This window comes from Thunnus maccoyii, chromosome 17, assembly GCF_910596095.1.
Source record: "Thunnus maccoyii chromosome 17, fThuMac1.1, whole genome shotgun sequence".
Taxonomy (NCBI): Eukaryota; Metazoa; Chordata; class Actinopteri; order Scombriformes; family Scombridae; genus Thunnus; species Thunnus maccoyii.
In genome coordinates, this window is record NC_056549.1 from 14,459,698 (window position 1) to 14,522,162 (window position 62,465).

The 62,465-nt window shown below is 39.2% G+C and overlaps 2 protein-coding genes across 3 annotated transcripts; both read right to left on the reverse strand.

The window, feature by feature from the left end:
* Positions 1–38,924: 38,924 nt before the first annotated feature.
* Positions 38,925–40,494, reverse strand: LOC121882538 (mitoregulin-like). The gene is made up of 2 exons (XM_042390867.1): positions 40,239–40,494; positions 38,925–39,248 (listed from the first exon to the last, which is right to left on the reverse strand). Exon 1 carries the CDS (start codon positions 40,410–40,412, stop codon positions 40,242–40,244), a length of 171 nt encoding a protein of 56 aa, XP_042246801.1. The 5' UTR covers positions 40,413–40,494; the 3' UTR covers positions 38,925–39,248; positions 40,239–40,241.
* Positions 40,495–41,671: 1,177 nt separating this feature from the next.
* Positions 41,672–60,286, reverse strand: scml4 (Scm polycomb group protein like 4). 2 transcript variants are annotated; one of them, XM_042389500.1, is made up of 8 exons: positions 60,241–60,286; positions 59,899–60,147; positions 54,220–54,490; positions 49,265–49,467; positions 47,651–47,780; positions 45,636–45,851; positions 44,373–44,518; positions 41,672–43,926 (listed from the first exon to the last, which is right to left on the reverse strand). In XM_042389500.1, exons 3-8 carry the CDS (start codon positions 54,449–54,451, stop codon positions 43,801–43,803), a joined length of 1,053 nt encoding a protein of 350 aa, XP_042245434.1. In that variant the 5' UTR covers positions 54,452–54,490; positions 59,899–60,147; positions 60,241–60,286; the 3' UTR covers positions 41,672–43,800. The 2 variants fall into 2 exon arrangements, with proteins under 2 accessions (XP_042245434.1, XP_042245435.1); XM_042389501.1 differs by lacking the exons at positions 54,220–54,490; positions 59,899–60,147; positions 60,241–60,286 and adding an exon at positions 50,055–50,237.
* Positions 60,287–62,465: the final 2,179 nt, after the last annotated feature.

Consider the following 62,465-nt stretch of genomic DNA (forward strand, 5'->3'; position numbering starts at 1 on the left):
AGTAGATAGAGACAGATTAAATAGGTCGGCAAGTGGGAAAATAAGCACTTGAGAAGCTAATGTTATGAACTTAGCCTCTAAGCCATCAGGTCCAGGAGTACAGCCAACATTGAGGGCAGAAGTAACTTGCATAATTTCAGTAGGTAAAATACGTCTAAAAGAAAATGGGCCACTAGTAATTGAATTGCTAACATTATGTTTTAAGTAAGGTGAAACAAACCAGAACTACAAACAGAGGAAAAATGATGACTGAAACCTTTCGAGATAATGGCAGGGTCATGGACCATTTCACCATTAACACAGATCTGTGCAACAGAGCTTTTACTGGGACTAAGGATAATTTTCATGCTGTTCCAAAACTGTTTAGGGTTACAAAAATCTTGAGAAAGACTATTTTTGTAATAGTTGGGCTAAGCATTCCTAGTTTACAGAAATTTCTTAAATGTTTGGATGCTTCTCAGTCAGCTGGATCCCTAGTTTGATATTTTGCCCAGGCATTATCTCTAAGTATAAAAAGACATATCAGATCTGAACTAATCCATGGTAAATGTCTACCTTTAACTTTCATTGTTTTCCAAAGGGCACGTTTATCAACAACTATAATAAATTCACTCAAAAGAAAACTCCATGCATCTTAAACATAAAGTTTCAGCTGAAACCTACCCCAAGTCTATTGCAGTAACATCTTGAATAAAGTGATCAATATATATGTTTTTACATTGCCTCATACTTATGTATCTTGGAGGAAGATGGGAGATTTTAATCTTCCAAACACAGAAAATAACAGAATGGTCACTGAAACAATCAGAAAGCACCCTTTACTTCATAATCCTATCTGGGTGAGAAACAAATATCAGATCTAGCAGAGATGATGATGTTTCAGTAACTCTGGTAGGTTCAGCAATAAGTTGAGTTAAATCTATGCTATCACATAAGTTTTTATCATCCAAAGAGGAACGATCAAACCAAATTACATTAAAGCCCTCTAAACTAATCAATTCAGATGGACAATTAAGATAGCTAATTGCAGACAATATACATTTAATGGATTCAGAAGGTGCAGATGGAGATCTATAGAGATTTCCAATAAGCAAATGTTTATGATGATGAAAACTTATCTTAACAAAAAGATACTCCAAATACTCAGGGTTTTCTTGAGGAATAACAAATTGTAATCTCAATCTGGAAGTGACATATGTTGCCACACCTCCCCCTTTACTGCCCCTATCAGTTCTAAACAAAACATACTGTAATCCTCAATTTGGATTTCCACATCAGATATAGTACTGTTTAACCAAGTTTCAGAAAGATTGAAAACATTTGGCCTGTAGTGAGAAACCCAGGCTCTCAGATGGTCAGTTTTTGGGAGAAGGCTCCTAATCCATCCTAAGGCAGATGGATAACTTTTAAACCTTTTACAGTATTAATGCTGTAAAAAAACAGAAAAACAAAATTGTATTGACAGTTACATACATACATAGCGGGTCAGATGAGAGAGGGATGAGAAAAGGAGCGAGCCACACCAGAGCACACACAAACATAACAGAGATAAGACAAAAAACAAACTAAAAAGATTTACACGTAAAAAAAAGTATATTGCCATGAAGCAGAAACTCAGTTTACATACTAAAATAATAAAATACAACAATAAGCATTTATCAGTCACAGAAAACCCTCACTCCATGATAAAAAATAACAGGGGCTGTAACAGGAGAGAGAACGTAAAATGCACAGAAATAAACTAAAAATAGTTCACAAGAAGAGCAGTCTTAAGCACAGTTCCTGACAGTCAGTAAACCAATCCAGCAGGATAACTCCATTTACTTTACTGTTTACAGTTTGCAAACTCCTGATCTAAAAAGGTATGGGGGAGCGACAACTCAGAAACAGTTGTAGAGAATCAAATAAAGCAAAGATACATTAACCAGTCGCAGAAACCTCACACTATATAATACCAAGGTCTCAAACAGGGAGCGGGAAAAAATGCACAGGAGTAAACTAAGAATAGCTCAGAGCAGACTTGTTCACAGACTTCATATTATTTACGACAGTTCCCAACAGTCAGTAGACCAATCCAGCAGGATAACTCAATTTATGTCACTGTTTACAGCTCGCAGATTCTAAAACTAAATGCCTGTAGAGCACAAAAATAAACTAAAGATACAGTTATCAGTCACAGAAACTCCACACTATGTGATACTCTCGGTGTTAAAAGGACAGAGAGGGGTACTGCATAGAAATAAACTAAGATAGTTTTAAATATCTGACAAGATAACATTACGTCTACTCATGTCATTTACAGTTCCTGACAATAGTCCATTCCAATAGAAAGAGTCAAATAATGCTACTGGTTACAGCCCCAAAAGAAGAACCAAGGAAAGAAAAAAAAAGAGGTACAGGCTTGAGAATGATGATCATATAAAGGGAAGACTCTCTGTATCTCTCGCTGTCTGTCTGTCTCTCTGTCTGTAATTTGCGTATCTCCACAACCGTTCATCCAATCGACTTCACGCTTGGCGGGTGTATTGCTTAGGACCCAAGGAAGTGCAGTGTCAAATTTGGTGCAATTTGGACACATGAAACGTTTAATATTAATAAACATGAATAAACAAGCAATCAGCAGGCCGCTCAGCTCTGCAGCAGCGGGGCAGGGCTTCAGAGCTCTGCGACTGCTTGTCATGAGCACAGCCGGAGATCAGAACTGTACAGCGAGTTAGAGAAAAGTATTTTCACATGGTGTGCTCAGACATGCGACACGTTTAATATTAATAAACTGTCAGTAAACAAGCAAACCGCAAGCCGCTCAGCTCTGTGTCTGAGCAAGTATGCTGTCCAGGAGTAAGGAAAGAGCGGAGTGTTGAAGTGGTGATGGTCTTCCAATGCTGGAGTGGAGTATTTCTCTATATCTGGAAATGAATTTGGATTAATGTGAGTGGATATTCTTACTATAAAATTTGATGATTTGCAAATTGCTTAGGGCCTAAACGTAAATGGCTAAATATCATGTGTAAAAGTCAAATAACGAAAAAACTACTGAGAATGTTGAGCCTAAGTGTTCATTAAATCCTCAAGCCCCTGCATGAGTTGTTTTCACCAAAAAATATTCATGTTTCTGATTTTTCGTACTCCATAGTAATAAAACCATAAGCATGAGTATAGTCAGGGATCAGAGCTGTACAGCAAGTCACAGAAATGTTTTTTCACATGGCGTGCTCTAAAAAGAGAAAGGTAGAAATACAGTAGAAAACACAGCTTTTAATCAAGAGCAAGGACAGACTCTTAGGCTACTTCCCATGGGCAGGTCAAAACCACTATGTCTCATATAAGCACAAATCTTTTAGCAAATATACCCACTCAAATGATCCGAACTGAAACCACAGAAAATAAACAAGCTCAATATGATGGATCCACTTTATTTTAGGATGCACATTCTTTCAAAAGCTCTCTTTTATATATTTTATTTTTAAATGCAGCCCTCATTATACTTGAAATGAGCACTTAACATCTGTGTATAATAGAGTGTTAGTTTCTTTCATGTTGTTGGTGTATATACTCATTCACACCTCACATCAATAGTATTCATTTTTCTATGCGTTGAAGCAGCAGCTGGAGGCCAAGCAATTGGCCTGTTCTGAACAGGCACGTTTTGAACAGGCACTGCACAAGTCAGTGAGAATTTGATGAGAAGTCATGGAGAAAAGACTCTGCTTCTTCTGGATAACGGAACAGCCTTGGGTTACCATCGATTATCTCTCAGTGTAAATGGATACAGCAGTGAGTATTTCATGTTGAGGTCCCAGAGTTTTTTCTTGACAGGGTCGAATTCCCTGTATTTCTTGAGTAGCCCGGCATTGAAGTATGGATAGATGCGAACTTGAGCTCCATTATTCAAAAGCCGCTGCTTACTCATTGCAAGCAAAAGTATCCTGAAGAAGTTTTACCAGGATTGGCCATGGACCCAGTCCAGTGTCCTGCCGAGGCAAGGTGGGAGAGCAGTGAACCCATTCAATGAATGGGGGAGTTGGAAAATTCTCCTTACCAAGAAGAAGCAGGATAAGTTGTTCCATGAAGCCAACAACATCACTGCCCTGAGCCTTTTCCGGAACATGAATGAATTGCAGATTCAAAGATCATCTTCTGTTTTCATCATTATCCATCATAACTTTAAGGTGGGAATTTTCTTTTTCATGTGTGTTTACACATTTAACCAAGTCATGAATGTTGTCTTCATTTGAGCTAACTCTGTTCCAGTTGGTCCCCCAAGTGTAGTCATTAATCCTTGAACATTATTCAGGCTGACTTGAATTATATCAGTTTTTTTGTCAAAGTGGGCAAGGATTTCAGATTTGATCTGCTATGAGGCATCTGGTCCATTGTGAGAAGTCCTTTCCAAGAAACCGCCAGACTAATCTCTAGATTACCAAATTAAGACAAACCAACCCGAAAACTTTGGTCTGCACAATGTTTATATAGAAATTGTAGGCCCTAAATGAAGTTAACTAATGATGCAGATGAAGCATGCAACACACATTCACACAACAGCGGCCATCTAGCAGTTACCACCCAACTCTTACCCAAACACAACATGACAGTCGTGAACAAAGGTCTTTGTTATTCAGCACAGCACTGCTTTAACCTGCATGATTCAGTGATAACTTTGTTTTAACAGTTGTGCTTTGTGTTGACCACTCCCTTTGCAATTATATTCAATGCTTCTGCTAAATATTGCAGTTTGAATTATAAATTACATTTGTCTTAAGGACTTTTGACACCAGGAACATGCTACATAAATATTGCATAACAATGATGCTACTATAAATATTGATTATTTATTCATGAATGTCTCCTGAAACATGTCTTGAACCTTTTAAGAAAGTGCTATGCAAACTCATTTCAAAGAAAGTGATTCAATCTTTCATTTCAAAAGGGACCGGTAATCCCAACCCTGAAAACTGAAGTGAAGCTCACACACAGACAAAAAAAAAAAATTCTCAAACCATCTGATCCCTGTATCTCTGAGAGCCACAAAGATCAGACACAGGCGCACAGACTGCCTCAGAGATGAAAACGGTGAGGAAGAAATAAAAGCAATTTTTATTTATCTCTTCTGTGGAGCTATAAGATAAATGAACACTATTTGACTTTTCTGTGGAGAGAAGCTCCTTGTGTCACTCACAGAACTTTCTGAATTAATGAAATATGTTAGAGAAGTTCTTTATTAACATCCGTTTATTGCAGCTGGGGGACAATCCGCAATGCAGTGAATTAAAGATAAATTTTCTGTTTTGTGCTTCGAGTAAAGTGGTAAAGGTCAACATGCAGATAAAATCGACAAACTAGTTTGTCACGGATCAAGAGATGTAATTGTTGCTGAAGATGTTTCAACCAAGCTTCGCCCACATTGTGTATTCATTCTCAGCTTGCACATTTGAATAATGACTAAGCATCGGGAAAAAAGGCTTTGAATGAAATCACTTGGTATCATTTCTCTGCACCATTCTCCCGCAGACTCCTCTCGAAAACGTCCTCACCGTGTCATATTCAGCCTGGTAAAAGTCCCTTCCAACAGAATTATGGAGCCAACTCGCTGCAGATTGTTTCTTTACATCTGAGAAAAAGACATCAAAGTGTGTGTGTATGTGTGTGTGTGTGAGAGAGAGAGAGAGAGAGACAGAGATAGAGAGAGTGTGTGCGTGCGTGCTTGTATGTGTCACTGCTGTAGAGCGTCACTGAGGCCGGAGAGAATGAAGTTGCTGACTGGTGCTGGAACAGGCCTTGTAAATCTGCTTTTATTCCCCGCCTCCACCTCCTCTTCCTCTTTGTCTCATTTCAGATGCGCGAGCCATTCCAAGAGGGGATCTGATTAGTGGTGTGTGTATCAGTACTCTGTATACATGTGTTTATATGCGTGAGACAGACAGAGCAAAAGAGGCTGGCAGATAGGTGTGTTTTTGCCTACGAGTCATGTGTGCGTATGTGCGGTGTTCAGCTCAAGCAAATAAAGCCCCCGTACATGCTGTTGTCTGCGTGTGTTTGCGTGGGTATTTGTGGTGTTTTGTAAGAGCAAGAGGATCACAAATTCCTCTCAAAAGCTTCCCTTCCTCTCTTCCTTTGCAGTGTCATTTTGATGCCGAGTGCCAACGCTGCCAACAGATCCTCTTTGTACTGTATGTCTTTGTGTAGAAACCCACACCCAGTGTTTGCCCATTATACTGCAACTTCAATGCACTGCATGTAACACATTTGACCAAATTCAATAAATCAGGAAATCCTGTCTTTTGCCGGGGCTTGCAAATGACCGAAAAATAAAAAGAAAAACTGACATGTGTGACTATGACAAGTGTCATAGTAGTAAGATGTTGCAATAACAGCATTAAAGGGGATAAATCATGTCTTTTGTGAATTTTTACACTGTATTAATGTCAGATATCTATGTTAAACATGGTCGAATTTCCAAAACTTGTGGTGAACATGTAAAAATGCTCCCTGAAAGTCAAAAGCCCAGGCTACAGACTGCTCTTAAAACTTCAATTGCAATGTTACCTCTACTTCCTCATTGTGATGACATCAGATCATTCACACATGCCCATAAACGGTCGTCTCTTTGTTGCCACAGTTGTTGCTAAGGTTGTTCAGTGGGTTGTTCGTGTTGTCCGCTCGCATGTTATGGATGGAATTCAGGTTCCAAAATGTATCGATGTATTTGAGAACTTTCCATTTCAAGTAAAGAATGAGAAGAACAAGTGAAATCCGACTACTACTGTTTGTTTATGTAGCCTCTGCAACTGCTGGAAGTTGGTGGAGATGCAGCTCAGAGTGGGCTCATCGGGAAGGGGGTCTTAAAGAGACGTTCCTGTTTCAGACAGAGGCTGAACTGAGGGGCAGGATAAAGGACTAGTATAACTGCAGTTTTGAACTGCAAAAATATGCCAGTAGAGTCCCAGAATATATAATATATATAATATAAACCTGGAAATGTTCATGATACATCCCCTTTAATGCTCCTTGGCATGAATTCTATGAGTCTCTGAACTCTACTGGGGGGATGAAACACCACTCTTCCAAAAGATGAATGATAAATACATCTGGCGAAAATCTCCCATAGCTGTTCAACTGGGGGAAGATCTAGCGATTGCAAAGGCCACAGCTTCACGTCATTTTCATATTCGTTAGGCCATTCAGTGACCCAATGTGCCCTCTGGAAGCATCTGTATTTGTTACACTCAAGGTTTTTCCTTTCCTTCCTAATTTGTCACCTATCTGTATGGAGGATGACTGATTGGTAGTCGATGAGACTGTTCCATAGAAGAGAGGCAGCAGGAAGCTTAGTCTCTTGTTGTCTGCAGCAGGCACATAAAGGTGTGGCAGTAACAGGCATAGCTGTGAGGATAAACTGCAGTGTGTGGCTCAGGTCTGCAACTGAGCAACAGACAGGAACCCTTACTGGCATGCATACTGCAAGTTCAAATATAAGGTTTGATTATAGGGGTTTCAATTCAGGCTATATTAAAGATGTTCACACCAAACGCTGAGACCGGAGAGATGAGCAGACAACCAATGGGAGTTTATTTCATTACGCACAAACATACAAAACTCAAAAAATCATCAATGCAGCTCTCCCTCAACTTCACACACAAACCTATTTATACCAAAAATGGACGTGACTTCCTGCCTATGTTTTTTGGCACTTTCTTGAGCCAAATGATCACTTGGATTTTGACCAATGGGTGTAGATGTCTCTGCACCATTTGGATATTTCTTAATTTCTGCTGTGTGTGTGTGGTGTACTTTGCTCCCCCCTTTCCTAATATTTCCGGGTGTCTCCTGTTTGTCTGGTGGCCTTTTGGATGGGTCAATGACTGGCGTAGGTCAAGCCGATCTGGTAAAGGTTTTGTTTTCCCAGAACTTGTAACAAGAACTTTCGAAAAAAAAACCTCCTTTAAAGGAGTTGTTTTCGCCTATCCATTGGTGTTGTGCAACCCTTAGTGTTTTGTGAATTCCACACACTCATCATATTTTCGCTCCTACATAATCCCATAATATATATAATAATATATATATTAATGCTAAACATTATATATTAGTAGATTAATTTTTGAAAAATGACCCTTAACTTAATTCCATTCAGCTCTATTGTCCTGGAGTGGCAGCAGTTATCTCAGAGGCTGACATCTCACAACTCATAATCTCAAAATAATACAGCAATTTCAATCCATTCTGATATTTTTCTGCTTGCCTGGCTTCATACTGAATGTATCACCATGCAGCAGAAGTCTTCCACCCCTATTCCTTGACTTGCTGACTGTGTTAGATGGTTGTTCATGGAGAATATTAAGAGTGATATTTGTAAAAGGGTGTATTCGTAAAAGTTGTCAGGATTTATTCTGGAGCAGGAGGTGAAGATTTGGTGAACGTTTCAAAGTGGCAAAGTGATCAGTCAGTTTTGATTTATTAAGAAGTTGCTCATTTTCTTACTATTATGATTGTTTAAGGGTGTGCTTTATCAGTGCGGAGAGATTTAAAGATCATGTCTGTGTGTATGTGCTAGTATGTTGGCTAACTAATGCTTGGTGAACTTTATGACCACTGTCTTTATATTCACAGTTTGACTAGATTCTTCATCATGATGAATAGGCTGATACAGCAGCCAAGTAGACAATGTCTTTATTTCACTGTTACACTGAATGCATTTTTATATTGAGACAAGTCAACTCCTCAGCCTTTGAGTAATATGTGTGTGTGCATGAATGAGAGGGAAAGAAGGAGAGAGGGATAGAGAGAAAGGTAGAGATTGAATTTTGATGCCAAAATGTTCGCTGTGGGCTTCGGTTCAGGTTCTCGGCTGAGCTGCTTAAAGTGGGCCAGGTTGGCCAAGAGCCGAAATTTCAGGCCTGAGCGGGACTCTCATGGGGGCACATGAAGACTAATGAGGTGTCAGAGGTATCCTGGTTGTGTGCTAGCCGTTAAAGATTGTGCAAGTGGGAATGTGGTGTTTGTGTTGTGTTGTTTGCAGCTAGGTTGAAAGGTACATCTGTGTACATACATCCACACATACTGTATGTTAGGTGTAGCCTATAAGTACCACATAAACAATCCTACTCCCTCCTATTTGTTTGATGTAGCTTATCGGATCAGCCTTGCTGCTGCAATGTTGAGAGGCTGACTTTGTTCAGAGGGAATGACAGCATGCATTTATCACAAGTCTCTGCAAATTAGCATGCTAGCGCATGCGGAGCAGCTAGCACTTGCTCCTGGGGCACCTGAGTTGTTATTGTGCATTGAGTGAAGGCATTATCACTGCCCTGACTTGGCGCTCTGACACAGGTTAGGGCTAATCATCCCCTGCGGGAGAATCAATAGCCAGCACAATTCACTAGGAGGAATGGAAGAAAGCAAGGAGAGTAGAGAGGGATAAATAGGATTTAACACCAAAGCAACATACTGGTGGTTTTGATGTTTTCACTCATTAATTGTTTATTTTTTATATTACTATCAACCATGTTTTTACAGTGATTCCAAGAATTCCGGGCAGCCATTGTTTTGCATTTTACTACAGTAAAAAGATCCACTTGCAGAGAAAGTTTTCAAAATTTTCATTGTTATTGACATGCGGTAATGCAACTCAAAACAGGGACTGTTTTATAGGTCATCCCTTTTTGGTGCATTTAAGCTAAAAGGCTGATTAAAAACCCTAAAATCTTGCAATTTTTAGTATCAGTTAATTTTTGAGCTTAATGTACATACAGATACTGCTCTAGGGTCTTTTTCACAGCAGACATTTTGGCATGTCACAGTAGGAAAAACACGGGTGTAAATAATACAATTGAATATGTCTAAATTACATTTAGCTGCTTCCGTTTCAAGATCCTTGTATTATGCAAGCTGGCTCAGTGGCTACGTTTACATGCACACTAATAATTTGAATATAATGCGATTAAGGCAATAATGCGAGTAAGGCAGAACCCATGTGAACACCATACTCCAATTATGTTAATGCGATTATGTTCATAGTCGAAGTAAGAATAATTGCAGTAAGATATGTGGATTACTCTGATCTTATTTGCATTATCTGGGGCCAGTCAGAGCATGTATACACCTGAGTCGAATTACTGACACTCTGATAAAGGTGCGAATGTGCAACCGGTGACGTAGCGTTCCAAGTGGTGTAATGCTGACAAACGTGATGATGGAAAGCAAAACAGAGAAGAAACATTTCTGTAAAGAGGATGAGTTTACCTTGCGCGTCTGGTGAAATGGTGATATTTTTAGGCATAGTTGTTTTGGTCAAATGATATTATGGCAGAACAGATGTGATGTACTCATAGTTATACATGATGATGTGTTTGACATGCATGGAAGAAAAATCAAGCCAGTCGGACTAACTTAACAACAGGAAGTAAACAGAGCTACTCAACGTCACAACTCTCTAGATAATCAAACTAACTATACAACAAACATAAACAGGATTATTAAAGGGAGTTGTCACCTTCACAATCATGTAAACGGAATAATCACACTACTGTGCACATGTAAACGTAGCCAGTGTCACACTGTCATGGCTTACTAGGACTTGAATAGATCAAACCCACCGTTAATGTTTTCAGTAACACCTGTGTTGACAAGTCCAAATGTCAACTGTGAAGAAAAGGCCTATCAAAGTGAGTCTTAAAACAGGTTACCTGTTTCTTCACAGACTGAGGGAACAGAGAGGCAAAGCTGATTGGAGTGTCATGATAAATGTATGGCTGTAAAGACTGCTTCAAATAAACCAGGCAATAAATGCATTTAAAAATTAATATGTACCAATAAAAAGTTCTTCTGGCATTTAAAGACAGCCAATTAAGAGCCTCATACTTACAAAAATGATGTGTTTCAAATGGACATTTAGAAATCAATCTACACATGTATGACATTAAAAGGTAAATGAAAACTGTGTTTCTCACAGCAGACATTTGGACTTGTACTATTAGGAAAAGCACAGGTGTTACTGATAACATTAACGATGGCTCTGTTCTATTTAAGTGTCCCAATAGTGTGACAGTGAGCCAGCATGCACAAGAACAGCACCCTGAAACCAAGGCAGCAAAATGCAATTTAAACACAATTCATTTTATTATTTACACCTGTGCTTTTCCTACAGTGACGTGTCAAAATGTCCTCTGTGAGAAAGGCCTGTGTTTAATAAAGTTTGTTTGAACAAAGATTTAATGTGAGGATGCTGCTGTCTTCCCCTCCTGCCCAGGTGTGTTGCATCAGTAAGTAAGTAAGTAAGTAAGTAAATTTTATTTATAAAGTGCCTTTCAAAACCAGAGTAACAAGGTGCTTCACAATGCAAATAAAAATGAGAGAAAAATAAAATAGAATAAAAATAAATAAATGAAAAGTGTAAGAACACATAATATCAATATAAAAACAATAAGAGCATAATAACTACACAGAAGTCAAATACAACAATACAAACAGTGAAAGCGATATAGAGAGTAATCAGATATTATGCAACAAAGTGCTTACAAAACAGATGATGAGTTTTTAAGAGCTTCTTAAAACTATTGACTGACTCTGAATTTTTTATTACTAGGGGAAGACGGGTCCAGAGGGTGGGGGCCACAACCACGAAAGCACGGTCACCCTTGGTCTTAAGCCTAGATTTTGGCACAGCCAGAAGGTACTGATCAGTAGACCTCAGTGATCTCACCGTGTTCAGGGGACACAGTAACTCAGAGATATAGAGTGGGGCCAGTCCATGTAGTGCCTTATAGGTAATTAAAAGAATTTTAAAATCAATTCTACATTATATTGGTAGCCAATGTAGGTTGGCCAACACTGGTGAGATGTGTGCCCTTTGCTGTGTATTAGTTAGCAGTCTGGCAGCCGCATTTTGGACCAACTGGAGGTGAGACACAGAAGAATGACTCAAGGTTGTAAACAGTGAATTGCAATAGTCAAGACGGGAGGACACAAAAGCATGAATTATTTTTTCCAGATCTTGATAGGATAATATAGCTTTGATTTTTGCAATGTTCCTTAGGTGGAAGAAACAGGATTGGACAACGTCCTTTATGTGACACTCAAAGTTCATGTGACGGTCAAAGAGGACTCCCAAGTTTTGTGAGGCTTGCTTGACATTTACTGCTAATGGACTGATACACTGCTGTACTTTTTCAGAAATACTCTCAGGGCCGATAATAAGGACTTCTGTTTTTTTAAAGTTAAGTTGGAGGAAGTTGTCTGACATCCAGTTCTTGATAGCTGTTAGGCAGTCTTGTAAGGTGGAGAGTTTGCTCAGGTCATTTGAATTGACAGAAAAGTATAGCTGTGTGTCATCCGCATAGCAGTGGTAAGAGATACACTTGAATTGACTAATTAGGAAACCAAGGGGGAGCATGTACAAGGAGAAAAGAATCAGACCAAGGATTGAACCTTGGGGTACACCACATGACAATCGAGCAGAGGAGGACACGAAATGATCAGTTGCCACAGAAGAACTCCTGTCTGACAAATAGGAGGCAAACCAGTCAAGGGCAGTCCCAGTTATACCCGCCCAATGCAGGAGCCTATTAAGGAGAATAGAGTGGTCAACTGTGTCGAAAGCTGCACTTAGGTGAAGGAGCAACAAAACTGAACATTCCCCAGCATCGGCACGCATTAAAACATCATTTGAAACCCTAAGCAGAGCAGTTTCAGTACTGTGTCCCACACGAAAACCAGACTGAAACTTATGAAAGATCTCATTACTGTCCAAGACCTGTATAAGTTGCCTATACACTACTTTCTCCAAGACCTTGGAAATGAAAGGAAGTTTGGATATCGGTCTGTAGTTACTGGGCGGCAATGGGTCGAGGTTTGGTTTTTTTAAGAGTGGCTGAACAATTGCATGTTTAAAATAATCAGGTACACAGCCAGAGCTAAGAGAGCTATTTACAATTGAAAGTAAAAATGGTCCTAAAAAACCAAAAACATCTTTAAAAAGAGAGGTTGGAACAATATCAAGAGAGCAAGAGGAGGGGCTCATTTGGGAGACAATGTCGGAGAGATCTTCCAATGATAATGGGCTAAACTGGCTCAATAATGAGGCATGAGCTTGACACTCTATTCCAGTGGTATGAGAAGGCAATATTTTCGACCTTATATCAGAGACCTTATCTACAAGAAAAGATAAGAGCATTTCACAGTCAGTATTTGAAGAGACAGGTACAGGTAGAGGGGCAGGGTTCACTAATCTATTGATAGTGTTAAATAAAACTCTGGGATTATTTTTGTTGCACTCAATGAGATTAGAAACATAAGCAGTTCTTTCCTCCTTCACTCTCTTATTAAAAGATGAAAGTAGTTCTTTCATGTGTATAAAGTGAACTTCAAGTTTAGTGTTTTTCCACCTCCGCTCAACCTTTCTGCACTCTCTTTTGAGACAGCATATATTGTCATTCATTCAAGGGGATGAGTTAACTCTACGAATTGTTTTGTTTTTAAGTGGAGCAACAACATCTAGGGTTGACAAACAGAGGTTATTAAAGAAACAGACTAAATCATTGGTCTGAGCAGGCAAAGCCATATCCTTACTGAGATCTGCAAAGACAGAGGCAAATTTGTCTGCAGAATGGCTGTTGAGAGTGCGAGAGTGGGTTGTGCGTTTGCTGGATTGGGTGTTGGCATTGAAGGCAATATCAAGGATAATGCGTTTGTGGTCAGACACAAAAAAGTCATCAATGCACATGGAATTCAGATTCAGACCCAAGGTAAAAACCAAATCAAGAGTGTGACCATGATTGTGAGTTGGGCCTGATACATGTATTAAATTTAACGACTGAGTTATGCTTAAGAATTCAGCAGCAAATTTATCTGATGCTTCATCAACATGAATATTGAAGTCACCAACTATCAAAACTTTGGCAAGTTTAACAACCACAGAAGATAAAAACTCAGCAAATTCAGTTAGAAAGCCATTATTTGGGCCAGGTGGGTGGTAAAACAACACACAGTAAAAAGGATTAGTCAGACCAATCCTGAACATGTACGAATCAAAAGTGTACACAGTCATGCACATGGAGCAGACTGGATTGTGTGCCCTGCCTGGTGGGATGAATACTGTCTCTTTTGTGGCTAATTAACGTTTATAACATGCCATCTTGCTTGTGTTACGTTATTTGGAGCCAGAGTCTGCGCAGTAGAGTAGGGCGGTGGGATGACAGCCTGTGAGACATGCCCCCTTACCCATCCCGCCACCTGATGGAGGTTTGAGAGTGGCTGTCACAGCTGTCAATCATGACATCACCCACCTTTTTATATTGTAAAAAGCAACTAATTAAAAACAAACTTATCAGAAAAATGAGCACTTGAACAAACATCAGCGTGATAAGAACTACCTATGACAGAAACCATCTTTGAGAAAAATGTATTTGACATGTACTTTGATTTTTTCTTTGTAGTTTAGCTCATGTCCCATCCACTAACATGGAAGGGGGCAGGATTTATGACCTATACTGCAGCCAGCCACCAGGGAGCGATCAAGATATTTTAGCTTCACTTTTGGGGAGCTGTCATATTGTCATATTTATATACAGTCTATGCTCTCCTCCTGCAGACACTCTAATCCAGCAGAGGATTTGGCATACTAGTTAATATTACTGTTACTTACATCTTCCTTAACAGTCATCCATTGCAGATTATGGTTTATGGAGATAATAATTCTATTTGTACTGCAACATGTTGATTAATGTCGAGGTTTACTGATAACACTCAGTGTCGGCACAGCTTGGTGTTGGTTCAAGACTGAGTGCTCGAGATTGTTCTCGTCTCTGAGAGTGCTGCTGTTTAATGATTTGTTCAGGTACTGGAAACCAGTACACTTGATGCTCGACTGGAGATACTGTGCCTGCAGGGTTTGGCTGACTAGAATTTTGTGGCTTCATTATTAGGTTGCATTATTTGCATATTGGTGTAGTCTTCATTTATTTCTGCTTCTCTCACTTTCTGCCACTGATTTTTCTTCTTTTTTAGGATGAAAAACATTCGATAATACAGTACATAATTTTCCCATTGAGTCTCTGTAAAATAAAGAGTACAGTCTAGACCTGCTCTATGAGAAAAGTGTCCTGAGATGTTGTGTATGTCACAATAATTAATACATTTCAAAGTTTTAATTTACCAGTATGACATGCACTCTGTTAACCTAACTCTTAATAAAGAGGAAGACGCAAAACTCCAAAAGTTTGAAACATTTAGAAGTATTGATTCAGTGCAGACAAAGTTCCTGTCGCTATTGTGACAACCACATTGATTGTATTAAACATGTTCATATCCAAAAGGGCCACATTTAATGATGGTAAATGAATGGCAAAAAACATTGTTCTGCCACTGAAAACAAATTCTTAATTTTACCACCTGATTCAGTGAAAGTCATGAGGTGACTCACAAAACAACAAGCCATGTTTACAGTTGTTTATCTGTGTAATTCAGCTTTAATTTAGTGTATCCTGGCTTTTGTTTTTCCTCTTTCTTTAAAAAGATATCAGATTCTGAACTTCTTTCAATCAAACAGAAATAATCAGCACCTTCTCACAAAGAATCAAACAGTCTAAACCCAGAGGGAGCACTCACTGAAGCGTAGCCTGTTTCTTTTAATAAAACAAATTAAAGCCTGTACCAAAGTCTGAAAAATGATTTATCAATGAATCCACGTATTTTCATTGTCAGTGAATTGTTGGACCAGAAAGAAAACCAAGCTGAGTGTTTGGGCATGTCACACACAGACACACATGTCCAAACACCAGCCAATATACCAGCCTCTCTCTCTCTCTCTCTCTCTCTCTCTCTCTCTCTCTCTCTCTGTCTATCTAACCGCATTTGGGCAAAGTGCCTGAACCAAAGCAAATTAATTAGGCAAACAAAGTGCATACTGGGGGAAAATTAGACCTCCATTACTGCGGTGCATTCATCATTTTCGCTTTTGTCTGTCTTTTTTGGGTGCTGTGCCAGAGATTGATGTAGCAGGCAGCAACCCCCCCCCCCCCCCCCCCCCCACCTCCAGGGAGAAGAATAGTCCGCTGTGTGTTGGTGAATATTTTGTTCTGCCTCATCAGTACAGTTAGTTTATGGAAAGTTAAAATGGATATTTTACGAATAAAATAGTCCAAATATCCAAACAGTAAAACTATGGTATGTGTCTGTTTGAAGTGATAGTGGGGCCTGAAATGAAAACCATTTAAATTGAACCATTTTACCATTTAAAACTATTTTCCTTTTTACAATATATTTGCATAATTTGTCCATCTGAAACTGCAAAAATAACTGGGACTGTCAAAGAATATTCAGGTTCACACATCAAGAAAAAAGTTCCTGTTTTTTAATGTTTGGCGTGCATAATCTCGGTGTTGAGCGTGTATGTTTTCGTCATGTCAGTTTCCTCAAGCCTCAACTTGCAAATGGCTGAAACGTGAATTCTCCGTGTTAATAATATACTGTGGTGGCATTGCTGGATCAACTGTTGGGACCCTATTGATCTCCCATCTCCCACTCTCTGTTTTAGTTTGTGGATATTTGATTGAATGCAACTTTATTTAAGAAGAAGCACCATGTTAGCACAATATAAACTGAAATAATAAAGGTCTTACGACTATATTTTAACACAGGTAACACCGATGTTACACTGTGTTAAAAAAAACAAAACGTTTTTTGTGTGTTGTTATGGGCATGCTGCTACAGGTAATTAAATATGATCCAAGGAGTTGAGTTTGAGTTACAAGTCCTGAGATCAGACAACATTAGACTGTACAGTGGTTTATAATTCTATGAGACATGATTTTAGGACTCAGGAAACTTAGCACTGTCTTAATTATCTCAGTGTAAACAATGGAATTACACTGTAATGTCACAAAGTAATTACCGGGAATGTGTGCGCTCGCATGTACTTGATTGGCCGATGCAGGACGCTGCCAGATGACTTTGCCTTGTGTTGCAGCAAAAGTTGAATCAGGTTCAACTATTTGTGGGATGACCCTGCATTTTTTTTTTGTCTTGTTTTGCTTTGGTACATGCTGGGATAGCAGGCACTTAACACTCATTACAAAAATCTGAGTAAGGAAAATGAATAAATGTGTCCTTCTAACCCATGTTATCAGTGTTCATGTTTTCTTTTGCTTGCACACACACACACACACACATACACACGTGTCGGTGGCAGTGGTGTGACAGAGCAAACAGTCCGAATGTGACAGCTAATAGGAAGCTCACATATTAGATTAAAGACATCCTGCTAACCCTGGCTTGGCAGACACAGAGCAAACCAATCTGACTGGCAGGGCCAGCCTATATGCTCATGTCAATATTGAAATAGAAATGTAAAAGTGAACATATGATAAGGGGCATACTGAGCCAGGTAATTACCATGCATAACTCACAGCACTCTCCTCAGCAAAATCCTAGTGGACAGTGGTATTTGATGTGCTCATATATCAGCTCTGTGTATGTGTGTGCCTGTGTGTGTATGTGTGAGATATCCACGACAGTAAATCTTCATTCCTGCTCAGTGAGTGATGCTATAATCTTTTCAGTCAGTCATCCATCACGTCAGAAAGAGAATCAGTATTAACAAACATCACAAGAAAAGACAAAAACAAGCCAAGCATGGGTTACCTGGATTAAGTTGCAAATGCCACAATTATGCAAATTTGTATGAGTCAAAAGAAAATGAAAGGTGGGTAAAATGAACAAATTATTGTGTCTTGGAAAATACAATAATGGCACAGTTTAACCCTGAGTCATCAATAGGAAAAAATTGACTCTTGTAATAAGTCAACATTTTGGGAAGTGTGTCTGTAGCCTACACTAAATATGAAACTACAACCAGTAAGTGGTTATCTTAGCTTAGCATAAAGACTAGAAACATGGAAACAGCTAGCCTGGCTCTGACAAAAGGTAAAAAAAAACCCTGCCAAGCAGCACCTCCTAAGGCTCACATGTTGTGTTTTGTTTATTTAATCCATACAAAGTGAATGAGAGAACAAGGGAGAACTTTAGAACACATCCTGGGAAGTCAACATGTTAATGTCAGGTTCTGTCTAAAGGTAATTCAACTTTTTGAATTTTTGTTAAAGCTGGAGTGCAGGACTTTTGTCTCCCCTTTCTGGCAGTGAGAATAAAGGGGGGTGCTTGTGATTGCCAGGCACAAAGAGAGGGCCAATAAAAATGGATATATATGTTTTGATGGTCCACCAGCCCAAAAGCATATTTTTTGACGGTCCACCAGCCCACCAGGATTTGTCCCAGTATGCCTGATGGCCAGTACACCACTTGCTGTAACCTACTGTTGCGGCTGTAAAACAGTGGATAAATTATTTTGAGTGTCACACAACCCCCGTGAAATGACTCGTTTCACTATCATTATTTGATTCATTCGGTTCTATAACTTTTGGAAAGTCTAGAGGAGCCGCACAATTAATGGCCAAACGGCCAGTGCACGAATGTCCTGCCGTTGACATGAGATTTAAATACTCAGTATACTGTGAGATTTATCTGGCAGCGATACACTTAATCAGCATTCTGTGAAATCGTTTGGCAAGGGCTTGAATGTAATGGATGTTCATTAAGTTCCACGCCGCAGGTTTAATCATCTCATCATGTAGGGCTCCAATTGGTCAGTGTGACCTATGACCCTCCATAATGTCACCAGGTCAATAAAAGGGTCAGCTGACTTTTTTTGTTCTTTCTCTGTGGTGGCAAGATGCTGTACATGGTTGACGAGGCAACACTGGACTTGTGACTGGACGGGAGATAGCAGAGGGAAGTGACAGATCAGGAAGCGAGGTAGGAGAGATAGAAGTAGGTGGCGGGAGTTATGAAGAATGCGATATAGTTAGGAAAAATAAATGCAAAAAGAAGGAAAAGAATAAATCAGGTGATAGTGATTGTGATGGGGAGCAGCTCCAGTAAAAAGGAGGAGAGAGTATTACAAGGTAATTGTTAAACTGGCATACCAGGAGTCTCCTTTCAGCAACTGGAATCCAATACAGCTAACTAAATCCATAGGTAAAGAAATTGGGGGAGGTAAGGAGTGCTAAAATATTGAGAAATGGATCACTTCTGATTATATGTAAGGATGGAGGACAACGAGGGAGAGAAATCAGAATGAATAAAATACATGGAAGGAAAGTGCAATATTCTCTGACTAGTGACAGAAAATTAGTCAGGGGAGTTGTCACAGGGATTCCGGTAAATGTATTAGCAGATGATGTGACAGGAAATGTAACAAATGCAAATGTAAGTGAGGTCAAATGTCTGAAGGCAAACGGAAATGGGATTAAATGTGATAGTCTCTTGGTTCAGTTCCCCTTTGATGAAGAAAGATTCCCAGAAAAGATCTACATTGAATATATGTGTTATGATGTGAAGCTCTATGTTCCCCCACCACTCAGATGTTTCAAGTGTCAGAGATTTAGACATGTGGCGGCAGTGTGCAAGGAAAAGCAAAGGTGTGTTAGATGTGGTGGAGATCATGAGTATGGCAAGTGTGCAGAGGGGGCAAAGCTGATATCTTGTAATTGTAGACGAGGTGAACATAGCTCAGCTTACCATGGGTGCAAGGTTAGTAAGAGAGCGGCAGAGGTACCCAGGGAGTCAGCTATGCAGAGGCAGTAAAGAAGGTTTCAGGGGACACGCAGGTGTCAAGACAAAATGACACTAGGAACAAAAATACAGGAAGATATGAAGGATAAGTTGAAGGAGGAAGCTCTGATACTGAGTGAAAATGATTTTGTACTCTTTATGGCAGAGATAGTCAACTCTTCAGCACAGACCAAAAGCTGAAATGAAAGGATCAAAATAATTGTCAGATCAGCTGAGAAGTATCTGCACATGAAAGGGCTACACTGGAAAACAGTTAAAGACATTCTTAATGAAGATACACAATCCTCTCAGACATGGGCTGAATCCTCTTAATGGTGTATTTTCTACTTCAGTGGAATGCAATAAGCTTAATTGCAAATGGCCAAGACTTTAAGAAGTATATTGATAATTTGGGGGAGAAACCTTAGGTTATTTGTATACAGGAGACATGGTTGAAACCACAGTTGGATTTTATTGTAAAGGGATATGCTGCAGTTAAAAGACGGAATCTGACAAAGGAGGAGGAGTTGCAACATTCATACAGAATGGAAAATTATAAGGTTATACATGTAAGCACAGATCATGAATCAATTGTGATTAAGGTATGGACTGACAGAGGTAATATAGATATACCTAACTATTATAATCCACTATGCTAACATATATATATATATGCTGCATGCTTTCCGTTGAGTGTGACTGGGGGACCATTGCAAGATAGTGTAATATTGTGTGGGGATTTTAATTCACATATTTCATTATAGGGGAGCAGTGGCACAGGCACAAATGGTTTAGTTGTTGACAAATTTATAGATGATCAGATGATCACTGTTTGGTATATTAATAATGGGGAAGGAACACGATATAATAGCACGCAAAACACAGAAGCAGCACTTGACCTAACATTTGTATCTAGTGCAATAGCAGGTGTAAGCACATGGAGTGTGATAAATCATACAGTACAGTAGGTAGCGATCAGTACCCTGTAGTGACTAAAGTTGGAACAAAGATTTATTATGAGAAGGGAAAGAAAATTCCCAGATGGAAGTTGGGAGATGCTAATTGTGCTGCTTTCCAAGAAATAAGTGCAAACAGGTGTATGAAACTTCAAGAGGAGAACTAGATGGATGAAAACATATTCAACGGTGAACTAGTTAAAGTTGGAGTGTGGGACTTTTGTCTTCCCTTTCTGGCAGTGAGAGGAATTACAAAAACACTGTCGACACATCCTGTTGTGGCTGTAAAATGGTGGATAAATTGTTTTGAAGGTCACAGAACCCCCGCAAAATGACTTGTGTAACTATGAGAATTTGATCCATTCAGTCCGATAACATTTGGAAGGTCTAAAAGAGTTGCACAATTAAATTATTTTATCCCCATTCAAATAAGCAGATAGCTAACTGGAAGTTAGCCGGCTCAGTTGGCGGAAGTCTCTGGTGTGCATGTCCTGCCCAAAGAGCATGTGCAGTATGCATTAATCCGGCCAGTGCAGGAATGTCAAATGCAACAGCAGATTAAAAACTCCAGTATACTGTGAAATACAGATACAGAACAGACATTCATTTATATGTAAAAGTTCTGCACTGTAGGTTTAATGAAATAATTCAGTCCACTGAGGAAACAATCCCTAAGAGTACAGGAGCTAGACGTACCAAGAATGTACCCTGGTGGAGTAGCAACTGCAACAAAGCCATAAAAGCCAGAAATAAAGCATTTAAGCAACTCAAAAATTTTCATTCTTAGGATGCTTTGATCCAGTATAAAAGGGCCCAGGCAATAGTAAGGAGAACAATAAGAACACAAAAATACACATTTTGGAGGCAATGTTGTAGCAGTATTGGAAGAGAAGTATAGCTGTCAGATAGATGGGGCATGTTCAGAAGAATGGGGGGGGATCAGAAGAAATTATTAGTTACCTGTGATGAACAGTGGGGACAAAATAGCTGTCGACAGGTTAGAAAAGGCTGAACTTCTGGCACAAACATTTAGAAAAGTTCACAGTTCAGATAATCTTACAGAGGAGACCAGGCAGTGTAGAAACAGAATCTTATAAAATGTTGGTACACATGACAGATAATACACTGGGCATCATGTTAAGACTGTTTAGTTTGGGATATTGGCCAACTTCCTTTAGTGTGGAAACAAGCAATAGTAGTGCCTGTTCTAAAACCAGGAAAAAAAACCTCAGATCCTTCTAGCTACAGACATATTGCATTAACTTCCCATTTATGTAAAATCATGGAACGAATGGTCACAGAGAGATTAACATATTTCCTAGAAAGTAAAGCTCTTTTGTCTCTCCATCAAAGCGGGTTCTGTAGGGAATACAATGGATTCTGTATTGTGCTTAGAATCAGACATCAGGAAAGCGCAGACCAACAAGGAAGTAGTGATTGCTGTCCTCTTTGATGTGGAAAAAACATATGACTTTGGAATGGAAGGCTACTTATTAAGTTGAAGTCACAGGGAATTAGCGGTAGAGCATATAATTGGGTTATGGACTTTTTATTTGACAGGAAAATACAAGTAAAAGTTGGTGCAGAATTCTCCAGTGTATATACACTGGAGAATGAAACTCAGCAAGGTAGTGTATGTAGTCTGTTGTTATTCAACATTATGCTCAATGACATCTTCTCTCAGGTGAACAAAGCGTAGGGAAATCTTTGTATGTGGATGAGAGGCCGCAATGTATCTTATGTTGATAAGAAAATGCAAGCTGCAATAGTTGAAGTGGAAAAACGGGCAAGTGAATGAGGATTCAAACTATCTGTAGCAAAAACTAAAGTAATTTGTTTTAAGACGGCATAAAATCACATCCATCTCCTTAAAATTGTATGAACAACCTCTTGAGCAAGTAAAAGCTATTAGAGTTCTTGGGGTTTTGTTTGACGAAAAGCTCACATGGAATGTTCATTTGGATAAAGTTAACAACAAATGTAAAAAGGTCATCAATATACTTTGTTGTTTTTCAGGACAGGAGTAGGGAGCAAGTAGAGCGTGTCTACAAAATATATACGGGGCACTGAGATCTGAGATCTGTCTTTGGGTGTATAGCTTGTATGTCAGCAGCAGAATCAAACCTAAGGAAGTTGGATGGTTTACAAGCTCAGGCCCTGAGACTCTGTAGCGGATCATTCAAAACATCTCCAGTATCAGCGATGCAGGTGGAAATGAGAGAAATGCCTTTAAGGATCAGAAGAGTAAAGTTAAGGCTGGTATACTGGGTTAATCTCCAGGGACAATGTGATAGACACCCTGCCAAGAGTGATTAAACAGACGGCTGGGAACATAACAAGACAAATTTTGTAAGTTTTGGGTGGATTGGTGATGCAAAGACAGAAAACATAGGATTACATCAATTACAGTACAGCCCCACAATTTTAATTTCTTCTATTCCTCCCTGGTTATCCCCCTTGCCAAGTATAGACTGCAACAAACAGCAGGAATTGAAGGACAAGTCAGAACAACTTCCAGTATGGTGCATAGTCCTGAACTATTTTGATCAGCATTTTTCAGACTCAGTGTTTATATTCACAGATGCCTCCAAAGATCCTGATACAGGGTGTGCAGGTGCAGCAGTATATATCCCAGTGAGTGAGTCATATATTAAGAAAAGGGTATCAGACTATTTGTCAGTATATACCACAGAGCTATTGGCAAAATTATCGGACCTGCAGTGGATAAAAGAGAAGGAAATAAATAACACCGTTATTGCATCTGACAGCTTTTCAGCACTAATAAGCATAACATCTGGCAGATCGTCAATTAGTACAGATATTATCAATGAAATATTCCTTATAATGTACAGGATGGAAATTAAGGGTATATCTACAGGCTTCTTTTAGAGTCCTTTAGGCTCATATTGGTGTGGAGGGAAATGAGCAGGTGGATATTCTGGCCAAACAAAAACTCAGAATTAAGCATATAGACCTACAAGTTCCATTAAGCAAAGCTGAAGTTAAGACATTCATTAGGACATATGCAAAATCAGTATGGCAGGAGTATTGGGATGATAATGAAACTGGAAGACATCTATTTAATAGACAAAGACATGTTGCTGCTGGGATGATGGTGGGCTGGAAATGAAGGGAAGAAAATGTCATCACTCGTCTGAGAATAGGTCACATAGGTCTCAATCAAAATAGACAAGCACCCAACCGGAAAATGCACACGCTGTAGCCAACCAGAAACAGTCGAACATTTACTACTTCATTATAGAAAATACAATATCAAGAGAAATCACCTTTTTCAGGCACTAAGGAAAGCAAAACACCATGACTTTTCATTGTCAGGTCTCTTGGGGAAAAAAGCAGGCAAGATATACTGTGACATTATTAAGCTTTTAAGATAAAACTGATTTAGCTAAAAGAATCTAGAATTTGTGTTTTTTTTTATTCCCTGCATAATCGCTTGTTCCACACTTCAGTCCAGTTGGTGGCAGTAATGCGCCTCTAAGCTGGTTTGCCAACCGCCAATGAACACTAAAGAAGAAGACAAAGTTTCTTTCTCTTTCTCATATGGATGCATTGTAAAAGTTGGATACCGAACCGAAAATGGTGCCCATTCAGTCCAATAAGAACTGCCTGGTTGGTGCATGCGCCAAAAAAGTTTCTACCTTCCGTGAGTGCCAGTGTCTGCTCTGCAAGAACTCCAAAATCCTTCAACCTTTAATAGCTATTGATATGGTAATTTCGGTTGTAGTTAAAGAGATGTAGAGCTGTTTTCAGTCTGACTTCCCACTAACCGAGGCTAGATAACCACTTGGGAAAAGCAGGGACCCCCAAAAGTCAAACACAGGAGCCCTGCGTAAAAATCTAGTCGAAACCATTTTTTTATTTTGGCATATATTGTGCTCACAGGTTGCCTATTCCTAAATTTTGTGTTTTTACCTTTAGACAAAGTCAGTCTAGCTCTTTCCTGTCTGTATGCTAAGCTAAGCTAAATGTCCCCTGGCTGTAGCTTCATATTTAGTGCAATGACATGAGAGTTAGATATCTACTTTCTCATGTAACTCTTGGCAAGAAAGCAAGTGAGCAAATTTCCCAAAATGTTGAACTTTTACTTCAATTTACTATGATTTCCTCTTCTGGTTTGAAATCAGTAGCTCTTCCAAAATTGCCTAATTCACCATCACTATGGAAGTGCCCAAGCTGCATAATAAAGGCTTAATTCAAACCCAAACATATTTTGGGCTTTGAAACTATCTTGTCAGGACAGAAGTGTTGCCGTGGCTGGGAACTTAACTCATTACATTTTCAATAAAACTTTTATAGGAGCCCTTAAAACTCAAAAATCAGTCAACTAGCTCTCATATTGATTACATCACATAAATTAATGTGCATGACTACGGTATATGTAGTTGGAAATATACGATGGAGATCAGGAGTGTGTGAATTAGAGGCTCTCGAGTTTGTCCCATTAAAGTTATAGCACACTCACCAAAATTAAAGGCATAAAAGAGACTTTCAATCATGGAAATATCCAAAGACTCCATACCAGTCTTTACTTCTTTTATCATCATTTTGAAACAGGATCATTGGAAGAAATGTTTTCCTTCCCAGAATAATTTTGCAACAGGATCATTGGAAGAAATGTTTTCCTCCCCAGAAACATGTGTAACGCTTTGGTTGAATCTGCACATTTCCCTTTCCCCAGACATTAAAAACATAAAGTTAACTAAAAAAAACACACCTTACATGAATGCAGTCTCTGCGCATGTGTATACTAACCATGTGAATATAAATTATGAAAGACCTAGCAGAATCTAATGGGCTCATGCTGCCATTCATCATAATGAAAGTCGTATCAGTTTCTAATTTCATATAAATTATATAGCCACCAAATTAATTTAGATAGTGTTGACGAGGAGAGAACAGCAATAGATTACTGATGTGCTCAACATGAAGAGACATGATGCGATATTCCTCGAATTAAAAAAAAAAAACCCAGCTCCACTTATCTCACACTAACACCTTTAAGTCTCTTGAGTGACGAGACAAACAAAATGTCTGTTGCTCAAGTGACAGTATTGATAAGCATGCCTAAGCTCACTTACTCTCCTGTGAAAATCAGGACAAACTGTAAGCCTGCAATAATAAGCATAGCGATACAGCCTTAACTTTAGGGTGTTTTCATGAGAAATGCTGTTTGCAGGAGTTTGGCGCATCATCTGTCTTCATTTGATTATCCAGACAGCCAGAAAGACACTCATATTGTTGGGACATGAAGGACTGAGGCTTGCAGACTTTCAGACACTGTAGCAGGAGGATGTGTCGTTCACCAAAGTAATGCTGTGCCATATCAAAGCTGAAACATCAGGAAGCTAATGCAATCCAAGTAACAAACGGCCTTTGATGCCACATTTGATGGCAAGCAGATGTTCTGCAGATGATATAGACAGTGTGTGCACAGTACTTGTGTATGCCCTTGTCTGTGCATGTGTCTACAATTTTTCACTAAAAGCCTAACACTTTCTTCCTTCCATCTTTGTCTACAGGTGTAAGTGCTGCAGCAGAACAGGATGGCAAAGTCAGAAATGTAAGATCAAAGGTAGACGGAAAGAGGGACAGAACATGAAAGAGGGCAATAAGGCTGGCTATAGCTGAAATGAGGGGTTTCAGCCTGCTTTCTGCCACTGCAGGGAGGCATTATCAGCTTTTGACTTCAGTGTCCATCATCCAGCAGCAGAGCTGTGATGGCAACTATTAGACATTTTGCAAAACACCATCAAGAGTTCTGCTTGTTACACCTAAAAGCCAGTGCTTTTTGCATGAGTGTGATTGCACTTTTGATTAAACTGAAACGCTACCAAAGTTGAGGATAAATGTGTTGGGCTGATTATGATCAACCTTTTATCTCAAAAATGGGTTGCCCTCAAGGCTCTGGTTGAGATTGTAATAGCTTTACTTGCCTGAATTAAGGAAGCATATTTGAGTGGCGCTGCCTGTGAAAGCCAGAATGTTGGGCCAGGTAACCACACGAGAGATACAAAACGGTTTTGGAAGGATTTCATTAAGTTTGGCTTATTCCCCACTCTCTCCAATGTAAGCAGAACGAAGAGTGCTTCATTTTATTACGATCAGGACCAGGCTAACCAAGTGCTCACCAAGATTTGGGTAGGAAAAAAACCTTCTAAAAGGCTGATTAAATCATTAAATGAAGAACTGATTAAACTGTCAGTACTGTGCTGAAACAGAGAGCAAGAAAGACAGAGAGAGCTGAATGCCAAAATCTATTTATTTACCCAGAGGGTCATTAATTCTATTTTCCCCTTCTACATGCACCACTGACCCAACTAAACAGTGTCAAAAACAAGAGGCAAGACAAAACAAGACAAAGGGGTGCGTCTAAGCCTACCAGCTAGGGGGCATGCCACATAACCACAACATCTACGGGTCAATTCCGGCAGCGGACCCTTAGTGCATGTCATCACCCCATCTCTCTTTCCCCTTCATTTCCTGTCAACTCTCTCTACTGTCGCTATAATAAAAGTATTAAATGCCCCCAAAAATGTATTAAAAAAACAAGACAATGGGATATGGAGGATAAATATAAGAACTGAATTTAAAGGAGCAGAAATATTGCCAATTCTAAGTTTTTATTACCACTTGTTTATTAATTTATTGTTTATGTGCTACCACAATAGCCAATACCTAATAATAATACTCAGTACTTGAGAATAGCATTAGCATCACCACTGTGGCTGTAATTTTAATGAGATGACATATGATACATTTTTGATACAGTATCTTAAATATGATGACTAATAGCTAACTATTTGCTGAAGTTTAGTTTTAATTAAATAAGAGAAATGCCCCACTGACTTCTCTCTCAACTTGATGAAATAACTTTTTGATCCATCATTGCTTACAAAACACAGATCCTGGACAATTACCAAGAATGGCTGTGTAATCTAACAGAATTTGGAAAAAGCATGATGGAGGTGCAGCGGACTTGCTGGACAGCAATCCCAAAGGTGTACAATGAACAGACCAGAACACAATACATCTCATCTAAACATTTGCTATGTGGGAGGTGACCCTCGGTGGATGAACATGGGAGACATCTGTTTGTTCGGATCATAACTGATGATTGCTAGTCCACGGTGATACAGTTAACGTAGCAATTTAATTATTGGGTGCAATTGCCAATTTCAGAACACACAATGTATTGCACCTAGGCCTGTATAGAGTATAAGAGCAGTCAGTCACATACAAGGAGGGTATCTCACCTGTCAATGGTAAACCATTCAAAGTGTTTGCAATGGGGTATAAAAAAATGTCCTAAACTGATCATGATTGAAATTTGGTCACAATGGTGGGCTTTGGTAAAACACAATGTGAGGCGCATGTAACAAAATTGTCTAAACTCAAAGGTACATTTGTTTTCTTCAGATAATGAGATGAGGTTGAAAGTATTGCAAAGCTAGTAAGAGGACCTTTGAGCTTAGACTGCTTTGTTATATCTACTGTTCATAAAGACCAAGAATGATCTTCAGTGCCGATCAGATGCATCAGAGTGTATCTGATCTTTTTGGTTTATCCAGTGGTTCGAACAAAGACAAATTCTTTCCATCTGTAGTGGAATATGTAATTCTTCAGGTGAATTTAATGTATGCTGCATTGGTATGTAACTCTTAGATGTTATATGTGGCTTGAGAATGGTGTCACAGTGAATAAATACTTAAAGCACAAGAATCACATATTGACAGGAACATTTTCTTCAAGGTTTTCTTCCCTCTTCCCAAATGAACATAAGAAAGACATCAGAAGGCTCCCTTAAGAAATAATCATCATAACACAATACTTTATTGATCCATGCTGGGAAATTCTCTTTAACTAACCCCTTGCCACAGGCTATCCCACAGCCTAAAGTGAAAGAGAGTGGAAGAGTTAAAGGAGGGAACATCTTATTCTTCCTTATAAGACCTTAGATGACACTAAGATGCTCAGTATTTATTATATATGTATATATATATATATATATATATATATATATATTCTGAGAAAGGAGAGAAAGGAAAATACTGCTCTTTGATTAGCTGTTAGGGTGCTTGTGCAAAGCAAAGCGAGAGTGACAGATTATTTTCTGCAGCAAATGGAGCAAAATTAAGGCACTCTGTGAAGTGCCATTATGAGAAATGCTGTATAGAAATGCTGTTTGTTCTCACTCTAATTACTGGGGTGTTTAATGTGATTGCAGCCATTTGCTTTTAGGTTGCATACCAACAGGGTGGCTCTGTGTGTGTGCACATGTACAGTACCAGTCAAAAGTTTGGACACACCTTCCCATTCACTTGAATGAGAACGTGTGTCCAAACTTTTGACTGGTACTGTACATAAATTCATGTGTATGTGTGTGTTACTGTTTTATTTTGTCACATAATTAAGATGCATTTTAGATTCACAAATTGCTGCAAGGTGAGAGTGGTAGGTCGCTTCAGCAAGTTAGACATGTAAACCCATCCCATCTCTCAATTCATTTCACTTTCACGAAGAGAATGGTGCAGAACTCAATAATGACAATATGCAAAAGCCCCAGAATCTAATTTCTACTCTATCCATCTGAATTACAATGCCATCATTATTATTCCAATGTTGGAATTATACACTCCATCAGCTGGAATAAGCAGTTTTTACCGACGAGCCAACTTTGTGTTTGTGTGTTGCCCTTGTTTAAGCTGTGTGTGTGTGTGTGTGTGTGTGTGTGTGTGTGTGTGTGTGTAGCATGTTCACGGGGGAAAAGACAAACACAGGCTTTTTGCACATACATATGCACTTTCTTGCTTTAAAAGGTTAATTTTTCAGACCTACAGTAATTATATCGAGGTTATTGCCCGTGTCAAAATGCAACTTTCTCAAAAAGGAGTAATTGCTAAATGTGCAAAAATGTGTAACATGACATACAATGAATACTGAGTATATTAAATGTGATGGTTTTCATTGGGAATGAATGTGTGCTCATCACTGTAGAGCCCACCCCATTCATTTGAATTAAACCAGAGTTGGATACAACAGTAAGACTGTTTCTGGTTTGATTTGATCTGATTGTTCCAGCTGTGCTCAAATAAGGACAGCAACTGCTATTGTCAGCCTGTCCTATCAGATTTGCATATACAGTTACAAAAAATATATCGTTTTGAAGACTATTCCAGAAATAAGTGAAAGAGGGGTGGCCTGACATCACTTAAACAGAGAGCATGTTATCTGTGTCTTGCATCAGTCATGCCAAAATCTTATTTTAACCAAAGTTTGTGTAGTTGGTGTTTCCTAAAACTAATCATATCCCTAACTTACAGCTAATACATTTTTCAGTGCAGTGATAGGACATGTGGCTGGCATTGTGTAAGCAGTCAAGGGTAAAGCCTTCATAGGGTATTTTGTGTAAGAACATGTTCATTTTCAGCCATATGAGCCAAATAGCTTGTACAGATGGTGATGGTCACAGGTCAGTACTTTATTCATTCTGTTAACACTCCTCTAGTTACACCAACAGGCCAAGTGGTAAACCTAAGGGTTCAGCATGCTTGAAATGAACTAGTTGGTACAACATGTTGTCTGACCATGTCTAAAGGCAAAAGTGTTTATACCTGTCATGAATGGCCACACTCAAATGCAGGGCAAAGAGGCTGCTGTAATAGCCTTCTCTTGTGCGTGTCCTTGTAGTCACAAATTGCACAAATGGGGAAAAGGGGAAGAAGAAGCACACTGACCAATTTAGTATTTCTAACTGTGTTAGAAGTCATGTTATTTGTTTTTCTTTCAAATCTTTTTGGACACTATTGTAGACAATAAACAGTGACATATCCAAGATGTCTGAATGAACTGGTTTCTGATATGACAGACAAGACCTATAAACAATATGCAAGATATAAACAATAACAAGAACATGAACCAACCCTCAGTTCTATCGACTCCTACCCAGCCTTCAGATACCCATTAACCCTTCCAGCCAAATTCCTCCCACAGGCTATGGAAAAGTAAATATTAAGTGAGAGAAAAATAAGTACATTCATTAGACAGAAGTCATGTTATTCTGAAAGGTTCGCCCGAGGCTACCCTGACTTTTCCTCACCAGCTACATAGATTTGGTTATATAATTGTCTTGCAGCATATTGCAAATTGTTGAATAATCCTTATCATGATACCAATGTAATACATTGTGAGAATATTGTGTTGCAACCTACTGTACAATGATTCCAGTCCCTGTACAACACGCCCCATAAACTGTCCTCAGGCCAATAAATAAGAAACTGTCTTTTATTCAAAATGCTTTGATGCTCACCAGGATTGTCCTTTCTTCTTGCGGCACCCTCAGGGCAAACTAGTGTTAAAGATTTAAGAAGAACAAACTTGTTTGCGGTCTGGTGTGAAAACAGCATTACAGCCTCATGGGGCAGCCAGCTTGGATATACACCTTTAGTATTTCTTTAAATCTTATTCTTCTAGTGATTTCTAAAGTAGAACCCAAGTGAACATGACTTAGTCTTGTTGTTGGTTTATATTTACATACCCCTCTGAAGTGAACATAGCTCTGTGTCCTTCAAGTGGATCTTCAATCTCAGAAAATAATTTTCTGCTTTCAACTGTGTGCATTTTACAAATGCAGTGCGTAATGACTTTCATAGATGAAAAATGTTGAGCTCAAAGTGAAATATATATTTAATATAAAAAACAAAGCTCAGGCTTGTATTGAAATTCAGCAGGCTAATCTGAGGTTTGTAGGTTAAAAGTCTTGGACAACAAATGGGAACTTTGGTTCATTTTCGAGTATGGGTTGTAAATGCCTAGAACAACTTTCAAGAACATTTACATAAGAGGTTTAAGAACAGTATTTATGATACAACATATGAAACATACTGTGTAAAACATTTTTTTCATTGGTGGCAGTTTTGCTGTCAAGTCTTTTAAAGAACCGTAAAAGCATGTGGCTCTTACCTCATAACTGAAGAGCGTAAACAACAAACAACAACAAATGATGTTATAACCATGATCTGGATGACGTAGAATCTTCACAGACATCTTACTAAGCATTTTTGGGATAAACACCCTCAGAATGGTACAGGGGTATGAAAGGACTACAGAAACCACCTACCACAGAGCTGGAATGATCTAGAGAAGGTGCAGAGCCAACTACTGAATGAGAGTGTGAGTCCATTTCACCATTGAAGCGTTGAGTAAAGAGACTGATGGCTTACTTCAGAAACTGAAATCACATCTACCCAGGAGAAGGTCACTGATGTCATTGAGAAGGCACAACTATCTCAACATGCCAAAAGCAAGGAAAGACAGGCAGAGAAATTCAAAAACTTACAGTCAAGAGCTAGTAACACTAGGAAGGCAGAAGAACTTACCTGGAGGCAAAAGAAAGATATTCCACACTGGATGTAACATACGACAGATGGGTGAAGAACCTATCAGACAGGGAGTATACCCAATCAGAGCAAGATGTCCAAACCAAGATTAAATTTGCCATCACACCACAGCATTTACCAATAGTTGACCTCATCAGAACAACAGAATCAGCCATAAGGAAAAAGAACTTAAGAGAAAGAGAGGCAGAACAGCTCAAGAACAGCAGAACAGCAATACTTTCCACTCATATCTTGGGATGTTTGATTTGAAAGAGAACATATCTTAATTCTAACTATTCTAATTATCTGTTAATTCTCTGTGCTCTTTCATCTGCTTCTATCTGCAGATGTCTCTTGTTTTTCTGCATTGAGTGTTTTGTCAGAATGATTGTTATTTGAGGTGCTTTAACTGTGCGCTGTGCCTCATGCCTCTATGCACCTTTTTTTCTGCTTCTTTCCCGGTTGATGATCATGGAGGCTGCGGTGGAAATTGTAAATGAAAGTTTTGACAGCATTTTGGGTGCAAATTCAGGAGGCTTATCTCTGCCTGATCACCGTAGTTGGTATAACTGGTATAACTTCATCACTCACTCACGGACAGCCGCAGTAACAGGGCTGGTCCATGGCTGGTCCAGCCAAAAACGCCATAGAATGTTTACAACAGCTACAGAAGGAGAAAACCATCAGTCGTTAATAATATCATCGCTTGTGTCCTTGAGAAGCCATCCCATGTATCTATGGGCTCCCCAAGATTCACAAAGAAGGAGCCCCCCTCAAGCCCATTATCAGCAGCATCAACTCAGTTACTTAAAACATTGCCAAACATATATCTACCATCTTAGCCCCCTTGGTTGGTAACACTTCTTGCCATATTCAATGAATTTTGTGAACAAAGGTCGAGATTGAAACAGGACCTAGATGAAACCATGGTGTCCTATGATGTGACTTCATTGTTTACATGCATCCAAACTATGGAGGTGGTGGAAATTGTAAGGAAATTACTGCTATATGACAACACCCTTAACAATAGAACCAACCTAAGCGCAGACCAGATTTGCAAACTGCTGGCCCTCTTTCTGAACACCACCTATTTCCAGTACAACGGGGGGGTTTACAGATAAAAGCATGACTGTGCCATGGGCTCACCAGTATCTCCCATTGTGGCCAAGCTCTACATGGAAGAAGTAGAAAGCAGAGCCCTGGACTCCTTCAGAGGAACAGCACCAAGCCACTGGTTTAGATATGTGGATGACACATGGGTCAAAATTAAAACCCAGGAAGTGCAAGCCTCCACAGAAAACATTAACTCAACAACAGATTGGCTTTTTTAGACTGTGTCATACACATCGAAGAGGACAGGAGCCTCCACATTGGAGTATACAGGAAACCCACACACATAGACCAATACTTACTCCTTGACTCTCGCCACCCACTAGAGCATAAGCTAGGAGTTATCAGAACCCAGCACCACTGAGCTAATAATGTACCAACAAGTGCCCAGGCCCAAGAGAAGGAGCACAAACACCTGAGGGATGCACTTAAAGCTTGTGGATACCTTAACTGGACCTTTGTGAAAACAGCCACAAGATCTAGGAAGAACTCCAACACTGCAGGTGGTGAAGAAAAGAGGAATAAATGCAGCAACACCATCATTCAATATGTGTCTGGAGTATCTGAGAAACTCAGGAGGATTTTCAACTCTGCATACCCCCCCCTCCACCCCACCTACAGTGCTGTCCTGTCAACCCTTCGCAGGAGACTTAACAACTAGTCACATTTTGCCTCATGTGACAACTCCAATGACTGTTGTTTACACTTGACCTCAGGTGACTCCAACGATTCCAACAACTTTCATAAAAAAGACAGAAGCACTAATGAATCAAGTGGTATCAATGATCTTGATAACGACCCTGCAGAGGTTAAATAGCTAGGACTCCCTGCCAGTCAGTTAGAACTGAAGAAGCCCCTTGGATGAGAGATGAAATGTCTTTGAGTATCCACAACCAAGTACAGTTGCCCTCGATTCAACCCCTCTTGGATAAACAACAAACATTCCCTTGAGTGTGTCCAGATTGTTCAAGTGTACTCAGAACTAAAAACAGAGACATTAGAGGATACGAGCAGGTCGGACAGTCTGTACCAATACTGTATATAGCGTAATGCATCTGTCATTTATTTGGTGTTTTTATCCAGAGCCTCTTGAGTGCATCCATATATGGGTACTTCCAATGGGAAATGAAGCTCTAACCCTGCAGAGCTACTAGTACCACACTCTACCCATTACACCACTGAACACACTCTCAGAACAGCAGGTTGACAGGAAAGCAAAAGTTCCAGCTCCTTTGAGCAAAAAAAAGTTTGTTATGAATTCTCCTGAAGGCAGCAAAAAACAGCAGAACCATTTATTCATCAGAGTAATACAACTGTTTCTTGAACACCTTTCATTAGCCATTACTTAAGGCTGCACAGATCAATATTTTTATGACAACTGATGAAATGAGAAAGGACTAGTGATGAACCCACAGAGCATTATCAGTTCCACTCACCCCTTTACCACCCATTTTGGTGTCTTTCAGCTCCTTATTTTGATTTTACATCCCACACCTTAACAGTTTTGGTGCAGTCTCACTGTTCTCATCAACTTTTTTTCCAGCAGCAAGCCATTGGTTTAAGTTAAAAAGCTCAGATAAACTCTTTATAGGCTGCGTTTCCAGAACAAATCACTGAGAAACAAAGTAGGCAACTATAGTCAGCAGCATTTAGCAGTTAAAGAGACATATATTTGCCCCAGGAGTTGGTTGAGACCTAAACAGACCCAAAAGGAGACTAAATATTGGTTTAACATTCATCGGGTGGCCAAAAACACAACTTCAAATCAGTGCTAATGTTGCTTTATGTCTGCTTGATGTGTAAATAAGCAGCTTGCTAACAAGTTTATCATATCAACAGCTCGTTGTGCTGCATAGAGTTTGGCAAATGTTTTTTTTTCCTTTCATCTTTAAGACAAAGTGGTATCAGTATCTAATAAGACATACTTAAGGTATAACTAAAGGCTTTATTAATTAGTAACTGTGAGAGCTAGCTAAAAAGACAGAGCAAGTGTTGTGCTAGAGGAGGTTACAAGTCAATTACAGGGATTTTTCGCATACTAGCATCCCAAATGTGTAAACTTAATGCCTTATTACTGATATATAAAGCACTGGGGTGCCTGCAGGCCAGTTGATAGAGAGGCTGTCCACTGGTTCAATTCTCAGCTCCTTTAGCAAGACACTGTACTTCAAATTGCTGTAGTTATACTGTATATGGTGTATGGTAAAAAAAAAAAGCAAGTCACATTAAACAGGTGTCTGCCAAATGAATGTGATGTAATGAATAACTAAATGATTTATCAACCATTAATGAAGTTAGTTACAGCTTATAATGCCTTTGTAAAGGAGGTCTCAGTAGCATGTGGTTCTGAGAAAATTTTTAACAGATATGAAACAAAAGAAAACCCGGTGCTCTACTTTAAAGAATTATATTAGCGATTGATTAGTTAGTATGGTTAGGACACTTGTTTAAATTTCTCTAGTGGAGGTGGAGGTGTTGCTGCTCTCTCTCCAATTACATAAAAGCCTTCTAGAAAAAATGTTACAAATAAGCCTCGATCAAATAAAGCGAGTCATAATCACATCACCATTTAAATGGAAATCTTTGAAGCATATTACTCCAATCCACAGTCTCAGTACTTCTCTGTGACATGGTCCCAGTCATGCATAAAAATGCTCTAAACACTCAATCGTGTGTGAGGTGTATTGGATTGAAGCTCTGTGAAGCTCAGGCATATATGTGTGTGTGTGTATCTGTCCATATTTGTTGGTACTCATACAATATTTATGTTTGTATGAGTGGGAAAAACATTAGAAAAGGTATAGGTTTTTCTGCTCTATTACACATAAATGCACGCTCAGCTCTCTCCTGCATTCATATTTGCTAGTGTGTCTCAGAGCTATAAATTGTACAGTCTTATTCATGTTTTATTTTTGCATAAAAAAATCAATATCTTCACTCTATAAATCTAGTCTTCTTTTCTCTCCTCTCGTCTCTCCTTTCTGTTTTGCAGTCATCCAGTAGCCAGAGGGCACAATCACACAACCAGAAAGCCAATCAGGAAGCTTATTAAACATGACACTTACTGAGCACACTCAATATAGGCGAAGGACATAGGCTCTGAGGTCTACGTGCCAATTAGGAAAATCAGATCAATCATGGCAGCCAATGTGAACTCTATCTCACTCTTTCTCCCTTTCCTTCCTTCTCTCTGTTCCCTCTGTGTTGCACGTTATCATTTCTCTAGTCACTATCCCACTCATCTCCTTTGAAAATACTTGATTGTACAAGCTCTGCACGCCATCACACACAGCTTGTTTCAAAATAAACAGGGAACAGATCTACACAGCCACATGCACATACACCACACTCCAGCAAGCTATTCATCACAATTTCGCCATAGCATTAGACATTGAGGGACAAATATACCCTCTCCAGAATACCAGCCAAAACACTAACAGCTACACACTTCTGCTCCCATGACACTCATTTTCCCCTCCATTTGTCAAAACACTCTCACACTTTTTTAATTCCTGCTAAGCTGTCTGTCAACCCTTCTTTTTTTTTCTCTCCTTAAAAAATTGGCTAAGCCATTCAAGTGAATTTAAAGAGAAAGTCAATGAAACTGGAAAAAAGCCCAAGGACGTTTTTCTGTGACTGTATTGTGTGACTAGATTACAACATATAGCTGCAATCCGTTGAGTATTTGATCTTTAAAAAAATATATTTTGTGCTTTTTTTTTTTTTTTACATGTCTGATGAGCTCTCTTTAGTGATGTTTTATGACATCAAACTTAATATATTTATAATGAGTCTTGTGCAATAGCCTGTATTGAATAGTAGGACTGCACCTTATGTTATTTGGTCCAACAAGCCTCATAAAGATGAAGATAAGTGAAAGTTTTTCTATACTCAGGCCTTATAAACATGTCAAAAAGCAGGTTTAAACAGGAGTGTTGATCAGATAGGCCGTTTTCTACTGAGAAATGCTGACACAACTTTCTGAAATACTTTCCTATTAACTTATTAAAATATGATTTGAACTACACTTTACAACAACTGGAGCACAGTGATTTGGAATTAGATGTCACATTAATCCACATATAATTAAAGGCCCCCCTCAAAAAGTTGCCTTATTTTTTTCCTGTTGATTTGGCAGCTTTATTATATTAAGTGCAGTAGTAGTACAGCTGATATATTGTGCAGAGTTGCAAATTTTATACTCCTGGGAGCAGGATGAAGCTCAGTAAAGACTTTTTTCTGTCTTTATCTGCCGTCTTAACTTCTCTTGATTCTCCTGCATTACCCTCTCCACCCTCTTTCTCATCACGACACTGATGGAGTGCTACAGGAAAAAGGGGACTTCTTAAGGTCTTGTCAAACACTTGTTGAGAGGTAGTAATAGGCCTGTTAGAGTGGTGATGATGAAAAAGAGAGATCTGCTCTCAAGATCTAATTTCAGAACCAGTGACAAAAATGCTGTAGGCAAAAACTTGTTTTTTGTTGGCATTAAGTACTAAAGTGCACCAGCACCACCTATAGACAAGCTGTGAACATGTGCAGCTGTAGGCCATTAAAAACCATCCTGGGAATAAAGTTCTACATTATATACAGCTATGCACAGCAGCAGTGACCAAATACAGCTAAACCATATATATGGTTCAAATAACACTTCATTTATTATGGTAATGACGGAGGGTCAGGGGAACTCTGCTCACCAGATAAGAAATTATGTTGCTGTCTTGTGTGTGCTGAGGTTTGACACCTATTCTTGGTTTTTTAGGTGCTTTGGTTCTGCCAGGAATTGGAATAAGATACCTTTACCCATTACAAAAAAAAAAAAACACCAGCAGCGGTCAGATCAAGGTTAATGGGAATCTTAGCATCCTAGTTATAATTTGCATGTATTTTTAAGAACTATATAATTTATTGCTTGAATGTTTGACTTGAATTGATGATACTGCATTAGATATTTTCTGTGTTGGCTTGTTGGTAGTATGATGTTACCGTGTTACCTGAACTCTTGTATCTTTGCTATGTTTACATCAATAACCTAAATGAAAATTCTCAGACATTATTGTGCAATCCTTTACAGGCTTTTGTAGTTCTGTGATTTAATGTCCTGCTTCTCATGAAGTCAACAAAACTACATATAGGGAGAGGGACAAGTATGACAGGCTTTGACAATGTGGTTTAAGATTTAAACACATAACAAAAATGATGCATGATACTTGTATTAATGTCTTCATACAGCACTGATTTAAGGGTCTAAACAGCCCATTTCTAAGTTTTGATTTTGAATTGTATCCAGCAGATGGTGCCACCACTCAAAGTTAAAATTGTAAGGTTCCATTATTACCTTAAACATCTAATATTACTATTCATATTACATTGACAGCTTGTAGTTTCAGGTTCCCAGACACTTATAATCAGGATAACTGCTGACTGTTTTGTTGGTAAATTGACTCTACTTATGTGGGACTTTTATTCTGACAGGAAAACACTTTACAAAGCCTCACCATCAACCTGGAACACATTGGAGGTGTGTGTGTGCATGTGTGAGGTGAAGGCCTCACATTCCTATTAAACACACACTCATACACCAGTAGTATATGAATGCACAAGAGCAGTTTGAAGTGCTCAAAGTCACACAGGAGAAGGTGATTGAACCACAGCTCCTGCAAGGTCTGGAAGTTAATACCATTGTTAACAATCTTTGTTACATAAATTTTAAGTTGTCTGTGCATGTCGCTGTTTGAGTTAAGTGGGCAGCTTAGTGTGCACCGGTATCTCTGAGGAAAAGGCAACAGATTAGAGGACATGTGAACAGGAAAGCTGCAACCTCAGGATGGAATATTGGCTTGCCAAATGAACAAGATCCACATTGAAAGAGAAACATGAAAAACACAATAATTTATTTGACCGGATATGAAATGGACAGAGACGGAGACATGTCGGGGCTGGAAACCACTGAAGCCAGAGCCCCAACAACTTCCACGTGAGTGTCTCAAATGTCTGACTCCACAGAGTTTAGTAAAGATCACATCGTCTTGATGTAAAAAGGTGTGTTGGGAAAATGTAAAGAGTGCAGGACACAGATAGGTAATCTTGAGGTTTCATCTCCACGGTGACAGACGCAGAGGTGCAGAACATTCAGGATCCAGCACCAAAGTAGACCAGCATTCATCCAAACCAGGCAGCCCCAAATCTGTAAAGAAGAAGGAAGAAAGAAAGAAGGAATCAAGAGTGGTGGAAAGTAGCCAATTATATTTACTTTATACTTCCACTCCACTACATTTCAGAGGGAAATATTGTACTTTCTGCTCCACTACATTTATTTGACAGCTTTAGATACTTTTCAGATGAAGATTTGACACAATGGATAAAGAACAAGCTTTTAAAATACAACACATTGTTTCAGATTAAACCAGTGGTTTCCAGCCTTTTTTGGCTTCTGACGTGTTTTCAGATGTCAGATGTCTATGAGTTGTTAACAGCTCCACCAAATTGTGATTTTTTCCCTCTAAACTTCTCACGTGGTTTCATTTCAATAAATGTTCAAATGATCCAATATTTCACCAAAAATCAAAGAGTTTTTGTTTTTTCTTTTCCTCTACCATTAATCATCTCACGCCCCTTCAGTTATCTGGTGACCCTTTGGACTGGCCCAACCCCTAGGTTGGGACCCACTGGACTAAACTAGCTAGTCATGTATAACAATATATCAGTCAGAGGGACCAAACCAATACTTTAACTACATGTACTTATGTACTTTTACTTGAGTAGGATTTTTCATGCAAGACTTTTACTTGTAATGAAGTATTTTACATTGCTGTGTTGGTATTTTTACTTACGTAAAGGGTTTGAGTACTTATTGTTCTACTGGGCATCAATGATAAGACTATGAAAATATGAAAGAAGTGCAAAAAAACATGAAAACAGCAGAATGAAAGCTGTCACTATCAACCTAATAACTGACAGTTTGGCCGACAATGTGTCTTGTACAAACAGACATAATTTATATCTAAATAAATAACTTAAAGCTAACTGGCAGACAGGTGGTTTGGCCAAAACCTATAAACTAACCATGCTGGGGATTTACTGACCAACATTTTCCTCACTCACACACTTGCTAATGGACCACAGGCCTAAGTTACATTCATTTGTCGAAGTAGTTCAGGGCAGTTTTTCACGTTACCATTCAAGCCAAATCTATTTTCTTCTGTGTTTCTGACAGTTTATCTTGCAGCCGTTTCTTCCTCCAGTCCAGGAACTTTCTCCTCATTCTGTTGGCCTGCCACCCCGCCAGAAAGCCGGCAGCGAAAGAAACCACGACGGCGACTTGTAGTGTCCTCTCCGAGACGTCTGCCATGTTCACCTCTGTCTGACAGATGCACACATTCGTATGTAAGCTGCATGAAACTCATATGCTGGAAGCCATTTTTTCCTAGGATGGCGTAGTCATGACCCGCCTTACTCTGTCTCTGATTGGTTAGTATTCGTTACCTTCATTGGTTGGGTTGGTTAGGTTTAGGGCATGAGGAGTTTGATTGGTTAGGATAACGGTATGTATCAGAGTAAGCCAATCATAGGCAGAGTAGGGCGGGACGTGACTTCGCCATCCTAGGAAAGTAACATCGCATACGGAAGTAAATTGTTGTACTCACGCGATATTACAGCGACGTTAATCTCCCAGAAACCATGGGCCAAATATACAATAATTTGGCCCATGTTAACTAGTTACTAGTGCTAATTCCTCTACTACTACAACAACAACTACTACTGCTGCTGCTACTACTACTACTACTAATTGTTATATTGTACATGTCAAATTGCATTACATGCTGGGGGCAGGCTGGAGAAACAGCCATAAAACCACTAGTGTCCTCATATAAACAAACCTGGATTTAAAAAAAAAAAAAGCCAATGCATTATCATCACTGCAGAATACTGGAGAAATACAACTTACTGAGCTTTGAGAATTTTAGATTATATTCAAATTTGTGTTATAAAATTTCAAATAGTTTGGCTCCTCCTCCATTATGTGACTTTGTTTATTTGAGTTCAGAGAACTCTCTAAAATCCTCAAGAATATCCGCTATAAAAGATTGTACTGCACCATTTTGTCACAGTGTATTTGAGCAGTCAGCATCCTCTGTGAAAGCCACAACTCAGTGGAACGCCCCACCTGACGACATGAAGAGCTGCAGCTCCATCAGTACTTTTAAAACCACAGTAAATGTCTGCTAAAAGCTACTCTGTAACCATTGACTCTACATTTTATTGGCATGTATGCAAATAACCTTGCTTTTTGTCAAGCATACATTTGTCATTTCTAGTTGACACTCTGGCTTGTGTGTGATGTGCTACTGTGTGTTTTTTTGCCTCATACTCTTTTATTGTGATGTTATACGTTTTAATCATGACCTGCCAAAGGGACTGCAGATAAAAATGAGCTGAAAGCTAACTCTTTTACAGTACATAAAATGGTAACATTAATGTTTAATACTGGACATGGTCCCTTACAAATAAAATAGATAGATTCAAAATATAGTACAGGTTAAATCTTCACCCTTTTACACCTTTTCACTTTGACAGAAGATACAAAATCTGATGAAGGCTACTCAGAGCTCATTAAACAAGCAAGTTTATTTTGTCTGAGGAACAGTGTGTTTTAAAAAAATACAAAGAAGAAAGGTCAAAATAAATCAAATTTGATTTCATATGGGTCACATGATTGATCAAATCTGCAGGAAAAAAATGGAAATATCTGTAGTTTAGAGTTTAGAGGCTGTGCACTCCTTCGCATCACTGAAATCAAGTTATCATATTGAAAGTGGTAAACTGGAAAATAAAATGCAGAAGTTTAATGCAGCCCATACCTCAGCAGGGCTCAAGACAGTCATGAAATACAGAATTCATACATATACATACATGCTGTACTTCACACAAGTCTGTGGCACCCAGACTTAAATAAGCAAAACACATAGAAACACATCGGTAAAAGTTTAAAATGTGTAACAATGAATGTACAGTAAGTAAAAAAGCGTTGTTTTTAACCACAAATTGAACAGTTGTTGGGTTAAGTTTGCCATATACAGCATGTGATTGATCATTATTGTGTTTACAAGTTGTTTGTACAATGTTATATGATAAAACAGCATTTAGTGGCTGCATAGCCTTAATTCAGAGCAGGCACTGCATTAATAAAAAAAAATGCTACTATATAATGCTTAAGACATTTCATTTAATAGTTTGTCGCTTTTTACAGTTTGGAGATGAAATACTGCTTTATCATACAGCAGAACAAAAAATGAATCAGAGGATTTAATATTCAAAATGAATGAAGAGGTATTGCATGAGAAACTGTTGTATTTTATGGAAGTCACACAGTTGTTGATGAAGTGTGTGAGAAAGTAATTAAAGTGTTGAGATTGTAGTGGCAGTAAAGGTTGAGCACCAGGTTGTATGAGTTCGCTACAAGTTGCTTTCTCTCACACCATTTTGCAACCTCAAGTAAATAAAAAAACTTTACTGGCAAGGTTGCAAAATGGCCAGCTATTCAGTATCGTCATGTCAAACAACACGATATACAATTCATGGGTATTATATGGTTAAAAAAAGCCCCAAGTTTCTGTCTATGTCTCCTTTCCATCCTGTATGAGTGCTGGCTATGTGATTTCACATTGATGAGGCACCATATCGCTTCACTGTTGTGTTGTGTGCTGTGGTTTGTGGTAAAAAACTGCGCAAGTTATCAAGTCACGTTGAGTCACATTTCTTGGATGTGACCCATCGCTTGTTTTTGACGCAGTTTCACAAGTATCAGGTTTTTACACTGAAATGAAAGAATATGGATTAGAATCAAGCAAAATTCTCAGCTATGTGTCAGGATTTTCAACTTATTCTAAGAACAATTCCTCTTCATGTCCAACCAGCTTGATGCTGAATAGATGGATCGAAACATAAAAAGCCTTTGATTTTCCAATTATTGCTTTTTTTTTCCTTTTTGGCTCACAGAGACTGAATAGCTGTGTTCCACAGTGACACATGAGCAGCACAGTTTTTGGTTTTGGGTGGGAATGGTTGAGATAGACTGAAAAAGCAGAAGATTTCAAAAGATTTCAATACGTGCCGAAGAGTTTGAGAGATCAGACATTGCGATACTGGGATCAACTTTATCATCAGTTTACAGCAAAATTAATTTTTTTCAAACAAGATTTATTTAAGACTAAATAGGATTCTGAGGTTTAGCACCATTTGAGTTTAATGAGCTTTGTCTCTGTAGCTTCAGAGATATTGATATTATGTCCATGGTTAAGATCTGCCAAAATTCACACTGCTGGATCTCTATTTTGGTAGATGCAGCTGAAAGTGAAATATAGCAAGCTGTGCACGTTACAGGTCACATTTGATTATACAGTAGCTGCCATGTTGGTGGAACTGAACTATTTACAATCTGAAGCCTTTCAGAAACCCAGTAAACAAAGATTGAAATTAAATACTTGCTTGTGGCTGTAAATAGTCTTAATATGTACAGTCAACATGTCCAATTGGTCAACAAAATATGGTGCAGATGCAGTAAAAGCTGTCAAGTACGCAATCTGGATCCCAAGGCGTTCATGATCTATTGCTGACGGCTGAGAACAGCCAGAACAGTTTGAGAGAATCAGCACCGGTACAGTTTTAGTGAAAGTTAACCAGGTGATGAGGGGCTCGGCATCCCCACCTCCCCATCCCACCCCCACCCCCGAGGCAAATCACAACCGATTCTGTTTAAGCCTGTCGATATGGTAACAGAGTTTGAGCGCAGGTCCCAGCTTCAGTCCCAGATACTTCATCATCATCTCACTTTTCAGTAAGAGCAAAGCGTCCCCATCTATCTCCTGAAACACAACACAGAGCTGCGTTACCAACAGAACCAACACTTATGTCACCTGCTTGCATTTGTAACTTTATGTTTACAATAATAAAATCTTTACAACAATGTCTTAAATTCTGCACCTGTATCATACTAAACACTACATTATGATACTTTTAAGCAGAAACTAAAAGTTGAAATCAGTAAAAATGACAGAAAAGCTACTATGACTATTAAGCCAAACCTAACTATGTTTTTAAAATGCTGAATAAAACTCATTTAATTTTCACATCTGATTTGTATTCAGAACAATAGGGAACTAAGTGATGGATGAATAGAGCTACAGTTGTCTCAGTAAGTGTTTCCTGTCTGATGCCCCAATGAATGCTGCAATATAAACTCTGTTCCAGTACGTCTAGTATGTCAGTATCACTCAACAGCTGTGACCTACGATATGTCGTCTGGACTCACATGTTTCCTGAAGGCTTCAGCATGAGGTCCCAGGGCTTGAGGGTCAGCATCTTTGATGAACCACACGACCTCCTCCACACCCCAGCTGGACGGGTCCTTACCAGCAGGACGCTTGCACTCTCCAGCATCTGGCATCGGGCTATAAACTGTATAACACAGAAGGGACAGGCAGAGCAAATGTATAATGCTCAAATGTGATACAGCAGCCAAAATAAAAACAAAAAAAAACCCTGAATTTTTAAGAAAACACTGAAAGCCTCCTAAAGCCACTTGACATGACCTCAATCCACTGTAGCCACTTTTGTTTTGGAAATCAGTAAAGCCACAGCTAGATGTAAATCAAGAACATTTGGCACTCACCTCCACTGTCCTAAAAAAGAGGTCTAATCAGTTTAAGTGAGAACATTGTGAGTGGATTTGTTGGGCCATTAAGAGCTTGCTAACAAAGTGGTTTAGCCTTTTGCAAGATGTAAATGAAAGAAAAATATACATAAAAAGATACATTGTATTGATAAATAAATGTATGCTTGTTATGTATATGTGTACCGTAAAAGCATGTGTGCACAACATGCATGCAGCTAGAGCAGTGGGTCCCAACCTTTTTCTTTAAGGGACCCTTATTTTACCACTGAGTGAACTGACAACCCCTGACAAACTGACATAATATGAATATTTCATATTATATTCAATGCACAACAATAACATTACAGAACAATTAATTGTGGTACAATACACCCCAAATAGTGAACTCAGTACCTGCAGGCAAACTAGCAATGTGGATATATTTTGAAAAGATTATTTCCTGTGAATATTGCAATGCATATTTTTAGGAACTTTTTATACAATTCTATGTATTATGTTTAAAAAATTGTAACTATCATACATATGTAATAGGCTTCTTTTTGACACAGTCAGTATTCTCTTCTTCCTGACACTTGGCCATGTTCCACTAGCTGTTTGGCTGTTTTAACTGTGTAAATTTCTAACGCAGCGCTAGGCTATTTAGCTGGCTTGCTACACTAGCTAAGCAGAGAGTGAAGTCTCTGTGAATGTAGCCTGTGCTCATGTCTACTGTTATCCTCAGAAGAGATTTATATCTTAAATAACAATGTAAAGTTTAAAAATTCATGAAATACAATCCCCAAAAATCAAGAGGGCCACACGACCCCACATGAAGCTTTGGCAACCTCTAATAAGGGTCACGACACCCAGGTTGGGAACCAGTGGGCTAGAGCACATCTTGACCATAAAGCACAGTCTCACCGTTCCTGTTTCCCTCCTGGAAGCTTGCTGGGCTTGATGCTTGTCTGCACAAGCCCATCGGTGTAGTACAACTGTTGCTTCTGCGGTAACCATACGAGTGCTTTGGCGGGTACTGTGATGTCATGACATTAAAGGCGGAGTCACTGGGGTCTACAGCGTAACGCTTGGAGTCCCCCGGCGGGTCACATAAAAAGTCATCAGGCATTGACGTTTCTGCTGTAGGAGGAATGACAGGAGGTGAAATTGTTAGAGCCAAGGTCATCTTGAATATATTATGTATAAACACAGTATGCACTGAGTTTAAACCACATTAGCTGCGTTAAAGCATCTTCAGCATGTTACTGGGTGGATGTGAATCAGCTGAACGGTAGTCAGTAAATCCTCTGAATCTGCTCCCTTTGTGCCAACCGATTTTCAGCTTGTCAATAATGTAGATGCCTGCTGGTCATGCCTGAGCTGGGCAGTTATGGATTTACCTGATGACAGATTTATTAGATGGAAATATTCTACTGAGATGATTCTGAATTACCTCTGCATTGTGCTCACACAAAGGTCAAACAAATTTTATAGTATACTGAAAAAATCTATTATGTGATAAGATCTGCACATGTGAGTTTGGAGGCTTCGCGCACACACACACACACACACACACACACACACACACACAGAGAATACAGAGGAGCATTCATATTTTACAATAAATTATTACTTTACAGTAATACTTAACATACAGATTGGCTTTTTGTCTATTTGAAAACAAACACTATATCTATGTCATTCTAAGAGGGAATAAATTCAGCTCAAATGCAACAGCTCTATAATGTTTTTCTTACATCTTTAACATAAAAAAACCTTAAATGAACCATGATAATAATGAGGCATGACCAATGAATACATTTTGTGTTTAATCAGTTATCAAAATAATAAAAATAATAATATAATAATGAGATTATCAGTGTCTGAAAGGGGATGTACACTGCTTAGACAGTATCCAAAATAATATTCCTAAAATACTGAGACTATTTTTGAAATGCTTCTCGATTTCACCAAAGAAATGATTTACATATCTGTCTGGGTGGCACCACAGGGAGCAAACTGGTTTGTGTGTGTATGTGAGAGAGTGTGCATGTGCCTTGCCTCTATACTGTATGTCTACAGTGTGACATCAAACACTTTTCATGATTTGAAAGAACAAAGAGCAAACCACTGGTCCTTGACACATGAGATTCCCATTCATACTTTAAACATGCTAAAGGCAATCTTTAAATATTTGCTTATTCAAAGCAGGACAGACTGAGGGGGAAAAGGGAAAGAATAAAAAGCGAGTTAGACAGAAAGGGTGGCTATATGATGTTTTTTCTTTTGTGACAGAATTAAAAATGTCTGATTCTCTCCAGAGCCTCAGCAGGAAAGGAAAGCAAAAAGATTGAAAGGGAATAGGAAAGATGATGTTTTTGGGTTATTTGTATCCCTTATTTTACAGCCTGTAAACATACATGCCCATAGACACTTGTGTTGTCTGTGATTCAACATGCATAAATGCACGAGTCTAATATTTGACATCTTAAAGCATATCTCTTCACAGAGAACAAGTCATCTGTGTATTTAGAGAACAAAGACGAAATGCACCACACTTGTAAAGACATATGCTTGCATTTTGGCACTGAAATGATGTCGCAGTCAGAGCAGGTTTGCACAGGGATAAAATAGATAACGTACAAGAACAAAAGAGAGGAAGGGAGGGTTCGTTTCATACCACAAAGTCACACCACAAAGTGAGAGTCTAACAAGTGTAAAAATATCAGGACCATCTTCCTCATAAGAATGGCTCTAGCACTCAGTGCCTAAAAATCATTAAACATTGTTACTTGAATAATTTTTCAATTTTTTCAATTAAATATCCAGACAAAGATTTCACTCTGTCCCATTGTCATTTATAATCATGCTACCAGACAGGAAAAGCCTGTGAGGGTTAAGCTGGCTTTGTGGTGTGTATGTGTGTGCTGTTGTGTTACCTGTAAGGACCTGTGGTGTAGCAGAGTGGGGGACAATAGCAGCATCCTGTGGGATAGAGCCCATTTCAGGCTCTGGTGTGCTGCTGGGAGGAGAGTTAGCCAGTGGGGACATCACCATCCTGGGCTTCAGCTGCATACACACACATACAAACATATCAGTTATCATAATGCTGACTACACACCAGAAAAAAAACATTTCTGAAAGGATCAAAATGCTTAGATTTTAAAATCTTTCCCACTAATAGTACAAAAACTGTAAATTTTGGTCAGTTGGTGGCACCAGAGCATGCAATGTTAGCATGTATAGCGGAGACTAATAGGTCATAGTGTTTAGACAGGTGGATATTTTGACCTAACTGTGGCATGAAAGGTCAGATGATAAAGGCAAAATGTAGGGTCTCATAAATGTTCTGGTTGTTTTTGTGATTTTCTGTCATTTATATATTGTTATAATGTCGGAGGTCCATGTTAAACAGCTAAAGTTCCAAAATTTGAGGTGAACGTATGTAAAAATGCAGCATTCAGGTCAAAATACCAGGCTTCAACCCACGCTGAATGCTCAGTTTGTAAAGTCACCTCTCTACTTCCTCCTCATGATGACATCAGATTGTTTGCGCATGCAGCCGTCCGTTGGTAGCCTTTGTTGTATGGTTGTTGCTAAGGTTGCTCCACGGGTTGTTGGCATTGTCTGTTCATATCGGATTTGGGCTTGAACATAGATGGATGTATTTGAGAAGTTTATATTTCAAGTAAAGAACAGGAAAAAGAAGCAAAATCTGACTACTATTGTTTGTTTACTAGTCTCCGGGAGCTAACCAATCAGAACGGAGTGGGCTCATCAGGAAGAGGGCCTTAACCCCTTAACATCCGCCCTTTTTATAGAATTTTTCGCCTATTTGGCACACCCAAACGGAAAAGCTTATAACAGAAGAACTGTAAGGCCACGATGCATGTATTAGGCTTCATTTGACAGGTGACATCTTACAGTTTCTGGAAATGTACTTGTTTAGCATGTGGCTAAAACACAAACAAAACTACATCAATTCAAATAAGGCTCAAAAAAGTGTTTTTGGTCCTCGTCTATCATGAGTCATATTTGAATAACAATAATTACGACATGCTTTATGCCAGAACTATGCAGAACACCATATACCTTCTACATCTTGTCAACCTGTATAAAATTCCAGACCTCTAGGCCTAACCTTATGGGAGCTAGAAAGTCACTGGTGTCCCCAAACCTCTCCAATCATCTCCAATTGGCCAAATTGTGCCAATTGCTTTTACTCATTACTGCGTGATGCTTCCACTTACATCTGGCTTAAGCAGGTAGCCGGCGACCCGGTGGATTTTAAGAGGTTAAAGGGACAGTAGCTGAACTGAACTGAACTGGGGCTGCATAAAGGGCCAGTTTTTTGAACTGTAAATCATGTAAAGATATTCCACTAGAACCCCAGAATAAAAATATAGACCTGGAAATGTGCATGAGACGTCCTCTTTAGGAGGAAATCTTCACACGGTACCTTTAAAATATAGCACTTTGTAGCTCAACTAGGAATGAAAATGTGCTGGTTCATTTTAAGAACCAATATCACCATAAAATGATGACTGACTGACCTTAAAACCGGGTTTCCTGCCTCTCTTCTTGGGTACCTTGAGAGGCGACATAGGCTCAACGTAGTGGCTCTGGAACTCCAGCTTACGGATAGGAGGCCGTCCTCTCTTCCTGCCAGGTACCTTACCCTGGGGCCCCGCTATGAACTGGGGGCCAAGAGCGGGAGTCTGCATCTCTGAGCCAGCGGACAGGGTACTCATCAGACCTGAGAGAAAGAGATTATTACATGTAATTTCAAAGTAACAGGAAGTGGAGGCTTAAAATGCAACACTGCTTCAGTTCCAAACTGGAACGGAAACTCATGTCTGAGACTGCTACCTCCAACACATATGCACCCCCACACACACATGCACACACACACAAAAGCTATAGGAAATAGTAGAAACAAAGCCACATAATGCTTTGTACTTCACTATACCCCTCCCCCTCTCCAGCTGCAAAGATTGCAATAAATATCATTACTGCACAGAGAGAGAGAGACAAAGCCACACTCACACACACATACACACACACACACACACAAACACACACGCATTGAGGAAGTAAGAGCAAAGCACATCTAGCCACAACACCCACACAATCAATCAAGTGAGCATTCACACAGATAGACACACACATACAGTACCTTCCCATTCACTTGAATCAGAAAGTGTGTCCAAACTTTTGACTGGTACTGTACATACAGCAGTGGTTTTAAGTGTCCGTCTTGGTACCATTCATCCACATGACCATTACTCTCACAATACATCCCTCTCTAAATCGATGTGTCCAACATTTAATTCAATCCCTTACCTGACATGGCCTCTGAATCAGAAGTGAAGTCGCTCTGTGATGATAGGCTGTGCTTTTACAGAGGCTGGTGTTCTACTATTAAGCTGTCATATACCTATTAATCTTTTATAGCCAGTAGCTAAATAACACACCGATCTTGACTTCAGTACAGACAGACTGGCAACTGGATAATAGCTTATTTCTGTGATGACAAACACTGTCATTGCAGGAAGAATGATGAGAAACAGGAACAGAAACAGAAACAGACAGAGCACGTGAATATGCATGACGCCTTCCATCCTCTTCCTCTCAGACAGAACAAGCTTCAAAATGAGCACAAAATGATCATTGCGAGCATTGCCTACCATGCGCTCAGCCGTCTCTCTGCGTGATGCTTCACCCCAGCAGCAGGTTTCTAAATATTCCCCTGATGGATCGGCTTGCCGAGTCTCCAACTGTCTGCCTCCACTGTCAAGACGCCGGCAACTGTGCGTGCCTCTCTCTCTCTCTCTCTCTCTCTCTCTCAATCTCTGACCACCTTCCTCTGAAACAACCCCGTTCCCTCCTCCTCCTCCTCCTCCTCTTCCCTTCCCTTCTACCCTAACCCCCTTCCTCTGTGTCCCCTTTCAGTCGTCATAGCAACCCGCCTCTAACATCCCGCGGCAGCCGGCAGACGTGCTGTGCTCAAAGCGATGTGTGTGTGTGTGTGTGTGTGTGTGTGTGTGTGTCTGTGTGGGTCTGTAATGTAATTACAGTTGCCGCAGCTCAGGGTTTTTTCTTTTCTGTCTTCAAAAAAAGCTTAGAGCGGGTGACAAGGGATTCAAGCTGAGCAGTGTTTTGTGCTACAAGCGTTCGGGGTTACAAACTGTAATCTGTACTCAAATTATTTCTGAATAAGATGTCAGAAAATATAAATGAAGAATTCAAAATTTCAATTTCAAGTCAAGAAATTGTACCAAAATCCCCAAATATGGTCTTTTTTAATCACTCTTAAATGTGTTACCTTTTGATACACAGACTCTCTTGCAGGTAATGAGATCAATTTTCTTGTAAACATCAAAAGGTTTTGGGAGAAGCCCTTCAGGATTACTCTGCTGCTTTTGTTTGTGATAAATAATATTGCTGTCAAGGATCAATCTCTTCCTTTTATTTATGGGCTTCCTCTGCCTTTGTGTCAGCTCATGTATGCAGCATTTGTTTTATCTATAACAAAAAAAAACCACACACACACACGGAAAGAAAAAAGACCAGCTAAAGGCAAGGTTGTGTGTGTGTTTACCCTCTGAGGTGAAAGTATTAAAAGAAAACACAGGCTCCAGAGCGCTTATTTGCTCTCATATGCTACAAGTGTAGAGTACAACTCAGGCTTTACTCTCTCACCACCACATATTGATTAGTTACGCTCAGGTTGCTGTGCCGATTCCCATTCATGATCAAAGAAATTGGCGGGTTTTAACTACTCAATCAAAATCAGGTTATCCTTTCAAAGGGAGGTTCAAACGCCAGCGTGCCCTTGCTTGCACGCGCAGCCGCTGCCAGTGTGTAAAGAGATTTGTCAAGAGTGGGCTGTAAAGCAGTCGCTCACAAGCTGTTTTAACACTGACTGTGACAGGCCAGAGAAAACCTAGTGTTTCATTACTCAAAGCTCATACGCAGTAATTAAAAAAAGGGACAGTAAACAGCAAGGTCAAGACAATGAGTCTATGATAGTGAGCACTGGCGCACATTCACACACTTAATCTCCACTGACCACGATGGTAGCAGGCCCATCTGTGCGTGTGTGTGTGTGTGTGTGTGTGTGTGTGAAGAAACAGACTCATAAATCATAAAAGTAATTACACAGCGAGATTAATCCTGATGTCCCTCCTCAGTCAGTCCTGTCCCATTATGGCGCATCACATTACAGACAGAGACAGACTGAGCGAGAACAGATAATCATCTTTTACTTTAAAAAGAGTTGAATATGTGGGAGGGGGGGTCCCATTAACACTGACTGACATTATGAGACAACACCATATTTTTTGCAGGCGAGGGGAAGATTTGCACCATTACACAGCACCCTAACATAATACATTTGGGACTACAGCCTAATTTGTTTATGGCTAATTAACCAATTAAGCGATCAGTGAACCCCTGCGCCCCATTTTATTCTCCAGCTTAGTGATATTGTCTCTGTTTGGAAGCCGAATGTTAGAGGGAGGCATTTGAAAGCTGTTGGAGCCCACTGTTATCACCACAGTGATGCAGCAATGATCAGCAATGATTAGCATAACTTAATCACTAGCTTCAGGGGATGGAGATTTGTATCTGTTTTCACTTATGCAGAGGGAAACTGCAATGAAGTGAGTAATGCTAATGACTCACTAAACTGCACACCTACACACATATAAACAGTCTAAAGACTGTCAAACACCAAAATCCACATATGTATCTACACACTCATGTACACACACTAGTCTGCTTTTGCCAGTGAAAATAATTGAATTTTCACTAGAAACTATATGCCCTCACCTGGTTGCAGAATAGATTAGTGTGTGTATGTCTCTGCGTGTGTGTGTGTGTGTGTGTATGTGTTCTCTAATCAATGTAACAATGTAACAAACCCCCTGAATTTATTTACAGCTCAGGCAGGGCGTCACCATGGTAACAGACAGTGAAATCGGATCCCGCGCCAGAGTCATGTGATAAGGTGGGAATAAATAAAATGCATAAACAACAATGTGTGTATGAAATAAGCACTCGCACACTCAATCAGACATGCGCACGCGCACGCGCGCGCACAAACACACACACACACACACACACACACACACACACACAAACAAACACACACATACCACCCATACTTATCTCCACTGAGCCCCTTCATAACACAACACACTCCAGAAGAAAGGTGAAGAGTATTGCGCTCTTCATCAGCTATGGGTCAGGGGGAAAACTGAGAGAAAATTTGATAAATCACAGCCAGAAATACACAAATGCTCTCTCTCTCTCTCTCTCCTACACACACACACACACACACACACACACACACATACACATGCATCTGCATGTCTAGACTGCACACATTTGAAATCAGACTTCTTAAGTGGCTCTTTTTCCCTTAGGGATGTTAAACAGTGGTGGAAAGTAACTAAGTACATTTAGTAAAGTATTGTACTTAAGTTTAATTTTGTGGTGTTTGTACTTTACTTGCATTTTCTGCTACTTTATACATCAACACCCCTTCATTTCAGGCTGGAAATAGTGTACTTTTCACTTCACTACATTTATCTTATAAATTTTAGATTAATATTGCTTTAGATTAAACTACCCTTTTAATTTAATACAATTGAATACACTTTAATGCATCAGTAATAATGATCCAACAGACCCATATAATATGAATGAGACATTCCATTCTGCTCCTATGTCTGCTTTACAGACCCCCTGCAGACATGTTTTAAGATATTTAAAAATATTTTTAATTTGAATAATAATTTGTGTCTAATATGTTTTTTTTTTGCAAAAAAAAAAAAAGTTGAATTACCTCATTAAAATCTTTAAAATTACATCTACTCCTTCTCCCTCAATGAAAAATCCAGAATCTATGAATATGCAAATATTTTTCATTCATTCTACTGAGTCCATTCTCAGTGTATGTGCACTGGAGGCTTCAAGTATCATATCACATTGTGTAAGTTGCATACTGGACCTCGATTGGCTCCAAACTAGCTGAGATGTCACGAATCATGCTCACAGGGTACACGCCTTGAGCTCACATTTAAGGTGAGCACAGAGAGAAACTCGACCCCTTCAGCAGATGAATGCGAAAACGGTCATTTAGCAGCAAACTCTGCAATATATCATTCTGCACAGTGAAGCTCAAACATCAATATAAGGGGACAATAAGCAAAACACATTTTTGAGTGGAGGGGGACTTTAAGTAGCCTATATTTTGCTTATAATACTTCCTTAATTAAACTTAAGTTCCATTTTGAATGACTTTCACTTGTAACAGAGTGTTTTTATATTGCGGTAGTGCTACTTTTACTTATCTGAATACTTTTCCCACCACTGTTGTTGAAGTGCAATTCAAAAACATGCAGTTACATGCCAGCAGATATTTGCTGGCATCTGTCTAGCAATATCACATTTGAAATACAGTGCAGGGATTGACTTTTTTTTTTTTAGGATCAAGTCTTACTCTGTGCACAGGTGTTAGGTGGCCGATTCCTCAGTCTGCGCCCAACTGGCTCTGACTCCGCCTCCAAGTCCACCAGGTGCCAGCAGCCCCGCCCTCGGTCGTCACAGCGATCTAAACGTAAACGCAGGCGTACACTTTTGCTGAGGATGCCAGGTAACCAGGCAACAGGAGGAGCAGGGGCCACTTCCAGGTCGGAGTCAGGTTTGAAATCCCGCCGTCCTCGCAGTCTCATGCCCTCGTGGCCCGCCAGGTTAAGGCGAGATACATCACACTGCAGAGAGAGTAAAAAAATACTTTAAAAACAACAATATACTGTACATCCATCAAAATATTTATGTGTAACTTGAAACACCTGCTGTGCAGGTGATCCAAAAGCCTGAATTCTTATTATTATTCCACTTCTTAACATTAATCACGTCTTCTACAAATTAATTTCAGACCTTTTAACCCTTCAAAGGAATAAATGTGGAAATGGAAAAAAGCAGGCAGAGTGAAGGAAGGGGGTAGAAAGAGAAAGAGGGATTGGATGAAGCATTAAAAGAGAAAAATAAATTAGGCGGTTGTGTGATTATTCTAGTGTGTGTTCAGAGGTCAAAGAAATAAACTGGAGGCTAATGGGAGAATATGGCTTTGCTAATGATAAAAGTATTCAGCACAATGTATCTATTGTGCTGCAGAGTGAATGCAATTTGGCCTCCAGGGTGCTGGATTTAGTGATTAACATTAACTAACTAAGCTTTCAGTCTCCTCTGTTTAGGACGGAACAAAGGCGGGTGAAGAGGGAGGCTGTGAAAGTTGTTAGAGCTGACAGAAATGTTCACATTATCACCCTATTACCCTATTCTGCAAGCAGATCTTATTTTCTGTTTGATGACTGTTAGCCCTGCAGTAATTACTGCTGAGAGTTAACCATAGGCTTTATTTATCACTATCAGGCTCAGGGCAAATAATGCAATTTCATGCCTTCTTTTACCTACTTGGAGGTTAGAGTTTGGGTCATTAGACAAAACAAGTTCCAAACCCTCATTGCAAAATTTGTAATAACTTTATTTCACACATTAAGTGGATTAACAGTCCCCCAACATGTTGCTGCCGAGACTATCCTTTATCATAGGGCAGTGATAATCAACATAACATGAGTATCAGCAAATACCATTTCACAGAGCCAGAGAATCTTAAAATATCATACTCTTCTGACAAAATATTTTTATTCAAAATGTAATCAGATAGTATGAAGTGTTTAATTACAGTGTGTAAACACACTGTAATTAAACTTAGTCTTCCTCAAATATTGCAACAGGGACAAGAGGACAGAGAGTTGGGTAGGTTCCTTTAATTAAAAATAAAGCATAATATAGTGCATCAACAAAAATAATTAACTGATATTTCTGTCATTTTTGTAGAAATGCATCTAGTCCTCTTTATCTTAACTAATATATATGCACAGTATATTTATGTCACAGAATGAGTTCTACAATGATATTTATATCAATATAAATATAAATGATTATAAAACTACTGCACGCAGTTCTGTTAAGCTGTACTTCATGCTAACGTTCTCACAATGACAATGCTAACTTGGTGATGTTGAAGGGGACCTATTAAGCTCATTTCCAGCTCTAAATTTTTTATTTCTGGACTCCTCTAGAGGAGCTTTGCACGATTCACAGCTAAAAAAAACTCCTTACTTATTTTATACTGGCCCTTTATGCAACCCCTCAGTTCAACCTCTGTCTCTTAACAGGCAGTTTTAGCTCCTCGGAAGCTGTCGAGGGGCAGCACATGTAAGAGTTGTGTTAAGTTACTGCCAATGCAAACCCAACATTTCCTGCTTTGCTGCCTAAAATTAAAAGCTTTTAAATGGCTAAATAACAGGAGACTTTTATTGTGAAGAATTTACAAGAAATTAAACATGTTCCTCACTGAATTAGCAGTGCTTCATTAGTGGTGCTAAAAACCAGTAAAAAAACAACAGCATTTGGAGCTTTTTGTTACGTGGATCAGTTAGAAATAATGCAGGGGGCAATAGTACAAGCAGAAACAGCCACAGTGATGATGATGTTTGATGAAGAGCTGCAGACAACCACCACACTTTCAACAGGTAAACTACTTATTTTACTTTGCCTTGCTGTGTAATGGAGTCATGGCTCAGCATGACTACCCCCAAAACAATGGAACAACACCATAATGTTAGCGGAGCAGAGCAGTGAACATCCGACATTGCAAAATTATATATATGACTGAAAATAAGGAAAAGCATAATAAGTCCACTTTAAGCAGGCCTAAGCAGGCCTAATTTGAACCACATTCACCATCTTAGTTTATAGGTGTTAGCATGCTAACATTCGCTAATAAACACAATACAGTTAAGGCTGATGGGAATGTTATTAGTTTTGCAGGTATTTGGTCATAAATCAAAGTGTTGAACAAATTGGAAATTTGATCTGATGGTGCTAGATGAAAGGTGAAGGGATCACCAAAGTTATTAAATGAGGGGGACATGAACATCTATACCAAATTTCAAATCCATCCAATAGTTGTTGAGACATTTCACTAAAAAACACATATGTGAACCTCATAGTGGCACTACAGGAAAAGTCAGGGGATCTCCGATGTCAGTGGGTTTCATCCTTTGGGCACCATGGATATCTGTACACGATTTCATGGAAATCTTTTCAATAATTGTTGAGATATTTCAGTCTGGACCAAAGTGGTGGACTGACTGTCAACAGACAGACAGATCAACAGATTATTGCCATCCCTAGATCCATGCCTAGCTGGCATGGCTAAAAATACTAATACAAGTCCACAAAAAGTAGAACAAGGAAATGCTGAGAGATGAAAAACAATTTTCTGTTTGAATAATATGCATATTTACTATATTTGAATGATTCCTAGACTATGTCCAAACAATAAACCATACACCACAAATTCATTCCAATGTTTCTGTCTGCTATGTAAAATGTGTAAATAAATGAAGATCAAAGGAGAAATATAGAAAAGAATTAAAGGGGGGTTAATAGAAGGGCAGCTAAAAACATTTCAAGGCTTGAAGTGTCAGCTTCGATCAGATTAGAGATGAAAAACAAAATCTGCCCTCAACCCCAATATTTCACATTTACCAAAAAAAATCAAAAACATCAAACTGGGATCCTGAAAAAAACATGAAAGAAAATGGTTCTTCATACACACACAGCCGCTATCTGTAGCACTGCAAAACAACTAGAATGAAAAAAAGATAGGTTTGATGAAACAGAGTGCAACCTGACCAGTGCGCGCGCACACACACACACACACACAGAGGAATATTTTCGCTTCTATCTAAAGGCTCTTGGGTCCCATGAGAGCAGCAAAATACTTTATCTTGCCACTCTACCAAAACACTTGTGGCTTGGAACCCTGCCAGGAGTGTCGCTGTCGGAGAGATTTCTTTGACAGAATCAAGCACGCATACACAGACACACACACTTGTGCACACACACACACAGACACAGACACACACACATCCACTCTTCATTCTCATACACTGTGAAAGACACGTAGTGATGAAGTGATGAAGAAACTCATGGTCGTATTGCTTCTGTTTTCCCATTGAGGGTGTGACTTCACTCATCTTATCATTCCACATTCAGTATTTCTCAGGTAGACGTGAGATATCTCTCATTGAAGTGAAAGCAGTTCTTCTGAAAAATGCACTTCACTGGAACTTAAAACCAGAAAGTGCCCAAGTGCACAAACCAACAAACACCATACTGGATTTGTAAATATTCTTGATTTATCAGTGACATGAATAATGTGCTAAGTTAACGTCTTTTGGTCTTAATATCAAACACGCAGCTTAATCATTCATTTACAAGTTTGCTTTATTTGAATCTCAATGTGGAATATGCAAATGAAGAGTGTACATTCTTTAAACCTGGGATACACAATCTATTTCCTTGTGGCTGTTTTTTCAATTAAGTCCTGCTATGATCACAGTGTACAGTTATATAGTATAATAACTCTTTTGTTTGGGTTTGGGGATGCACCTAATGATTATTTTCATCATCAATTTGGTCTATAAAATGTCTCTAAAAACTCTGTCAGGGTTACACAAAATTAAATTCTTGTTTGCAGTCAAATTTGGCATGTACAAAATTTCATCTCATGTGTGGATCTTTCACTCAAGCAGCTGTTGAGGAGAGTGTCGCTGCTTTCTTATCGTGAACAATAACATTTGTCTGCTCATGTGTTTGGTGTGAAAAGCCTACGCACGTACAGTATATCATCATTGTTAAAAGACCGATAATGTGCCACCTTGCAAACATTTGCATCTGTAGGTGCCAGTGATCTTCTTCAAAGTAGTGACCATCTTTTCTTCATTAGAAAACACTCCCAAAGTTTGCCTTACAAGGGAAAAGAGGCTCAAAACAAAGTGAGGAATGTCCTTGTTGTTGTGCAATAACAGCAACAAAGGCGACTGTGTTATTCTTGTCTTTCCAAAAAGTATAGTACAGTGTTTTATTAAGTAGTAGCTAAGAAGAAGAAGAAGTAACTCATTTAATAGACTTAATTTGACCTCACAATGGAAATCTGCAGGTTTAGGACCTTTAAAGGGTTACTTTAACCAATGCGGATGTCTGCAGCACCATCTGGGTGATTCAGTTACCACCGGGCAGTTTTGATCCCAGGGTCAAATATATATATATAAAAAGTAATAAAATGGATATCAAAAATTCCCCTCTGAAGAGCCAGCAGAATGTGTGTTCTTGTATAGAGATGTGTGGTCGTCCGCATGGACTTACCTTTTACTATTCCATTGTGTGAAAATGCAGTTATTCTGGGAAATGCAACCATTTGTTAAACTTTTGTTTTCTGTGAGGATATTTTGAATCCACTGACCTGGCTTCAAAACCAAAGACAAAGACCAAGATGTTCTTGGTGACATGAAAGAAGAGAGGGATGCTGCTGTAGTGCAGTTTAGTATTTGCATCCCCCCCTTTCCCACTCATTCATTAGTAATACCACCACATACACACACACACAGACACACACAGACACACCACCTGGTTTGAGGAGGGATAACGGTTAACTGTCAACGTATTCAAATTGAATGCATGGAATTACGCCCATGGAGAAGAGAAGAGATATCAGAGCTGTGCTGTGTTACCAGTACACTAAAATTAGACTCACATTGATATCCAAGTTCATTGGGTTCCATAATTGTGAGTCCGCTGCTATTAAATATATAGGCAAAGGATTTGTCTGTGGACTGCGGTCCACTGCAATCAACTTTTTTGGTGTGTCATGGAGGAAATAATGAATTTGTCCTAAATAATTAATTACTGATATACCATGATAATAAATCACTCTACAGCATCACATTTAGACATTTAGTATGCACGTGGAAATCAAAGATGAGGTTAAAATGACCTTGCACATCATGTTAATTCTGATATTGAATAGAATATTTAGTACTCTAACAGGGACATACAGTTCTCTGAAGTACATTAACAGACATTTTTGTCTCCTGTCTACATTTTCCCTATAACACTTCAATGGGAAGTTGAGTGACCTTGTGGTAGGTTAGATAAAATTATGCAATTAATCATTTCCATTCACACACTATTTAATCCTATAAAAAATATAACATGCCTAGAGCCATGGTTGGTTTTGGTGATAGAGTCGGCACGACTTTACCTATCTGGGCTGATTCAGCAGCGGGAATCCATTTCTTCACAGCAGGGTGGCTCAGAGCAGACCGTGAGCCGGTGCACGGAGCTGCAGAAGCGGCAGAAACTCCCGGGGACTCTGGGCCTGGAACAGTCCGGGTTCCACCCCTGCAGATGCGGCAGGGAAGCGAGCGAGCGAGCGAGCACCGCGCGTCTGCTGAATCTCACGCTCCCCGGAGAAATGGGACAGGAGTTGTAACGTCCTCAAGGGCGCAAACTGGGGGGAATAAACGTGAGACTGAGTCGTCAGTAGGGGGGCTGTTCGTGTGGATAATTTTCCTATCTGACTTTGAAGCTGCACCTCATTTACCTGCACTGGTTCAGCAGACAGGGAGGGAGACAGAGAGAGTCACGGTAAACAAAACAGGAGCACTCAAACTGAAGAGGTTCAGCCCCCTTTTGATAACACTGAAACAGCCCTTTTCATCCCATTGGCAGCACTTTAAAGCTATATTACAGATAATGCTGCACTCTTTTTTTTCTTTTTATCTCTTCCTTGTAAAGCACTTTGTAATTGCTTGTTTTGATAAGTTGCTCTGTAAATAAACTTTATCATTATTATTTCCATCGGTCTAAAATAAAACTCAGATATTTAGTCTTTCTTCGAAATGTTTTAAGATATTATCTGGAGAACCCTGATCCCAAATTTGCAAAATGTACTGACAGGGAATTCCCACACCTGTTCATATGAGGAAGCTGCTGTCAATGGCCTTGGATGTTGGGCCCTTATTGCAATTTACAGCCCCACAGGAATATGCATCTAGGGTCCCTTTACAAGACAGGGGCAAAAATATTGGGTAATTGGGTTTATATTGTAGTGTAGAATGTGAAACTCACTAAATGACTAGAAACAGCTGACATACATTGAAGCTGGGGCTTTTGGGAGCCTAACTTTGCTGATGTGTATCAATATCTGCACATCAACTGGTCAAATTTAAAAGGGAACTCATTAAAAATATGAAAAACCCGACATGTACAATGCATGTGAATGTCATATTATCGGAACGAGCAAAGCAGCGCTTTAAGATGAAGCCCATAGAGTATTATTGCAATAAATGCATGGGAACAGCCTGGTATTTACAACTGCCTGAAATATTCTTTTCTAAATTTACAGAAATACATTAAAAAGTCTTTCTGCGTTCAGTTATCAGCAGTTCAAGGTGGGAAAAAAATGAAACTATCTCATTTAAAAGTTTTTATTTGAAATGATTTTAAATACAAATAATATATTTTTCCATTTACAATGACAGTTCCTTTGTAAACAAAAGTGGCAGATAGATAGTCATTGGGTAGTTTGTCCAAACTGAGGCGGCCTGCCCGCCTGTCGCCTGGACAAGGTCTGTCATGGGAGAGATGGTGTCATATTTAACCTCGCTGCAGTTTTTTTTTTCCCCACACAGCGTAAAATCACTGATGCTACATTCTATTGCAGAGCAATAAATACTCAGAGTTCAATATTACCTGTTATCATACACCTGCTTTGAACACAATTACAGGAGGGTATAGTGCACGCATGTGAGTTTTGTTTGTGTGAGTGTGTGCATGTGGTGTAAAGGAGAGCACGTCCCGGGATATTCAAACCTTTATCTCTCCCACACTAACATGACACACACTAGTATATACCTTAACAGAAAAAATTAACTTCTGAGTGTGGATATTTATGGTGAAAGATTTCTTTTAAAAACTGAACTGCAAAGTCATCAACATAGCGAGAGCCCACAGAGCTACACACAGGGAAGCTCTGATTTTTCTTTTTTCCCCATTCATGAGTCTAACAGATGTAAAAATCAGGGTTAGAATGGAATAAAACAAGATGTATGTGTAACATTTGTTATAAGTACAGCTTAACAGACAAAAAAACAACTAAATTTAAATGAGATGGGCTCTTCTTGGTTAGCCAGAACTGCTCTGTATTCCTCAGACAGAAAAATTAAAAAAAAAAAAAAAAAAAAAGGACATTTACTTAAATGGCAGTTGTAATTACAAAACTAAGCTTGTTTTGCTTATACGACTAAAGAGAAAAAGGTGCTGGACAGAATATGCTTAGTCTGACACTACAAGTTACTTTCGACAGGTTTTTTTTGTTCAAGACACTTTCAGATCACAAGTGCTGTTTGTGTCAGCGACCTCATACTCTAATCCCATTACAACAGGGTCCCAAGGCTAAAACCCCTTCAGTCACATTTCCCATATGACTGCTAACCCTCTTTCTAGCAGACAAAAACTGTACTCAGAGGCTTTTGTCGTGGCAATATATCAGTGATATGTATCCCGAGACAGAGGAGCTAGTAATTTACTATGAACAGACTAAACCTAAACTGTAACAAAAAGAAAAAACACTGTAGATCTTTACAAACACAAAGAAACTATTTTTTTTTTTCTGCTCTCCCAAGAACCAGAGGTGCATGGCACCCCGCAGACTTGTATGTTGTGGTATTTCAGTTGTATTCATAAGGCCTTTTCGGACAATGAGTATAGACTGGAATGTGCTACAATTGTTTAAAAAAAAAAAAAAAAAAAAAAAAAAGGATGAAG

Coding starts and splice junctions, on each gene's coding strand:
- scml4 (XM_042389500.1), bottom strand. CDS start 54,451: ATGAGACTGCGAGGACGGCGGGATTTCAAACCTGACTCCGACCTGGAA. Junction 49,468..54,219: donor ACCTAACACCTGTGCACAGA/GTAAGACTTGAT, acceptor TCTTTCTCTCAG/GTCTGATGAGTACCCTGTCC. Junction 43,927..44,372: donor CTGAAGCCTTCAGGAAACAT/GTGAGTCCAGAC, acceptor GTTGTGTTTCAG/GAGATAGATGGGGACGCTTT.
- LOC121882538 (XM_042390867.1), bottom strand. CDS start 40,412: ATGGCAGACGTCTCGGAGAGGACACTACAAGTCGCCGTCGTGGTTTCT.